Here is a 72,089-nt window from a genome sequence, read left to right on the forward strand (position 1 = left end):
AAAACCAAAATATACAATCAACAATACACAACATTTATTTATTTATTTATTTTAAAACAACAACAACATATAAGCCATCAGTCATCTAAACAAATTCATATACACTAATCTTGTTATGTCGTGTGTCCAATTATTTTCAGTTGGTGGTTTTTCTTTTTGGATTGCTGACCTACATTTTGGGGATTGAGACGTGGGCATTCATTGCATACACATACACCCACTTCTAGGTATTTTTCCTTTTATATTTTTTATTTTTTCCGCTACCCCAAAATTCACGCTTAATTTTTAACATGAATCCTAAACACCACCATGGCACGCGCGCTCGCACCAAACACACATTTTTCTAATTAAAATCAACCCGCCGTTCACTTAGCACACGATGCGTGCCCTTCAAAGGCACCTTAATATTTTTAATAAACATGAACCATCCATCACAAGAGCACGCGCTGGCAAAAAAGCGTTCCACATCACCTTAATTTTTAATAAATGAATTTGCATTTAGAGACCCCAGTCTGGGTATCGAAGTCCGGGATTCGGATTAAAGCACCGCTCCAACCTAATAATTTGTAATTAAAATTTTAAGAAGGAGCCGTCGTTTTCTTGTTAAGGTTTATCACTTAATAAAATGTCACCCATTGTTAATACTTTATTAAAATGAATCTTTCATTAAATTAATTCTCCCTCACTGCACTTATTTTTCCTTTTTAATGAACTCGCTTCATGGGATGGGCGCGTACAAATCTATTAGTTAACACTGATGGTCAAGTTATGGTCCAGTCTTGATATCCGTTTTTTTTTTTTAGTCTGATTTGTCCATTTGATACAATTAAGGGTACAGTGTGTAGTTTTGTAGTTTTTTTTTTTTTGCCAGATACGGTGTCGTAGAGTTTGTGCAAGAGCTGCTGAACACGGGGTTCAAAATGCTGCAAGAAAAGAGGCTAACAAGAAGAATTCAATTTTTGATGCCAAAGTTCACTATATTGCTTATCAAGTTCGTAGAGTTACAACAAAGAAACTGCCAACAAACAAATTTTGTTCAAGTCCTTCAGCATGTAACTTTTGGCTTTACTCCAAAGCTCTTAAGCAAGCTTAAGCTTTCAAGCCACTAACAAAGGTAGACAGCAGAAGGTTCACAAATGGTCTCCAACCCCATGTATAAATCAGAGCAACATCAAGGGCCACCTGTACCTCAGCATTGCTGAACTCCTATAAACCTGGGTGAAATTTTGTTCAAGTCCTTCAGCATGTAACTTTTGACCTAAGGGCATAGAAGAAGAGCTGAAATAAGTCCCAACAAGCTTTCAAGAATGTGTTTATAATAAGCCTTCCTTCGAATTAGTTAGGTTTGTCCATATCCAGTTCTTCCACTCCTTGATACCTCTGATGATCCAGTTGATACTTCTGAAATGTCACAGACATGACACTCCACAGGCAAGTTTGCAAAAATTTCCAAGAAGCCGGTTGTAAATCGATGTAGAGAAGGCCAGTTTATGACTTAGTTCATGTATTACCAGAAAAAGGTTGTGATTGAGGAAGGCTCCAAAGAAATAGGCAACAATTAAGAGTTGTCCACTGAGCATATCTGAGACAGAATGCTTTCCAAAACTGTACTGGCACTATTTTTATTATCTTAAGGAAGGCCCAGACATCCGGACCGAAGAGGGACTTGATTTCAGGGTATTTAGATAGGTTTTCTCTTCTGTGGGAGGCATGGGCTCTTGAGTGTCGGCCCAGTATAATTCAGAGTTACCCTCTGTTTTATGTCATCTCCTTTCGAGGTTTCATCTTTCAAACTTGTCATTCCTCTGTCATAGTAGCATGCATGTCCTTCCATCCACTCTAGGTTTTGTCATCAGCTGCTGTTGCCATAGTCATGAACACCAAGATTTTCATTGATTGACTGCCTTAAAGAATTTTTGGTTATTTAAAAGTGAATATTCTATGTTAACACGAATTCCACGAGACTGATGATGATTTAACGCTACAGCAGCCTTATATGTTGATCTAGCATCCGGACCAGAAGCGTCAGTAACAGCGGGAGATTCAGAGGCCTCTTGTTATGCTTCATCTCTGCAGGCGAGGGAGTTGTGGTGCTGAACACCCTATTGATTCACTCAATGCCCTTCACTCGATGCTTCCTCCTTCCTTGTTTGTATTTGTATAAATCCTTCAGCTGTGTGATGGAGAGGAAACCCAGAACTCCTCTTCAGCCCAGGAAGGCTGCCATCTAATGAAGAATAAGGCCCGCGAGAGAGAGCTCCAAGCGATGGCGAGAGAGAGCCCCAAGCGATGGCATCGCCCGTGAAGATCTTTCCCACTGATTCCATCAATTCCCTCCTTAATTGCCTGGTAAAGAGCAAAAAAAGCTCATTTTTGACAAGAATAGGCTAGGCCAACACCATTAGTGATACTCCAGCCAAGCAAAAAGCTTGCCAAAAAGTTATCCTGAAGACTGCCAATAAGCACAACTGGCTTCAGAGAGTCGTACATTCAGAAGTATAGACCACGGTATACAATGATTCCAACGCAAGAAATGTTGAATCCACGGTAAAGCCCCGGAAGACCGTCAGACTTCAGAGTCTTCTTGTAGACATCCAAGAGTCCATTGAATTGACATTCCCCTCCTTTCTTTGCAACCTTGGCATCATTGGCAAGGCGAGTCCTAGCATAATCAAGGGAATACATAAGAAGGAGGGAAGAAGCACCGGCCGCTCCACCGAAAGCCAGGTTACCAACAAACCAGGCCCAATAGCCATCCTTGTCCTTCTTAAAGTTAAAGAGCTTCTTAAAGTAGTCCTTAAATGCAAAGTTGAGAGCCTGGGTAGGGAAGTATCTAATAACATTAGCAGTGTTTCCACACCACAAGGATATAAAACCTTCCTCCTGGATGGTTCTTAAAAAAAACAGTTCCCAATCCCCTTATAAGGTTCCTGAAGCCTTCCTGCCTTGATCATCTCATCTTGATTTTGGATAAGAAGCTTGACACGTTCTATGGGGGCAGCTGCAGTCTTTGAGACGCACAGATTTCAGTAGGCATGACAGGTTTTTGCCCATACATCAACTTTGCAGGCATATATCCAGTAGTCACGCTATGTGTAGAGCGGTCTGCCCACAATGCAAAAGGTAGTAATCTCGCCCAATCTCCAATCCGACCTCTACAAGCTTTTGCCAATGCCTTAACTATTGGCAAATGTCCTCTTTCACTCTTGCCATTCCCCTCTGGATTATAGGCAGTAGTAAGAGCCAACTTAATCCCAAGCCGTGAGAAAAATTCTCTAGCTTCATCTGCATCTAGCTCTCCACAATCAGCAATAATCTTGCCTTTACATCCATACCTGCAAAATATTTCTTCCAACAAGAATTTACATACTGTAGTAGTGGTCTTCGTCCGCAAATATCTTCCTTCAACATAGTTTGTAAGATCCTCCCTGGCCAAGACAAGATATCTCATCTGCCAAAGTCCCACTGGCAAAGTAACCAAGTCAACCACCCATTTATAATGCATACATAGCGGATAGGTCGGATGCAACTCATCGCGATGCCGCACTAAAGAGTAAAGCTGACAGTCCTTGCAAGTCTCCACAAAGTGGGAAACATCCTTATACATCCCTTTCCACCAGTATCTTTCATTGATCTTCTCATAGGTAGCCCACACACCTCTATGTCCAGCCCAAGAACTCTCATGAAACTCTCGCATAATCTGTATCTGCATCGCTGCCTCACAAACTACTCTCAAGGGTAGGCTGCCTCTCTTCTTTGGGTGCTTCCAAAGAAAACCATCTTTCAAGAAATACCCATAAGCCTTTCTTCTGATTTTCTTGAATACATCATCTGTCCAATCAGCTCTTCGAGTCAATGAACTCAGATACTGACCAATTTACAGCCACTCGCCAACATAGAGTTCTTCAGTAAAGGCTTTAACAGTAAATACATGACAATCATGAACAAGGACAGAAGCTACAAACTCTGTCTCATCATCTTCTGCAAGCATTGACTCCTCATCCTCATATCTCGCTCTAGACAACATGTCAGCAACTGGATTATCTTTTCCTGCTATGTGTCAAAATTCTGGATTCAATGATTTGATGTAGGCAATCCACCGAAGCATCGCTATATCTGGAGTCAAATAGCTAGTAATCATGCCAAGAAAACAATCTGTTTCCACAACAACTGAAGCACCAATAAAATACCCTTTATCACACTTCAGTGCAGTGACTACTCCCCACAACTCTCTTTTAATCTGCGGATATCTCCTCTGCCGCTCATTAAGAACTTTAGCTCCAAAACGGATTGCATATCTATTCCCATCAGCATCATCCTGTCCCATTGCCCAACCTATGCCAATAGGGCTAGTATCAACTGTCAACATGATTGGCCGTCCATACTGATAATCCGCCTTGTGAAGAGTAGGAGCTGACTGCAACAGCTTCTTGAGTTTACGCATGGCTTTCAAATGCTTCTCATCCCAATGAAACTTCTGCCCCTTTCGAAGCAGCTGATAGAGAACATCTGCTATGTGAGCAAAATGAGGAATCCAAATCATGTAAAATACACAAGCTCCCACAAATCTCCGCACTTCTGAAGTAGTCGAGCAATACTCTGCAATCCTACTTATGGCATCCACCTTTGCAGGTGAAGGCTTCCTGCCATAATAACCCACCATATGCCCAATTATGATGACTTCATTAACATCAAAGACAGATTTCAGCCCTGAAAGAGTCAAATTCACCTCCTCTAATCGTGTCAATATTTGCTCACAAGCAACCAAGTGTTCAGCCACAAACTGTCTACATCCTCGCAAATCAAGACTCTCATTCTTTTCTTCTTCTGCACAACCCTTAATAGGCACATCATCTAGGAAAGGCATGGTATACTGCGGAATATAGTCTCGCAGAACTCTATGCATAGCATTCATCATATGAGCAACTGAGTTGGTGGCACCTTGAGGCAAGGTACACATCCTCACAAGACCAATAGGTGTCCACATAGTGGTAATATCCCTGCTTTCCAAGGCAAGCTGAAACTGGTCATAACCAGAATGCAAGTCACCTAGGGAATAGATGGCTCGTCCTGCAAAAGCCTTGGCAAACTCATCCACAACTGAACCTGTTCCCACATTCCTGATTGTTACTCTATTCACGGGCTGCATATCCTGAATAAATCTCAAGGTTCCATTCTTCTTTGGTACAGTAAACCACCTGTTAGAATAGGATGCAGAAGAGGGTTCCAAAATCCCCATCTTAATCTTCTCATTCAACAACTCTATCAGCTTTGGCAAGTGTGCTCTAGGTACGGGTATAGGACGTATATTCCATGGCACATGAGGAATAGTGAAGATGACCATAGGTGCAACCAATTCGGGACTAATGCAGCCAATTTCATGAGGAAAGAAAGCAAATGCCTTACCATGTCATCTAAGCATCTCTCTAAAACATTATTTTTCCACTGGAAGCAAGAAATCATCATTTCCAATCTTCAATTCTGCAAGAGTTTCAGCTATAAATTTATGTCCAATATTTGCAGGATCTCTCAACATAGGCTGCTTCATAGCTTTTTCTATCTGCTCATCACTATCAGGAGGAAGCGGTCTTGCAACCGGCTTAACCTTCTTATCAACTGTTTTATACTTCGTGTCAACCTTGGCATCAGTCAGGCACTCTTTTCTTTGCTGCAATTTCTTAGCAACTCCCAACTCTGTTGGCTGAAAGATTTCAGCCCTTTGCTCTATGGACTGCATGGGTGCAGCCTGAAACTCTGTGTACTGAAATTTTTCAGCATTAAACTCTGTTGGCTGAAAGGTTTCAGCCCTCTGCTCTGTGGACTGCCATGATGTAGCCTCATACTCTATATGCTGAATTTTTCCAGCATTTAACTCTGCTGGCTGAAAGGTTTCAGCCCTCTGCAACTCTGAAAGCTGTTCATGATCAGCCAAAGATTCGGTTTGCTGAGTTTTCTCAGCCTCTGACTCTGTTTTCAGCATAAAATCAAAAATTTCCTGATACATATCCAAGGTTTGCATAGGTATGATCTTTGAACCCTTACATACATCAGTTTTCAGCATATTTCCCATCTCAGACAATGTATCTGCATAAGACATTCCTTCATACAGCCCATCCACATGCTCTTCTGCTTGCAAAATACCTGCAGTCTTCAACTCTTTCTCCTTACGACTAATGTACTGCCTGGCAGCTCTAGACAAATCTGAAATTTTCTGATAACTCACTGAACTATCTGAAGAAAAACCAACAAAATTAGTGGAGAAAGACTGGCTGCCAGGAGGCGAGATCTCCTCTTTTCTCCGCTCCGTACCATTGGCGTCTCGCAAGATAGCGGTACCTAATGAAAATCCAACTCCTTCGCAGATAGTGGTGCCTCACGTAAGGAGTCCTCGTTTCTCGGATGATTTACTCCAACAGTCATAAACTGAACAGCTCGCATACCATCCTTACTGCGTATCCGTGCATAGGCTGAGCCGTCATCCATCACTTTCGTCTCTATTCTTGCTTCTGTAATGAAAGGCTGTCCAAGAATAATCGGATAAGAGCAAGAATCCTGAACAAAGCAATGATAATCCTCTTCAACATTACCAATAGAAATTCTGATGCTCGGACAAGCAGCATATATATCACCAAAAGTATTATTGGCTGCTCTCATGCGCCAGCCATGCTCTGCATCCATAGGCCACTTGCCACTCTCATAAACACCTCGAGTAATAAGATTAATCTCGGAACCATGATCAACTAAAGCAACCAAAGGAATCTGTTTCTCTCCAATCCTTACCACCGTCTCAATGGTTGCTCTAGCCCAATGACTGCATGAAAAATGGCTGCGAGGAATGAGGATAGGAGTATCATCATCTTCATACTGCATAGGCTGAACTATTTTCTCCAACTGTGGATTGACAGAAGCATTCTCAACCATCACTGCATCATCATGCTCTTCCCCAAGAGCTCCATGCCATAACCTCTGTAAAGTAGGTCCTTCCATTGCATGTAGTTTCCTCCGCAAAAGATCCTGCATCTGATCCTGTATTTCTCTTCTAGCAATCCCAAGAGCTTCACCAATAGTAAAAGTGACTTCACTATTTAAAATTCTTTCATGAAAAATCTTACTCATATCCGTTTGCATATCAAGGTCTGACAAGAGCTTGAATCCTGGCTCCGGTTGTCTCTTTTCTTTCATCTGTTTGTCTGCCATAGGTTGTTCAGGACCTGATTGAGCTGGAGAACTCGTCATAGGTGGAGCTGTAACAGGTGGTGAAACAAAGTCACCCCCTCTAGTCTTTTTGGAGGTGCTAAGACCCTCCTCATCTCTTCTTCTCTTTTCCTCAACCATGGCATCTAAACCCTGTGTTTTCTCCATATAAGCAAAAATAGAATACCTGTCAACACGAGAATCCCATCCCGTTTCTCCTCGGATGCTGGAGCCCACACAAGTCATAGTGGATGCCTGAACTTTCCCTCTTCTCGCTATCTCCAAGGCAGAGGACCATAAAGCTGGGTCTCCATCTAATTTCTGCTCAAGCTGGACTCCATAAGCTGAAGCATCTCCTCTAACACTCAGATAAGCTGATCGCGCAGCCATATCATCAACGAGCTTCTTCATGCCTCCCTTACCAAAGTTTGTGTCAAGAGGAGCACCAGTCTCTGTCAGCCATATCTTCCCATCTTGTCCCCAAAACACTACGTTCTTCTTACGCGCTTCCTGAAAAGCATCACAATCTTTGCAGTGTTGGTGCTCTGTACTATCGCACTAAATACATCGTCTCCCTTTTCTTTGGCCAGCTGGAAAAGCAGTCACTAGAGCAGGTGCTACAGCAGGTACTGACATAAGTTGCTCTTTTAACTTCCCAACTTCAGCTTTGACTGCCTCTATCGTCAAATCTGCCAAGCCTTTAATAACATCATCTACTGATAAGGGCACTGGAGCAGCAGGAACTGATGGATTTACAATAGGAGGAGTAGGTTTAGGCATAGAACTTGCAGCAGGGGTAGAAGTGGAGGTCTAAAGGATTTTTCTGAAGCAGATCATGTATTACGATGCAATCGTACTCTCCTGCGCTGCTTCTTAACAAGTGCATTCACAGCATCAATGACATGTCTCCACTCGGTCTTTAAACCTGAATCGGTAGCTTTATCTTCCAAAAGATCATCCAACTTTTCCTGTAAATCAGCATCAGCAGCTTGTAAAAATAATTCCACTTTCTGCATCTCCAAAGCTTGATGCTCAGTTCCATCCAACTGATCATAGCAGCTCTCAAACTCTCGCAGAAGGGCGGTAAATGAAAGTCCCTTATTAGGCATAGAAACCCATGCTAAGAAATTCCTACGATTCATAAGACCTGTATCCTCCAGAAAATATTCATCTTTTAATGCTTTCTTAAACTCTGTCCAACCAGCATGTGTTCCTTGAATTTCTGAAATTCAGACTTCAAGCGCGCGAACCACGATCTGCAAGAAGTAGCAGCTCCAAACGTCTTGAGAAACCCCAAAAAACTTCATCTTTTCTTCATACAAATGCAGGTACGTTGAAACTTGTTGGCCATTGAACTGCTTCATCTCCTGTTGGACAGCTTTCAAGGCATCCATGGCATCACTATCACGTTTCGCGTGTGCTTGCTAGTGCATATAGGATGTAAATGACTGAAACAGATGCTTCATGACATTCTCGTCCGTCATCTCTTCTTGCGAGTCTCCCATCTTGCTGAAAATTGACACAGCGCTTTCACGTCGGATTCACCAGAAATGTCGTAGAGTTTGTGCAAGAGCTACTGAACACGGGGTTCAAAATGCTGCAAGAAAAGAGGCTAACTAGAAGAATTCAATTTTTTATGCCAAAGTTCACTATATTTCTTATCAAGTTCGTAGAGTTACAACAAAGAAACTGCCAACAAACAAATTTTGTTCAAGTCCTTCAGCATGTAACTTTTGGCTTTACTCCAAGGCTCTTAAGCAAAGCTCAAGCTTTCAAGCCACTAACAAAGGTAGATAGCATAAGGTTCACAAATGGTCTCCAACCCCATATATAAATCAGAGCAACATCAAGGGCCACCTGTACCTCAGCATTGCTGAACTCCTATAAACCTGGGTGAAATTTTGTTCAAGTCCTTCAGCATGTAACTTTTGACCTAAGGGCATAGAAGAAGAGCTGAAACAAGTCCCAACAAGCTTTCAAGAATGTGTTTATAATAAGCCTTCCTTCCAATTAGTTAGGTTTGTCCATATCTAGTTCTTCCACTCCTTGATACCTCTGATGATCCAGTTGATACTTCTGAAATGTCACAGACATGACACTCCACAGGCAAGTTTGCAAAAATTTCCAAGAAGCCGGTTGTAAATCGATGTAGAGAAGGCCAGTTTATGACTTAGTTCATGTATTACCAGAAAAAGATTGTGATTGAGGAAGGCTCCAAAGAAATAGGCAACAATTAAGAGAGTTGTCCACTGAGCATATCTGAGACAGAATGCTATCCAAAACTGTACCAGCACTACTGTTATTATCTTAAGGAAGGCCCTGACATCCGGATCGAAGAGGGACTTGATTTCAGGGTATTTAGATAGGTTTTCTCTCCTGCGGGCGGCATGGGCTCTTGAGTGTCGGCCCAGTATAATTCAGAGTTACCCTCTGTTTTATGTCATCTCCTTTCGAGGTCTCATCTTTCAAACTTGTCATTCCTCTGTCATAGTAGCATGCATGTCCTTCCATCCGCTCTAGGTTTTGTCATCAGCTGCTGTTGTCATAGCCATGAACACCAAGATTTTCATTGATTGACTGCCTTAAAGAATTTTTGGTTATTTAAAAGTGAATATTCTGTGTTAACACAAATTCCAGGAGACTACTGATGATTTAACGCCACAGCAGCCTTATATGTTGATCTAGCATCCGGACCAGAAGCGACAGTAACAGCGGGAGATTCAGAGGCCTCTTGTTATGCTTCATCTCTACAGGCGAGGGAGTTGTGATGCTGAACACCCTATTGCTTCACTCAATGCCCTTCACTCGATGCTTCCTCCTTCCCTGTTTGTATTTGTATAAATCCTTCGGCTGTGTGATGGAGAGGAAACCCAGAACTCCTCTTCACCCCAGGAAGGCTGCCATCTAATAAAGAATAAGGCCCGCGAGAGAGAGCTCCAAGCGATGACGAGAGAGAGCCCCAAGCGATGGCATTGCCCGTGAAGATCCTTCCCGCTGATTTCATCGATTCCCTCCTTAATTGCCTGGTAAAGAGCAAAAAAAGCTCATTTTTGACAAGAATAGGCTAGGCCAACACCAGTAGTGATACTCCAGCCAAGCAAAAAGCTTGCCAAAAAGTTATCCTGAAGACTGCCAATAAGCACAATTGGCTTCAGAGAGTCGTACATTCCGAAGTATAGACCATGGTATACAATGATTCCAATGCAAGAAATGTTGAATCCACGGTAAAGCCCCGGAAGACCGTCAGACTTCAGAGTCTTCTTGGAGACATCCAAGAGTCCATTGAATTGACATTCCCCTCCTTTCTTTGCAGCCTTGGCATCATTAGCAAGGCGAGTCCTAGCATAATCAAGGGAATACATAAGAAGGAGGGAAGAAGCACCGCTGCTCCACCGGAAGCCAGGTTACCAGCAAACTAGGCCCAATAGCCATCCTTGTCCTTCTTAAAGTTAAAGAGCTTCTTAAAGTAGTCCTTAAATGCAAAGTTGAGAGCCTGGGTAGGGAAGTATCTGATAACATTAGCAGTGTTTCCACGCCACAAGGATATAAAACCTTCCTCCTGGATGGTTCTTAAAAAAAACAGTTCGCAATCCCCTTGTAAGGTTCCTAAAGCCTTTCTGCCTTGATCATCTCATCTTGATTTTGGATAAGAATCTTGACACGTTCTATGGGGGCAGCTGCAGTCTTTGAGACAGCTCCAGAGACTCCTCCCATCAGAAAGTCTACGGCAAAGGCATATGGACCCTTCTTCTCCATGGCATATAGTGCTAATGTATCTTCTTCAAAAATGCTTTGTCCCGCATATTACGTTGGCCTTGTTCACGTACAACCTTTATCTTCATAGCTTAAATGTCGGCTTCTACAAAGCTTCCTTTGATTCCACGGTTTCCTGCACTTTTCTTGGAATTCATCATTGAAATTGACAGCATAATAATATTTTTTGGCATTAGTTTTTCATATTTTTCTAACACACACACAACATACACACAAACAGAAACACACACAAACACAAACACACAAGTGGAGTATGTACATTGGATGCGGATACTGAAAAGGACGGAAAGATAATGCAGCAATCAAACACAATGAAACACACGCGAAAAGATAACACAGATGCACAACAAAAATGGAGGTGTTTACGGCTCGGATGCACAGCAGTACGACATCCACCCCCTCTAAACCTGCGCATCCTCCGGATGAGCCAACTATCCATGATTGTCTAAGTCCACCCCCTCTAAAACTTGAACGTGTGAGTATAACACTTATGAATCGAGCATTGGATCCCAACATCAATGAAAACCATCCTTTATACTTCATTGTATAGTTAGAGAATGAAATATGGTGGCTTGCAGCATTGGAAGTACCAAAGGAGGAACATGAAGTACTTAAAGTTTTTTTTAACCTCACTAATGTACCCAAGGTTATTCAACAGCAAAATAAGGGAGCAATTTTACACATCGAGGGGTTTGGGGACTATCAAGTTGAATGACATCTTGCAGGTGATTTAAAAACATTGAAGTGTATACTTGGTTTATCAAATGCAACGAATGCAAAATTACCATGCATATACTGCATGCAAACTAGGAAGAAAGGGAAAGATGGAAAGAAAGAATGACTTGCCAAGGCAAAACAACAAGGTGCTCCAACACGTGATTAAAAAATCATGAGAAATGAAATGCTAGTTCCAGTGGATCCAAACTGGCACCCTATTTTGGAAATACCACCAACAAGGGTTCACTTTTGTACATTACATTGTTTGGTTAGAATAATTGAGAAGTTAGTATAGGAATATATATGCTTTGCATACAAGATGCAGCATGTGTCAAAAGTTGATGCTACATGCAACTTGGGTAAGTTCCTCATGAATATATGTGTATATCACCTGGGTTCAAAATAAGGTATTTTTAAAATATCATTTTTATACATTTTTTACATACAGAATGGTGTAATATAAAGGGTTTATTTACAGATTGAATAGAAAAGGATTATGTTTTATTCAAGAAAAATTCAAAGATAAGGATATTTATAAATAGGCTTTGAACGCACGTGATGTAGATGATATGTACATAGTAACTTCCTTGAGACATGCAAGAAGATAGAACAAGTCCTCTCTGAAGTTGAATTACATGGGGGCCAAGTAGAAATAAAAAAGGACGAGAAAAAATCACGAAAGAGTGAAAATATCCCTTGTAAACCATGCTTTGGAGAACTGAAGGCTAGGAAGTTTATATCTCCACCTCGAGATGAGGAAGGCAATATACTTGTAAAACAACCAAAGAAGTATGAAGCATGGAAAAAGTTGCACCTTGTTGTTCCAAATTGGAGCAATGGGGGACGAACGAGGATTGCAAAGGCACAAGTGTGGATACACCTAGATAGATTAGTAGCTCTCTTACAAAAGTTGAGGTTTAGATATGGTGATACCAATACATTTAAAGAGACAGTTGCTAGATTTCATAAGTCTATGGTGGAGGCATGAACAACAGACACTATAACACACTACATGGTCAGTATTGTCACCATTACAAAAAAATATCATCATTTCAAATTAGTTTGTGTTTCTAATCTCTCTTCTTGTGTAGCATATACTCAAAGCACATGGTTCATACTTTGTAGATCAAGGAAGTTTTCCAATATGGTCAACTCAAGGTATGGAAGGATCTCATTAGCAAGCTCATTGTGCTTTTCAAAAGACAAGTAATCATGGAAGTGGCATCAATGATTTCAATTCTATGAGGCAATTATTACAATGGTGGTATAGGAGATTAGAGATACGATACAAGGAAAAAGAAAATAAGTCCAAACCTCTCGAGCAAAATTTATAAGTAGGGCAATATATGAAGTGAGAAAAGCAAGATACGAAAACAATACAACCAGAAAATGCCACGCAAAATGGTTGGCAACCCAAGAGAGAGATGGCAAGAAATGGAGACCTAGATAAAGTTAATACTTTTGATGCACTTAGAGTCCACGAGAGAGCATAGGTACCCAGGATATGACACATCAATACTTCTAACTTTAACATGAGATGCCTTGCAAATTTTGTTTAAAATTTTGAAGGTTTGTCACTATGTTTTTCAAAGTCGATTTCGAACTATGTTTTTTAATTTTAAAGTTCATTTATACCACAGTAAGTTAAAAGTTTCGTACTTAAGTCACAAGTCTTTCCTTTCTTTTTTCCCATTACTCTTCCCTCTACCCTCCACCTTTCTATCCTTCATCATCACAACCATGGCACGTTCCAAGCTTCCTATCAAAAAGGCACCTGCAAGAGCAAGAACTCAACACTCTTCCAAATCTAATGAGTGTATTGTGAGTGACAAATGTCCCTTGGTGGCCGATAACAGTGGATCTATTGCAGCTAATAATGGTGGTGCTAATGTGTCCAATAATGGTGGCCCTAGTGTGGTCAATAATGATGGTTCATCATTGTCCCAAAATGGTAGTCCACATGCTCCAGTTGCTCCATCTCCCACTACTGCTCCAGCTGGCAATACACATCCTCCAACACATAAGAAGCGAAGATGGAGACCAGGAACAACTTGCAATATTTCTATTGAAAAATATGACGAGCCGTGTGAGTCTCATGCAAATGACAATGCCGGCATTGAAGATACAAACGGTGAAATCTTTATGTTGTATACAACATGACCCTCCACTGGCAAAAACCGAGACTAAGGTTTAAAGAAACCACATATGTTCATGTGAACCTCCTCTTGGGAGGAGGTTAAGAGGATAAGGTTAGATTTAATTGCAAAAATATTACATTACCCCTTCTTTCCCTCAGCCAAAGGCCGTGCTGGAGGGGAGGGAGTGAAGCGCGGATGAGTAAGTGCAATCCTAGAGGTCGTGGGGGAGGGGGATATGGCCATGCAATAGGCCACGTAGGGGGGGAGGTCCCCCTCCCTTAGAACTATATAAACCCCCTGTGTGTGAAGGGAGAGAAGGAGCTGAGGGTCGGACTACACCAAGCTAAGAGAGAGAGAGAGAGAGAGAGCAACGTCGCTCTGAGTGCATCGTGAGAAGAGGGAGGAAGAAGCTGCCGTGTGATGCACCGTGAGGAAGAGCTGCCGTAAAAGACCGCGCTGCCATCGTTCCAACTCCTGCCGCCAACAAGCCGTTATTAAAAATCATCTCCTCTTCCTCCACGTGGATTACAGTCGGCCACAGAAGCTTCCAAGAAGCTTCTTGGAAGCTTCTAAGGGGGGGCTCTCTAAGCCCCCTTTTCTATTGCCCTTCTCAAGCGGTTTTTTTTTTCAACCCCGGAATTAAGCCTTTCCCCCCTTGCATCCCCCATAAAGCTCACAATAGCCGGGTTTTTTTAAGCCCTTTTCATAGCATTTGCACAAGGATTTTTAACCCTGTTTCCTTTTAAAGCCTCCCTTTGCATTCCACAAAGCCATTTTTAAACCCTTCACCGTGGAAATCCCCACTCAAGTTCATATTACCCCCGGGTTTCCTTTTAAAACCCTTCCCACACAAGTCTTTTAAATCCATTGTATCCCTTTTCGTGAAGGCCCTATTAAATTTAGTCCCCTTTCCCTTACATTCCCCAAAATTCATTTTGCCGATTGTAAAGTCCTAACCGTGAAGTCTCTAGTAAGTCCACTGTAATCTGGAATTTAAAAGCCTTCTTCATTGCATCCGTCACAAGGCCAATCTCCTTGCCGGGTTTAAGGGCTTTCCCATTGAACCCTCCTAAAGATAACTTCTCTTTCATCCAAGCTTCGAGGAGGAAGCCTATAAGGTTTTCCAAAGCCCAATTCCACAAGACGGTGCATCGGTCAAGGAAGCCGAATCTAAAAGGGAATTGCGCATGTGAGGGAGACGGGCCAAGATCATAAGTCTGCGGCCAAAGCAAGAAGGTCGAATTCTCGATGGCCCCTAAAAAGGCACAAGGTGCAACCGCAAGAGGATCATCTCCTAACATTCATGTGGACATTTCACCGAATCCACAAGTCCAGGTTTTCTTCCTATTTCTTGATTCACGTCGAAGTATTACAAACATGCATGGTTAATTCATGGAATTAGGTTGCGTTTATGCTTGTCAAATCCACCTAGTTTGATAAGATGCCCTTTTGCGCTTGAAATACATTGGCTAATTTAAAGGAAATAACTCACGATTGAAGAATTCGATCATTTGTATTTTTCAATGAAACGAACAAAAAAAAAGAGCATAAGATCTCTATGCATTCTTAGCAAGTGGTTTTTTTGCATTGCAAGGTAATGAATCTAGATCAACTAATGACCATCATTACGAAGTCAAAATTATTGTTGTACACTTCGATTATGCATGGAAAGATAAATTGCATGTTGCATTATTAGACATCTCTTTCTTCGCAATGATTCATTGAAGAAGATTGCTAACAACAATAGGAATTTGCAAGGCATGGAAATGATTCTAGGGCTGCATGAAGTAGGTTAACTCTAGTCAATTGACGTAAATTTCATTCAACTACATTGTAACTAGGAAAGGTCACGTATGAATATTTCATTTAGAAATGAAGTTAGAGAAAGGCTGCATGGTTCATTTTAAACATAAAACCCTAAAATCTTAATCTTGAATGCATTTTTTAGAAGGATCAATGGAAATTATGCCGTAACTTAACCTATGCTTTGATCTTAACCAGAAAAGTTAGGTTTGTAAATCTAATCATACGTAGGCAATGAATCATGTGATTACAAGAATGGTATCGTAATTATCTTCATGAGTAGACAAGTAAATTGGTTTACCCTAAACACCTAAAATTGCAAAGGAATCGCTTAGGAATGGTTAAATCGATGCAACATACCCCAAGTGCTAGCTAGGGTTTAGCACGTCGAGGACGTGACCTAGTCGCTCTTATTGCCAAGCTGAAACTCTCATACCCTAAAGACCTGCCCACATTCACGGAATGTAGGGACAATAGGACATACTTGCAAGAAACGATCTAGGGTTCTACCCTAAGGATCACTCGCTAAAAACATGAACCTCGGTTTGAGTGGAACCCTAGGACCGAGAATGTCGGCCTAGTGCAATTAGGAACGGATTGGATATGAAGACACCCTAACCATGTTTTTATCTAATCATGATTCCGTGATTAGAAGATGCCATTCGATGGGTGAAATAGTCCCATAAATTAGATGCAACACTTGTGCAACAAGTTGCAGAGTCGCATGATCTTGTGGTTTGCTAACCTGCTGAAAAGGAACTTCTTTGACACTGTTTTTCTATGTCAAGTGCTATGATTACGTGAAGGAATCGGTGCCTAACGAGCTAATTAAGGAAGCTATTTCATGAATGTCCAACTAAAAATGTGGTAGGTAATTAGACAACTAAAACAACCTGAGGAAAGTGCGGTGGATGTGGCCATGGGTCCATCCTACGGATGGATGGTTCCGGTTGGCCGGGAACTTTTCTCAATCATAATGGGCAGCAAGAAGATCATTCAAAGGAAATGAATAGCAAGGGCGCTAACCTAGAGTCTAGGTTATAATAATCCAGGTTTACGTTGTTTTAGGGGAATGAAATGGGGCTATGCCTTATGGTAGACAGGTCGAGCCTTGCATCCCTCTCGTTTCCCATTCTCCTTGAACCAAGTACAGCGCGAATCCGCTTCGGCCCTGGTGTTTTTGCGTAAAGTAGTTCTCTCGGGGTTCGACGCTAGTTGTCGTTTAGGAAATGACCATTAGAGTAAACCCTAATTCAAGTCGGTCCTAAGTGGGAAAGGCCAGAATACTTCCGCTACGTGGCAGACGCGGAAAGTCCTAGATCACAAACCCCGTGACATTCCATGGGAGTGCCGAGTGGAGCTTTCTAGACCTGCTTTCTGATGGATTGCTAAGACGTGTCTTGAAGGGAACAGGTGGACACATTACACAAGTGCGCTATGTGAGATAAGGAAATTACAAAAGAGTGCCAACTTGATTATTCCTAAGGCACCATTCTCTAGGTTGGTGTGAGGAATACTACAAGATCTACACTTAGGGCATCATCACGAGTTATTTTCAAGGAACCATGCAAGGAATGTGGGGCGATGGTCAAGCCAAGCCTTGCTTGCTCTCCAAGAAGCAGCTGAAAGTTACTTGATTGATCTAATGGGTGATTCTCAACTTTTAGCCATTCATGCCTAACGTATCACTATTAAGCCCATAGATATGGTTATTATTTGTAGGATTCGCAACAAATCTTAATGTCAACAATATGCTTTGAGAAGCTACCTTGTAATTGGATCTATGTTTTTAGCTCAAATTTGGCTGTAGATTATAAGGAGCTTAGTTTTGGCTTATATTTCTAGTAGACCTTCAAGTATTTGATAGTAATGGTCTACAAAATGGAGCTGAATTTTACCTAGCTCTAGTTGTACTTGGTGCAATGCACTATCTACCGTGTATTTCATGGTTTCGTAATGCCAAATCTGATATTTGATATTCTATTTTCCCATTATTTGCATTATGTGTATTTCCAAGTTTCTAATTTTGAAAGTAATTTTGTTGAGGATAAATTCAATGTGCAATTACACACACATCCATGATCACTTGTACATGGACCAATGCACTATATCTTTATTGTATTTAGTGGTTTGGTAACACTATATCCGATATGCGATATTCCATTTGACCCATGACTTATTTTTTGTGAAATTTTAAGTTTTCAATATTTCACGTAGTTTGGTTGACAACACATTTAATATGCAGTTGCGCACACTCGGTGTAGTGGTGAGTTTTTATGTTATCAGTGAAGTATAATCCAATTAATATATTTTTAAAAAATGATTGAACTGTCAATTTTATAAATTGAAATTTGGTAAAACTTTACCCACATATCGGGCATCATAAAAACTCATGGATATTAAAAAATTGGCCCCATCAGAAGTCTCTAGGACACCTGTCCAGAGGCTCTGATTTGGAGCCCTAGATCTTGGGATTCACGGCCCCAAACGCCATCCTTTGGATAGGTGCCCTAGAGACCTCTTATGAAGCCAAAAATTTTTTGGGGTAGTTAATGTACCCTAGAGGAGTTCACATGTAAAATTTCACAGCAATCGAATCACTGGTCATATTTTTCCAAAGCATGGATACATTAATTCAGGTTTAAGTTTCGTTATAAGTTTAAAGTTTCACCTCATTTTACACATTTCACTTTTGAGTTTTGAGGTTTCTCTCCTAGAAGACATGGCATGCACCAAGCAAGCGACCCGGAGACACCTCCCTAGAAATCCTATATAGCGGCCACCTTCCCCAACTCCACCACCACCACCACCATGCCAGTATCGCAAGCATCGATGGAAGCTAGCTAGAGTGGCTCTTTGTGAGATCTGCCATTACCAGAAGAGTACGCACCTCCTGATACCATAGGCTCCATTCCAAAAGCTAGTGCATGAGATTATGAATGGCATACTCATTAAGAACAGCATGAGGCACTTCCCAGATGGAACACGCTTGCAACAACCCAATTGTTGGACTACTTAAGCCCTCCTTGCACTATAAGAAACTATCGAAGCTTACATCATCGACTTGTTCAGAGACTCGGTCTCTATGCAGCAATACATGCAAGGGTTATCGGAAACAACGAGATCTACAACAAGGATAGTCCTCGCGGAGATCAACAATGATAGGGACGTACTACCAAAACATATATGGAATGTAGCTTCCAAATAGATTTTGTGAAACCTTGGTTGTAATAGATCCCATGTAAAATGTTATGAATATAAATACAAATTTTTTGGCACATCTTATTTTTGTTTTTTCGCTTGTTATTTGTTTTATTTCTGTCTTTGAGTTATCGTTACATGGGTTCGAACAAATACATGTTATGCACGAACTCCAAAAAGGACTATGTATTCAATTTAGGGTACGAATCATGTTGCATATAAATCCGATAAATAAACGTAACATTCAAGTAAAAAACAATAATAAACGACGCATATGAAAAACTACATTGCACTCAAATCCAACAAATATCGATTTTCATTACTTTAAGAGAAGATTACAAATTACATTACATTGGTGATGAGACATCATTTGGCACTAAGTACATCTTCTCTCTCCTAGGCTTCTTTGAGCTAGACTCCCCATGGTCAAAGCTATTCTTGATCATGGGTAACAACACATTTTATCCTAGTAGTTCCTGCCTAATAGCATTGGGGTCTTCAACACCAGTAGCCATGACACAGGCCACCATGGAAAAAAGTGGCCTAGACCTAGTACTAGAGATAAGTAGAGGAGCTTTGAACATCAAAGAAACACTACTTTCTCCAAGCTAGAGTTCGTTGGGATGGTCTTGAAGGGCCCAGCCTTTGTTAGTGCCCTCAACTTCAAGAAGTTCTCAACAAAAGCAGGAGATCATGTATTATGGAATACAATAATGTCGCTCACAAGTTGGCTAATATACTCCTTCAATGTCGAGTCCTACACCCTTCCTTGGCTACCAGATCGGCCATCTTGTCTAGATGAAAATCCATCTATATAGACAATGTCTTGCATCACACAAGTTCAGTGTTAGACTCACTGTGCTAGACTCACTATATATGGAGTGTGCTAAAGATATATACATCAGATTAGCATAAAACTTTACCAGTAGGGCCTCCCCATGGTCAGAGCTATTCTTGATCATGGGTAACAACACATTTTATCCTAGTAGTTCCTGCCTAATGGCATTGGGGACTTCAACACCAGCAGCCATGACACAGGCCACCATGGAAAAAAGTGGCCTAGACCTAGTACTAGAGATAAGTAGAGGAGCTTCGAACGTCAAAGAAACACTACTTTCTCCAAGCTAGTGTTCGTTGGGATGGTCTTGAAGGGCCCAACCTTTGTTAGTGCCCTCAACTTCAAGAAGTTCTCAACAAAAGCAGGAGATCATGTCTTATGGAATACAATAATGTCGCTCATAACTTGGCCAATATACTCCTTCAATGTCGAGTCCTGCACCCTTCCTTGGCTACCAGATCGGCCATCTTGTCTAGATGAAAATCTATCTATATAGACAATGTCTTGCATCACACAAGTTCAGTGTTAGACTCACTGTGCCAGACTCACTATGTATGGAGTGTGCTAAAGATATATACATCAGATTAGCATAAAAATTTACCAGTAGGGCCTCTAGGGCATCGTGAGTGTGCAGATATATGCACACTCCTGATGCCCTAGAGGCCCTACTGGTAAATTTTTACACGAATCCGATAACATTACCTTCTCTGCATCATCTATCTGCTGCTATAATGGAGCATCCAGGATCGTACAATTAGGCCACCACCGTCTCTATCTTGGGAGGTACTGCGTAGTTGGATCGAGGTTCACAAATACTTTCTTGCAACTGCTTGAACTCGTCATCTGAGATCTCATACTATGTCACCACATTCTGATCAATCTACTCTTGGATGCTCACAATGGCAGAGATGTCATCGACACCCGTGCCATCATATCGAGCCACCTCATCAACATGTACTGGCATATCTTGTATATCAAAATCTATAAAATCATCAAGTGCATCATGCACCATGATACAATATAGCTCTCCTTCCCTTAGCTCCAAAATTTCTAGTACATCCTGCATAAGTAAATATTCCACCCCCTTGATGATGATAGCATGGAGAGAAGCAAGGGGTGGCTCATTGCTTATCGATATCTCAACAGGGCAAGGAGATGGGTGCACAATGGCTAAGCTTTGTGCTACCTCTACTCTTGAATCGAGTGTGATCTCCTCAAGCTCCCTCTCGAAATACTCTAGTTGTGGGCGCGAGGGTGTGTCAATGTCTTCCTCACTATTCTCTTGCATCTCAGTGCACAAAACATATATGGCAAATGTTGCATCGCGCTCGATAAGATCCATCATGGCATGGTCCTAGGATGAGGTGGGCACTACTCTGGTGTGGAGATGCTATCCCACATGTGTGAGGGCTCGATTTATTACCTCTGCATGGCTTGATTTAGCACGTAAACTATATAAGAAATCTATAGAGACCCATCTGAGAGCAGAGTGTGGAATAGAGTAGGTGAGAGGGTTTTCCGCATCACAAAACAATGCCAGTATAGTAGAGCTAGGGTCTACGGTGGAAAGCGAGCTCTCTAGACTCAAGGTCGTGCAAAACCTAGGGTATATCTGGTCTCCTATGTGTGTGTAGGGTTTTAAATAAAGGTTCTTTTTTAACCCTAAAGTTTAAAATTAAAACTCTTACCTTAGTTTCTTTATTTTAATACTTTAAAGTAATCGTTAAAATTACTCATACAGACAAATGCTTTGTTCTACATTATTATATCCTCGAATATACTTGGATCACTAAGTATATTCAAGTCCAACTACAAAAAATATAGATAATTTTTAAGAAAACAAATCTAAAAAACCTTCAAAATCCCTTAGATAATACAATTTAATATTTAATTTTAAGAAATAAGTAGAAAAGATGAGCTATAATATATCATTATGCAAAGATAATATTGCATAGATTATAGAACTCCAACCTGCAATTTAATTATGATTTTAACCAGCACGATTGACTGATAACATTATATATTATCGCACGCTTGGATCATAGTAAACTAAGACTATCTAAATTGAAAGTACTCAGAAGTTTTAAAAAAGTTTATATTTACTTTTTATATTAAAAATTTTAGAAGGATTCCACTATCTCAAGGATATGTGGAGAAGCACATTGTTTACATGTCATGGATTGCTCACTACGAATCCTAAATTTTCTATTATCTAACTTGAAATAGAAGTTGCAAAGGGGTCCATTGGACATTAATTGAATTTCTTGTCTCAGAAAAGAAATGGGCCAATGGCTCTCTGTGATAACCATAAAAGGATTATGACCATTCCACAAGATAACCACATCTATGAGAGTTGTATGTGTCTCATCTTGGGTATCTTGATCCAAGCTGATCCACTCCCCTCGCAAAAGTTGCCATCTTCTATATCAAAACTAAATGCACAGAGTTTGTCTATCAATAAAATACATGTAATAAAAATTTAAAAAATGGTAAGTAAATGTGAATAACATAACAATTCATCTAAGCAAAACATATGTTAATTAAATCAAGGCATTCAAAGTAGTAAAAAAGATTTACATGAATGTGAGATCGGATTGGTTGACCTTGCACTTAATCATCTCATTAAAATGTGTTCTTTTGACTTGCCAAGACTCACCGAATACCTAACTCATCCATTCCTTGGATGGAGACTTGCATTGATTTCAGAACATCCCACGAACCAAACAAATGTGACACAATGAGAATGGAATAAACCAACTAAGATGCATATCTTTAGAGCATGTGGTGGGTTTCATAACACTATTGATGTCAAATCTTATCTTGGACTTGCATGCTCCTGACAAGTCCAAGCTACCAATCAACCATTCACCACTAAACAATGATGACAATGGGATATGCTGCAATCTCTGGCTTTCTACTACATACAATGAATTATAAAAAAAGATATTTTGAGTTGCAAGTTGACTTACTGAGTTATTATCATAGATCAAAGAATCTATGTCCTCATGTCAAACATGTATCTTTCAGCTCAAACATTCCACATTCTGCCATTCATGCAAAGTTGATGGATATAGAGCTAACAGTAAAAAAAGATTGAATTAGAACACTACAAATATTTTTAAAAATAACTCTGATGCAAAAGAATAAACAATGATAAAATTTAAAAACTTACTATTTTGTTTATAATTTGCAATGCAGTTCTTGTCGTGTATAGAGATTTGTTTGTGCATATAAACATGTTGGATCAACACTTTTGTTACTGTACTTATTTCATTAAACACTTTTTTGAACTCTAAAATTCTACCTTTCCAATGTTTGCTAGGGTTTTCAACATCCTTACGCCTGACCTTGAAACTACCTCGAGTACTTGGGTACATTAAAATCCAATCCAACTTATAGTACTTATCACAAATCCAATTACCACCACTATCTTTCCTATTGAAGACCTCCACTACAAGTATGTTACTGATGTTTTTTCTCCGTAAAGACATCTCTGATAACCAAATAGAAAAGTTAGCTATCATAATGTGTATAATTTACAAAAATTCTCTCCAAATGAAATGAAATTTAAATGGAGCAATTTAAAAAAAATATTGCATATGTATTTCTTTTCAAAAAAAAGCCCAGAGATGTTGAACAATAAGTTGACTTATAACAAAACCATTGTTCCTTCACTGACAAATTCCTAGAGTACAAAAATAAAAGAAATATCAAGTCAAAGCATATATATAACTTACATAGGCTTTGTTCAAATGAGTTGAAACTTAACCATGGAGCAATAGAAAATAGTGGCAATATACATGTGGCTCTCTTTGCAAAGAAACCCAAAGACGTTGAAGAAGTTGAGTTTTTAAAAAATCATTGTTCTCCACCCTCGAAGACTCTTGGAGTAAAGAAACAAAGGAAAACTCAGTATGCTTATAGCTTGCATACATTTTGTCCAAACGAGATAAAATTTAACTATAGAGCAATAAAAAAAAAGACAACATACCTCTAACTTTGTTTACAAAGAAACCGTTAGATGTTGAAGAAGAAGTTGAGTGTTCAAAAGATCATTGTTCTTGATGGTAAGAGACTCCTAGAGTACCAAAACAAAAGAAATTACATGTCAAAGAATGCATATAACTTGCATAGGTTTTGTCCAAATGAGATAAAACTTTACCACAGAACATCCATGGAAAATAACAATATACCTATAAAGTTTTGTGAATAAAATCTTAGGGCTTTGGTACAACAAGCTCTACTCTCATAAAATGTGTGAAACTCACTCAGTGTTTGTGTAGAGGAAATGAAATTGCACAGGGTTACAGATATGGCAAGCAACAATGAGGCTCAAAGATTTTGTCAGGAAAGAAGAAGCGGGGAAAAAGATATGATAAATTTGAGTTCCACCTAAGAAAGAGGGGGAAACTGAAAAGGGGAGAAATGAAAAGTCAAACATAAAAAAATAAGAAAATGAAAATCGAGACACAAACTTCCAGGGAGTGTGAGCATTGTATTCTCCACATTTCCCCTTATTTTATTGCTAAGGGAAGATTTTGGCTAAGATATGGCTAGAAGATTCATGTTACATGAATCTGGAATCCCAGCTCTCTCATTGGTTAGGCCTATATTTGTTTATTTACTCCTTAAGGGGCAAAAAAGAGAGTCTATAATGTTACTAAAAATGTATTCTCGGAGATTGTCCAAGTTGCCTGTAAAGTTTCTACATTTCGAATATACCCCAACATAGTTTTATCAATGACTACAGATAGCCCATACATTATATTTTTATCTTTTGTATTCCATTCTTTTCACACCTTTATTTCTTCTACATTCATGAGATTACTTAGCTCTGGCTCTTTTTTCACCTGAAATAAAATCATAGAGATCCTTTTCAATAAGAAAGTTTGTTACATGAAACTTTCATGATGGATAGTTATTCTTGACCAACTTCTCAATGATGGGGTTTCCATTGTTCTCTATCATTAACATAAAATTGATACAAAATAGCAAGCAAGTCTTTTGCACCCTTTTACAACAAAAGCACAATAACATATCAAGCAATCTCTTACATCGACTACTCAATAGTATATATGATTTATAACCTTTTTATAGATGCAACTTGTGTTCTCTTTCCTGACAAACTCCTCAAAACTTAAAGATTCAAAATCTCTAATATATACATCCACTTTCGATCAATACAATCGAAATCATAGTATATCCCAAAACTATGGTCCGTGACCTTGCGAATCTAAAATGGGGCCCAAAATCCCAACAGAGGGAGGCTAGTCATAAATATTTATATATCTCATGTGATTTTAACATAAGAGATTTTTAAATTACCATTTTTACATATTTTTTACATACAAAAGAGTTCCATATAAGGGGTTACTTATAAATTGAATAAAAAATAATTATCTTTTATTAAGAAGAAAGTCATAGATAAGGATATTTATAAATAGGCCTTGAACACACATGATGTAGAGGGTCTACATATAGTAAATTACCTGGGCCCAAAACTATTGTTTGCAAAATATACATTGCTCTATTTACACAGTAACGCTCATAGCAATTTGAGATTTTTACTCTACCGTACTTTTAATGCCTCTACTGATACTATCTAAAAGAAAGAGTGGAAGAACGGGAGAGCTTCTTACTCATTTCTTGCTTTCTAAAATCCTTACTTCTTTTGCTTCACTTCAACCTTTAAAACTAGCCTCTCTTAGTGGCATCGCTCTGACACCATGTTACAAATCGCGTGGTGAGGGGACTTGCTTGAGACGCTACACCAAATGCACACTATATACATAAGAGAAAGCTCACTCAACAACACAAGAAGAGAGATGGAGGCTAAAATGTTTTAGTGTTGGTTTTTTTCTTCTTCTTTTATACCCAATACAATGTACACAAAGTATAGATAAGGTACAATATAAAAAAAGGTGACCTACTAAGTCAAATACTATATAAGTGGCTATACTAATCAACTTGCATCATAACTATGCCAATTGTAGTTAGGTGCGATAAACCAAATATAATAATAATTCAATAGGCATGCAAGGATCATAATGATCACCAACGCATTAAGTGTAGATGTGCAAACCCTACTAACCAGGAAGTCCATTATCAATGTTCGCATATGTTGAGGTTGCCATCTCAACAAACATTTTGTTTATGGATTATTGATCTCCACAATCTCTCTTTCTCCACAATTTTATTTCTTGCAAGGGTGGCGAGAAGAGAGAGAAAGAGAGAGAGAGAGATTTTAAAATAACACAAAATATTGAGTTTTTCAAATTTTTTTTCTAAATGTTTTCATACTAAGGAGGAGATACTAGCACCCCCTCCCCCTTAATTAAAAAATTTTAGCTTAAAAATCCGAGGCACAATCTCTCTCATGATTCATCTCTCTCTCTCTCTCTCTCTCTCTCTCTCTCTCTCTCTCTCTCTCTCTCTCTCTCCACACACATACACATATACATCTATGTATGATATGTAGCCTCACGATTTCGTATTCTCTCTCTCTCTCTACACACACACACATACACATATACATGTATGTATAATATACACCCTCAAGATTTCGTTCTCTCTCTCTCTCTCTCTCTCTCTCTCATTTCTGTCATTTCTTACATTGAGTGAGGGAATAGAAATGCAAGAGATTGAGATATATAGATATAAAACTGGAAAGTAATAGAGAGTGTTGATTTTCAATCATATAAGAGATTCAAGGTCAAATGTACAATTTGTTTATTTTTTGTTCAAAAAGTTTTTAGCTAAGGACAGGACATCAGCGCCTCCTCGTTGGCTAAAAAACTTTTCAACTTAAATTTATATATACATGTATGTATTCATGTATGTATGTATATATAGATGTTTCACTTTCAAGTCTCATGATCCTCCCTCTCTCTCTATCTCACTTCTATTATTTCCTATCGTAGAAAATAGTAGAAATGAGATCCAAAGAGAGAGAGAGAGAGAGAGAGAGAGAGAGAGAGAGAGAGAGATCTTTTCCCATGCTTACAAAGATAAAAACTTGGTTAAACTCTTTCTAAAAGTTCACAAAGATGCCAATGGGGTCACAACATAGTGGTTTGAGTGTGGGTTGAGCATTGCGAGCATGTGACTTGAAATTTTGGGTTCTACTTCCTTGATGATAAAAATTGTTACACAACTAATAACTCACATAGATAGAAACTTGGTCATGTTGTTTCATGTTTAGTTCTAACAAATCAGCCAAGAATGGTAAAGAACTATTTAAAAACCCCATCCATCAATTTTCGAAAACATTTTCAGAAGAGATTGTATATGCACCTATAGATTCTAGAAGTACATGTTTAAAATGCTACAAACCTTCGGCAATTTCGTAATCCCAAACTTTTGTTATTTTCTTTATTACCTTCATGAATCATACAAATTGAAGTTTTCAAATAGAAAAAGGGTGTACAAACCTTCCGCAATGAATATGTTCATCGAGGCAGTCAAGCATGCCATAAATGATTCTCAACTACATGAATTCAAGCCTGAACCCAAAACTTGCAGCTTGCAAAGGAAGAAAGCCCCAAAACTTAAAGCGCTAAGAAGTGCGCTTTTTAAAAATTTGAATCCCCGCGGAAACTAAAAAGAAAATGAAGCTTCCAAAGTGCGCGATGCGTCACTGCGTGCGCACTTGTTAAGCTTGTCGCCCACGTAAGCGTGTCGATAACGTGTCGCGGACGGAACTCTAACTTCAGCGTCGACGTATATATAGATGAAGGTATTTTGATTGGGCCACTTTCCGTAGTCGCATTCGTGTTCTTTCCTCCTTCTTGTCTCGATTAGATAATCATGTGTACTTTTGTCATCGATCGTAGTGGTGACAGAGACCAGGATGATAAGAATACTAGCAGTGCTAACAATAGTACAGCTACTAATACTATTGATATTGTGGCCATACATGATTGCCCATCGACATCCGAGCTGCTTCCGCCCGGCTTCCGCTTCCACCCCACCGATCAGGAGCTGGTGTGGTTCTACCTGTGGAGGAGGCTCCAGGGCAAACTCAACGTCAGCAGATCTTCCCTGAAACTTAAGGACGTGATTGCAGAGCTGCATCTCTACAAACACGATCCATGGGAGCTGCTCCCTGCAGCAGCACTCCACGGCCCCCAGCTGCAGTACTACGATACTCCGGATCATCAATTAGAGCGCGCAGATCATGACCGTCACGCACCTGCAGGTCGTCCAATACATGAAAGCCCCATGTTAGCTGATACTGTACTAAGTCGTGTTGATCATGAAGATAATCAGTATATGTATGACGATTGTAGGGAGGGGTATTACTTCCATCGCATCGACAGAAAGTATCCTCGCGGGAAGGGTACGCGTGCCAACAGGGCCACGCCCTCGGGCTACTGGAAGGCCACCGGCAGAGACAGGCCGGTGAGCCAGTCCGATTTCACTCATGAATATAGGGCGATATCAGGGATCGATCAGAAGAGGGTGCAGAATATGCAGCGGTACTCAGGGTGGAAGAAGACGTTGGTGTTTTACAGAGGCCGCGCTCCCAATGGCGATAGGACAGACTGGGTCATGCACGAGTTTTACATCATCCACAATGACGATCATGTTGCAGCAGCAGCAGCGGCTCACAATCACGATCGAGATCTAGCTGTCACCAGACAAGGATCGCAAACTGTGAACGAGACTATGATCTCCAGCTCTGATTTGGTGCTGTGTAGAGTGGTCGAGAAGAGACGCTCGCGGCAGCGCAATCAAGCCCTCCACCATCATCCTCGTCTCCATCTCGACATGACCACCCATCAATTCCTCCCTCTTAGCAGCTCGTTAAAGTAGCCGTTACGTGCGCCCCATTCCCTCACACGCGCACACTCGTACGTATACTTAGGGTTTAAATATTCCTTCTTTCAACGCTTCATGTTTCCTCTTAGACCAATTAAGGCTCAACAAACATGTTCTTTGTGTTAATAAAGTATCCTATCATCCGAGAACTTCTTAGACATTGGTTAATCCTAGCATGGTAATAAGGTTGATCATATTCCTTATGTAATCACCAAAGCGTCATGTCATACGTGAACTTCTTAGGCACCTGCCAAGATGAACACTTCTTAAATGGTTATAAGCCCTCTATATGTATATATATATATATATATATATATATATATATATATATGTGTATATATGTATATATATAGGAAAAACACTTTTAAAGTAGTATGGATTTATTTGGAAAAATGAGTTTTTTTTTCAACTTTTGTTTCTTGAAAGAAGAAACAGAGGCGGATTGGGAGCATTGTAGAGATCACATGTAGGATTGATTTTAGATTTTTGAAATTTGTCAATTATAATTTAGCTACATGTGTATACACACACACATTTGCAAGGGAATGATATATATATATATATATATATATATACACACACACATACACATATACACACACACACACACACAGATTCATTCTCAATTTTCATTATAAGAGAAAAAAATTATATATAATTTTGTGTGTGTGTGTGTGTGTAGGAGAGTGGAAGAGTGTGTGTTGAGTAAAACTTGTTAGGAAAAATAATGATTTTCTCATTACCTCATTGCTCACATTCATTTTTACCATGTCCTATATTGAGTGTGAGAGAATATAGATGGAATAGAGAGAGAGAGAGAGAGAGAGAGAGAGAGAGAGAGAAAGAGAGATTTCTCTCAATTTCAATATGAATGTGATAAATCTCTCTCTCTCTCTCTCTCTCTCTCTCTCATTTTACCATTTCCATACGTGGAAATGGTAAAATGAGAGAGAGGAGGACCATGAGACTTGAAAGTTGTGTGTGTGTGTGTGTGTGTACTTATCTATAAACTTTTTAGCTCAAAAGATTTTTAGTCAACATTGAGGGGGCACGGTGTCGCATGAGGTTCGCGCGGGGGTTCATGAAAGTCACTTGCTGCAGGGACGCTTAGCAAGATGGAAGCAAAAGATGATGAATATTATAAGTAAAAGAATAGCTAGAATTCACATTCGATCGAATACAAGTGAGGACATGATAAGGTGAAAATGGAAACAATAATTTCCATCTTCACAAGATCCAATTCACCAAATTCTTCATTTGATGCATTCAAGAATAAATTTCATGAATCATTCTCAAAGTTATTGAAGGGTCCTTGCTTACAAGAGAGGGTAATTGTCATAGTTATGCATGAAGGGAAAGTGATTAGAAGGTGTTTTTAACAATGTAGATATGCCAATATGACTTCGAATATTTGTGATAGATCCAACTTTGAAACTCATATGTGGTACTGGACATGGTATTATCCTCAAACAGAAGCTTTCAATCTTCAGATTTAATCTGATTTAATCCGATACATATCATCCATCCAAAGGTGACATTGTAGTAAGCTCACAAAGCACCAGAATCCAATTCGTAATAGAGACTTGAAACGTCTAACTTGTCTGAAGCTTCGTTGCAATTATAATAGAATGCGGCAGTGGGGTGGCACTTTTGGCATCGTAAGATCTATTACTCCCCTATCCAGCATAGTATTTGTCGCATACGGAGTCGATGCACGAGATTTAATGTAGCTTCCATGGCCTTGTGATGAAGAACATTAAGCCGAAGGCGGCTCTATATGATGCCAGGCGACTGTGCAAGCAAGCCTTATAAACATGTAGAGATACGGTAAGTGCTCCCGAATAGTGTTGGTATGGCGGCAGAGAAGGGTCCGTCTTATACCAAGTGATGGTCGAGATTCATCAAGGAAAAACATGCTGAAGGTGCCGTCAAGGAAGGTGATGCATCAATCATCGGGACATCCTTCAATATGGAATACAAGTCCTCTGCAGAGCTCACCGATCTTCCCATCCTGCATCCGTTGTCTTCTAGTCCTTCTGTGTCGTCACCTTCTGCTGTCCTTCCCCTTCGTCGTCACCTTCTGGTCTTCATTCCTCTTCATCATCACCTTCTAGTCCTTCTTCTGATCTGCAGAGCTCTTCGATGCCTTTTATAATCGTCTACCACCTCGTAAAGATTCAAAAAGCATTGTTCATAATATCGTTCTGCCTTTTCTGTTTGAGGCACCACAATCTGTTTGATCAGGCACCACAACAAAAATTCTTTATTTTCAACTCTGATTGTCATTAGTGATTACGTCATTTGTTGCTGATCGATCATCCTCATGCTTCTTCACCACCTTCTCGGAATATGTCGTAGGTTATCCACGTGACTACAGTTGTCTCCCACCACTACATAAGCACGGTCGTCCTTTGCCTCTATTATATGCACTCGGCCAAGTAAGCCCTTTCCAAATTTTACCCGTATTTCCATTGGTTGTACTAAAACTACCTGCAAAAAGAGCATGTTTTTGCTCTCCTTTTATTATAGAGTCAGCCTCATATTTAGACAAGGACTTCAGGCGTTTGGGCATGCACTTGGATGTTGGATCACTGAAAATTGTGAGAAGCACAACCTTCCCGATGAATTTGGCAATGCTCCCACATTTACATCAACCCTCTGACCAAGCATATATATATATATAATGAAGATCCATAAGTAAATTGTAGTCGCAGCAAATGCAATTGCATTATCATGCTTCGGCAATGATAAAACCAGATATTCATCTTTGATCAATTCAATGATAGCAGATGTTGTTTATTGAACCTTCAGACCCTCAAATACTTCTCTTGTGACTAGCCTTCTTTGGCACTATATTTGAGGCTTTCTTAGAATACACAAGTTTTGGTCAAAGCCTTAGGTCCACTATCCCATCGCTCTTTACCACATTCAGTAATCGAGCAGTCACATGTTGGCCCACCACGACTTCCATGCCCAACTGATGGGTTGTGACGAATCCCATGACATCCTTATGATTAGAGAAACTGATAATTACACCGTAATCTTTTATATCATCAATCTCCCCTTAGTCAAAAGCTCCTTCCATACACATGCAGTTGTGGATATTGTGCATTAAGTCAAATTTGTAGTTAGAGAAGTGATTGATCCACCCAAAGAATGGTCAACAAATTGCAATGCATAGCCTTCGCATTCCCCACCGGGTCCAATAATTGAGCACTTATGCTTGTTTGACCATTGAATGTTGTCACTTCTGTTCTTGTTATTTCAACATGGTCATCCATTCGTTCTGAGCCAAATAAATGTCTCGCTAATCATATAACAGTTACAGAACTTGATCCAGTAGTCTCTAATGCTAATGCTTTAATGGCAGCAACACAAAGACGCTTAATGGAAGAGCTGACAACCTTGATGAGAATTCATCATTAAAAGCAATGCTTGTGATAAAACTCAAGCATGCATTAGCAATTGTAGTGTCCACACACAGCCCTTAGCACCTCCATTAAGCCACATGTATGTGTGTTTCCATACCCTATGAAGGTTATTTCAAGTTTGTAAGCAAGCCCTTGAGCACCAAAGTTATTGGTCAATGAGTTAAGCCTCTCCAAAGTTCTGTCGCACGAGGAAAGTCCAAAACCAAGCTAGTCTTTTCCTTGGATCCTTGAGCCTTCAAAACAATAACTTGTTTTTCCATGCAATGTGCCCTTCCAAGAATATGTTTCGAAAAAGAACTTCGTGCCCAATCACTCCTGTAGTTTGCAAATTAGAATCCATGCTATGCAATCAATCGAGGGATGCTTACAAAAAAGTTATGAATGCATTGAAGAAATTGTGTCTAGCCTAACTACCAGTGCTCGTGCGTCATGCAAATGCAAACAAAGAGACATACACAATGGAAAATAAATTCCTAATGACGCTGACTAATGTGATCAAATTCTTGGCGAAAAACTCTACCCTCAGATTTGCAGTGGTGGATGCACAGCATCACCACAATGGAAACCCCTCTTAGCTCAAAAAATTTTGAACTAAAAATCAATAAAATGTAAAATTATTCTTAAGTCTCTTGTAAATTGAAAAATAAACACACACACACTCCCCCCTCTCTCTCTCTCTCTCTCTCTCTCTCTCTCTCTCTCTCTCTCTCTCTCTCTCTCTCTCTCTCTCTCTCTCTCTCTCTCTCTCTCTCTCTCTCTCTCTCTCTCTCTCTCTCTCTCTCTCTCTCTATGTAAGAAATGGTAGAAATGGAAGAGAGAGAGAAAGAGAGAGGACACACACACATACACACAAATAGAGAGAGAGAGAATGAAATTATGGGAATGTATAGTTTATAAGATTGGATTGAGGTTGCTTTTGTCAATATATATATCCATTTATGTACATATGTATTGTATATATACATGTCATAATATGCGGTTCTTAGATGTTTATATGTATGTGTGTATGCGTCTATGTATATATGTATTTTCTTTAAAATGTGTAATAAAACCAAACTTCTTAGGTGTGATATTATCTTTAATGTCTATTTTGACTTTTTTCAAATGAGCCAAGATATGTGGATTGACACTAGGTGTCATAGTAATACTATCCTAGATGCTCATAGTTATAACATCTGAAGAAGAGTACTAATATGCTCCCACATTTTTGAATATGTAATACACTTTATGCATTTCGAGAAGGATTTCTATAGTTTTCGGCGAAGATCAAATTCTTTGAAATTTTAAGATATACCTATACATAAAAGAAATTTGAGAACTTTTAAAATAAATATATTTAGTTTTGATATCAAGGTAATAGAAAAATATTAGTCTGCACATTTACCATTATGATATCTTTTGGTTCACTTCCATTAGTAACATTGATCAAGCTATACGTACTTATCCTTTTTTCCAAAGATAAATCAATGACAACAAGTATTCTTATTGGGTTTTTTTTTTTCTAATTGTAAAGTGTAGAAAAGGAAGTAGAAATTAGCTTTTTTTCTTGGGAAAAAAATAAGGAAAATGCCTCGAAAAATGCTAACTATACAAGCTTGGTATAAAAGGTATAATAGACGTAAATTTTCACCATTCATTAATAACATAAGTCTCTTTTTCATCTTCATTGTCTTGTTCTAAGCTCTCATGGCTTCCATGTCTACTTTCTCTTTCCTTTTTCTTTTTTTCTCTCTCTTTCTCTAGTCTTTCTATGTTACCTCTATAATCACAATGTCTTTCTCTAGTCTTTCTCTCTTACCTCTTGGTATTGATTCTAATACTTTTGTTAAGAGAGATTCTTGGATTTTATATTGCGGTGTTTTCTTTTAGCCAATTCACCTACCATACATTGGTGTCTCTATTGACCAGGATTTCTTACTAATCATATCGATTGGAAAGTATAAGGTTTGGAAACCAACCTATATACAAACTTGAGCATGGCTACGATTAGATATGAACCTTTTTTTGGTTCTAAAAATAAGAATGCAAACAAGTTTGTTAAAAAATTGGAATGGATGGACTACAAAGATCATAGTGGCACTGATGCTGATAAGCTTTGAATGATTGATATGTTGCTTGAAGGTTTTGCAACAGTATGCTAGGATTCATTGAATGAGGAAATGAAGGAAAATTGGAATGAAGATAGAACTGGGCTTATTACCAAGTTTGTGACGAGGCAAACTCCAAAGAGTCTATGGAAGGTTTTTGGAAAGAATGTCTCAAGAAGAGAATGATGAAATATCTAAATTTGCTTTCATATCCAAAGAGAGATGGATAGAGATTACACATTGTATGGAGTTACAGACTCTAGTCATGTTCTTGGACTAAAAAATGATCAATGTATTTCTTTGCTCATACCTAAAATCAAAGAAAATATCCTAATAAAAGGCCATCATTCATGGAGGATATTGTTAAAATAGATAAGGAAAAGTAGATGAAGTTGCAAATAAGGTTGAATAAGGTTAAAATAGTCAAGAAATATTCATGTACATGTGATTCAAATGTCCAACATGGTTCATACTACTGCAGGAAATGTAGGGCACGAAGCTACAAATATTACTATGATATTTGAGAGACCTAAAAATGGTATATAGCAAGGTTATAAGAAACATGATAATAATGTAATTTAGAAATTGCATGAACAGCTGACAAATCTTAAACTAAACATGAATGTGCTACAAGGTAGACAACATCCATTGCGACTGAGATTTAGAGGACCTCCAAGAAACAGGTGGGAAAACTTTGAATGTTTTAACTACAGGGAAAGAGGACATATTGCCCCTGATTGTCCATATCCAAGAAGAATAGGAGGGGAGATGTATCCCATGTCGCAACGAAATGCTAGACAAGATGCCAGACAATAGTAGGAACAGTGACAACCTAAATCTACTAGGAAAATTTTGAAAAGAAGGCATGATAAAGGCCCATTTGGTATGAACTTAATTGAAACCAACATATCTAATGATGGGAAAAATATAGATGTTCTAGCTAACAAGAGAGCCTGAAAGAGGGATATTGAAACTGAAGCTCAAAGAACAACAAGATAGCCTAATTTTATGGATGCATGGATGTATGGAAAAAAAGTTGATCAAAGTTTATGTAGATGGTGATGTACAAGTCTGCGTAATCACTAAAGAGAAAATGCTACAAATGCATCTTAAAATGATAGGGAAGTCAGCATTCAAGGTTAAAATGGCTAACAGCTCAATGGTAAAAATTTGGAAGTTATTGAAAACTTGGGGATTAATATTGGAAGGTAGAGGGTATGCTTGGACTTTCATGTTATGCATGTGAAGCTAGGTACATATCCTCTCATTTTGGGGTGACCATGATTAATTGGTATGAGATCAAGATAGGATTGGTACAAAGGCCAATTGTAAGTCTATTTGGGAAAACCTATTCATAAGAGGGTGATTTTTCATACAAAAATAGGGTATGTCATTCAAGGTGGACATGAAAGTGATGCTAAAAGAGATGGGATTAGCGATTTAGAAAGTTATAGCATTAAGGAAGAAGATAAAGAACAAGAAATGCATAACTCACTAGGAAATGTGTAACCAGCAATAGGAAATGAATTTTGGGTCACCTCAACTAATGAACATGCTAGGAAAGGACTTGACTAATGGTGAAAGAGCTAAATGTTCTGCCATCTTTTAAAAATATCCAAAGCTATTTGCTATTAAATATTATCAACTAAGGGATATCAATAGCACTATGCATCACATCAAATTAAAAAAAGGATGTAAACGAGTAGCTCAAATGCTAAGAAAACTTGGTACAATTGAAGAAAATGTACTTAGAGCTGAAGTTTAAAGATTATTAGATGCAAGGTTTATTTACCCTGTTGATGATGTTGAGTTGCTATCTCCATGAGGATAAATAGTCCTAGATATGAAGGTAGGAAAATCTTTCATTTGATTAAAGATTTTCTAGCTAATAAGTGTAAAATATATGCAATTGTTAGAAAGGCCAAGTTGTGCACACTTATAGATGAGCAACTGTATATAGGAGGGGTTGATAATGTATTGAGAAGAGTATTGGATAGCAAGAATTTTCTTTCTTGTTTATCTTCTCACCATGAAGATGGATGTGGAGGTCACTTTTGATTTGAGCCAACCAGAAGGAAAAATCCTATTATTAGGACTTATTTGGCCTAGTTTGAGTGTTGATGTTGCTCACTCATATAAAAATTGCCATACTTGGTCAATCATTTGCTAAAAGGATTTTGATTCTAGAATCTACTAAAGCTATTTTGCCAATGGTCCATTCAAGAAATGGGGTTTGGATTTCATTGGGACTTTACCTAGTACTAAAATAGGAAACTTCTATGTCCATAATACAATTGATTCCATGACCAAATGGTGTGAAGTAAGAGCTACTCAAAAATGTAAGAAATAGAATTTTGTACAATTCTTTATGGAGGATATATGCTACCGGTTTGGGATACCATTGAAAATAGTGATACATCAAGGTCTCAGTTTCAAGAATAAGCTAGTTTAGGAATTTATAAGAAAGTTAGATCTAAATCACAAGTTTGCTAGTGTAATGGGCTAGTAGAATCATTCAATGGGACTTTGTAGAAAATTCTCATTAAGCTAGTGGAAACCATCCCAAGGATTGGGACAAGTATCAGCATCAAGCTTTATGGGCTTGTAGGACAATTCAAAAGAGTACAAGTTTCACTCATTTTTATTTAGTATACAGTCAAAGGCTATAATATCTATAAATATCATGCTTCCCACAATGGATTTTGTAAGAAGATGTTAGTTGCATTAGTTAGGGTTGCAAGTTTACATAGAACTGAAATTGCATATGCTATAGCTAGACAGGCAACAAATAATGAATTGAACAAATTTTGAAGACAAGAAAATGGTTCAATATTCCATTGAAGAGGAAGAATGTTGCCAAGTGGCAGTGTTAGTCATGAGATATGACAATACCCTAGATTCTACTTTTCAAGCTAAATTTTGAGTCAGGTGGAAATGACCCTTTATGATCAAGCAAAAGCTCAAAAATGGTACGTATCTATTACAAGATCTAGATGTGATAGTTCATAGTAGCAAGATCAATGGGTTCCATCTCAAGATATATATTTATTGAATAATGAAAATACAGATGTTATAAGTAGTGTATATACAAATCATAAACTAGACTATCATGGTTAGCAATTTTGGGTAGTTTTTGTATTCTAAAATCTAGTGTTACTTGAAGGGTTTGAATGATGGTCAACATGCTCAATGTCTATTTTCACACCTAACAAAAGTAATAAATTGCAAGTCTTTGGGAATTGTAAAACTTTCTCATGTGGTCGTGTTTAATAGTTGCATAACCCAAGTTTTTGTAGCTTCTAAAGTTCTACTATACTTGAGAGCTTTGTAATGTTCTATTGGAGAAGAGTATGCTAAAACATATGCATTTTCACACTAAATACATATTTGGAATCAAAAGAGGCAATTCGCTATCAATAATGTTGTAGTCTTCACAATAAATTACAGTTTCTAAAATTAAAAAATCTATAAATCTAAGCATTTGAACTATTAAAAGGTTGGGATGAGCTCTCAATGGATAGAAAGTGTCATATGGGACCTTATTTCGCTTTCTATAATGTTGATTTGAATCATTTTGTTAAGAGAGATTCTTCGCATCATGAAATTAAATATTCTACTATTGTAATTCTTCTATTTTTAGACACCCACCAAGCTTTTTGTGTCTTCAAGCCATGGCATCTTGAGCATTAGATACATCAGCCTCCCTCCACAACAGCTTTCTCTCTCTCAACATTCATCTTTCCACCACTATCTCTAGCTAGAATTGAGATCAAGAATGCACTCTCTCTCTCTCTTTCAATCTCTCTCTCCAAGTATGTGTGCAAGAATTGAGATCAGGAACTAAGACCTTAATAGTTGAGAAGCCAATATGATTCAAGAATCCCATTATCAATATTATGATCCCCACTGGACTATCAACCTCAATGAATCTAAGGAGAGAGATCTGTTTGAATCAGTAGAGCCCTAGACCACTACTCATTAATAGCACGATGGCTATATCATGTGTGTGTGTGTGTGTGTGTGTGTGTGTGTGTGTGTGTGTGTGTGTGTGTGTGTGTGTGTGTGTGTGTGTGTGTGTGTGTGTGTGTGTGTGTGTGTGTGTGTGTGTGTGTGTGTGTGTGTGTGTGTGTGTGTGTGTGTGTGTGTGTGTGTGTGTGTGTGTGTGTGTGTGTGTGTGTGTGTGTGTGTGTTATAGAAGTGAGCTTCTCTCTCTCTCTCTCTCTCTCTCTCTCTCTCTCTCTCTCTCTCTCTCTCTCTCTCTCTCTCTCTCTCTCTCTCTCTCTCTCTCTCTCTCTCTCTCTCTCTCTCTCTCTCTCTCTCTCTCTCTCTCTCTATATATATATATATATATATATATATATATATATATATATATATATATATATATATATATAGTTACCTTTCAAACAAAATGATAACTATTTTTTAATTATATTGATTACTCTTTTTAAATTAAATAGTTTAGAGAATGCAATATGATATGAACAGTATATAGGTAATGTGTGAACCATCCTCCATTAGCAAAGTATACATAGGAGTTTTGTTGTGACTTGAATATCACTTTATACAAAATTTTATAGTGATTTGAAATTCTCCTTTTACAAAATAAAAGTACTGCATATATGGTGAAGAGGTGATTGTGTTAGCTAAACACTAAATTAGTAAGAAGAAAAAGGTATTAACAGGATGCAAATGTTGGGGGGCACCTTAGTTGTTATCCCCTTTACACCACGTGGATGGTACTTGACTCAAAGCAAGAAAAGACATAATTTTGCATGGTTGTGATGTGATGTGTATGTGCATGTGTATATGCATAAAAATATGCATACATAAATGTGTGCACACATTTGTGTGTTGCCAAATGAGAGAGTAGTGAGTATATAGTATAATGCCCTATATATCATTAATTTTTGTGAGTATATATAGTTATATTTATATTTATATATCCATTTATGTATGTATCTATGTAGTTTCTTTAAATTGTTCAAACAAAACCAACCTTCTTAGATGTGATATTATCAATGTCTCTTTCAAAAATTTTCAAACATGCCAAGATATGTGGAGTGACACTAGGTGTCACAGTAATATCATCCTAGATGCTTGTAGTGAAAAATCTGAAGAAGAGTACTTATATGCTACCGCAAATATGTAATACATTTCATGAATTTCAAGAAGGGTTTCTATAGTTTTTTTAGATCAAATTCTTTTAGCTATTAAAATATACCTATACATAAAAATATTTTAGAACTTTTAAAAAATATACATCTAGTTTTAATATCAAGGTATAAGAAAAAATATTAGTCTACACATTTACCATTATGATATCTTCTGGTTCACTTCCATCTCAGCAACATTGATCAAGCTATATTAAGTACTTGTCCCTTTTTGTAAAGATAAAATGATGACAATAAATATTATTGTTGGGTATTTCTTATTCTCATTGTAAAGAGTAGAAAGACAAGTAGAAATTAGCATTTTTTCTTGGGGGAAAATGAGGAAATTACTAGCTATATTAACTTGGTATAAAAGGTGTAAGAGACTTGATTTTTCACCATTCAATAATATATAAGTCTCTTCCATCTTCATTCTGTTGCAGCTCCCATGACTTCCATGGCTACTTTCTCTCTCCTTTTTCTTTTTTTTATCTTTCTTTCTCTAGTCTTTCTCTCTCTTCATTGTAGTCTACTCTCACCTCTACACTCTATTTCTATCTCTTCTTTTTATTTTCTTTCTCCTTGTAATTCAATCTCAAAATATGGTTAGGAGGCTATAATACCTATGAATGTCATGTTTTTCCATGATAGAGTTTATAAGAAGGTGTCAATTGAATATGTTAGGGTTGGAATTTCATAGACGACTAACATTGGATACACTATAGCTAAATGGATAGTAAGCAATGAATTGTTTTGAAAAAGAAAAATTGAAAAGAAGGGAATGATTCAATAGACAATTAAAGAGGAAGGATCTTGCAAAGGGAATGTTAGTTAATGAGATATAGTACCCTAGATTCTACTTTTCAAACTAAATTTCGAGTCAAATGGAAAGGACCCTTTATGATGAATCTGTAGAAGTTTGAAAATTGTACTTATCTATTATAGAATCTAGATGAGATAGTTCATAAAAGTAGAATCAATGGCTTCTGTCTCAAAAAAAAAATGCAAAATCATATAAATATGGATGTTGTAAGTAGTATATATACAAATCATAGAGTACACCGTTATAGTTAGCACTTTGGAACAATTTTGATATTCTAAAATCTAGTATTGAATAGAGGGTTTCGAATTATGGATAGCATGCCTAAGAAATGAAAACAAACAAGAAGGAAGAGAGGTGAAGAGACCAAGAGCACACACACAAAAGCAACGGAGACTTGAGCACACACACACAGATAGGGCTGAAATATTCTTCTTCTTCTTCGTTATTTTCCCACATGAAAGAACTAGGTCTACAACATGATAAAAGACTAATATGAAAGTACCATAGCATATGTACACGTGATCACTAAGTGTGAACATGCTAAGAAAGGAAGAGGTGGCACAATGAATATGCCATAACCAAGTATGGACTATGTTGGTGTAGTACATCTATTAAATCATTGGCATATCCTCATGTCAGTCACCTAACATGCTAAGTTAATAATAGCTTTCCACATCACCAAGGCACATAGTGGATGCCAACTCATGTAGAGCTAAACATTTCAACACTCCCCCTTGAGCTTAGTATGAGCTCGTAAACTCCAAGCATAGTCCTAAAGTATTGAAGATTTTGAGCTCCCAAGGCCTTGGTGAAAATGTCATCAACTTGATCCTTCTTGCTGAAATAAACCAAGTCAATGTCACCTGCTAGAACCCGCTCCCGAATGAAATGATAATGGATCTCTATGTGTTTGGTCCCCACATGATACAGTGGGTTTATAGGGAATTGAATGTGATTAAGTTTATCACAATAGTTGATAACCTTATTATCCACATGCATCCCCAAATCACCAAGTAGCTTGTGTAACCAAGCCATTGCAACACCTCTATACTTTGTCTCTATACTAGACAAGGCAATTGTCAGATGTTTCTTGCTCCTCCAAGTAATAGCAACAAAGGAAAAGATAAAACCACCAATAGATCTCCTATTTAAAATACTACTAGCCTAATCTGCATCTATGTAACCATGCAATTCCAATGGTACACTTGCACCATATAATAAGGCATAATCACTTGACATAGCACAATGTGCACTGCACTGCATCCAAATGTGGCTTCCTTGGAAGTTGCATAAATTGACTCTCCAAACCAACTATATAGTTTAGGTCTTGGCCTAGAAACATAATGATACATCTGTCACAATAGGTGAGTCCCCAACTTTCTCTTTACCTTTTCTTGACATTTGCAATGTACTTGGTGGAGTAACCTATAACCACAATCTACTACTCCAAAGTCTATCAACAAAAACATAACTAGGAGACTCTTATGATCCACTCAATGCCTGTGACTGCTAACATGTTTTCTACATAGCCACACTCTCATGCTCATCAAACCCAATTGTATTTTATACATTACTATACGAGCTACTCATTTCACAAAAAGTGGCATCCTTGCTAAATGTCATCTCATGTATAATAGGGTTATAACATCTATATCCCTTCTGTTCAAGAGAATATCTAACAAATATACATTTTTTTACTTTGGGATCTAATTTACTATGCAAATCATCAAGAATATGCACATAAGCAATATATCCAAATACTTTCTCTTTAGGTGTCATACCATATATAGCAATAGTGGGTGTCTTGTTCATAATGTATGTAGCAATAGTAATTGCTTCATGCCAATAGTAATGATGCAAGTTTCTTTTTGACATTAGTGCATGAGCCACCTCTACAATATGCATGCTTTTTCACTTAGCAACTCCGTTTTGCTATGGAGCATATCTATATGTATCTTAGCTCTATATACTATTTTTATGTAAAAATTTAGAAAACTCATTTAAAAGATATTCTCCCCCTCCATCCAACCTTAGGTATTCAATATGCAACCTGGTCTCCTTCTCAACAAAAGTCCTAAAGATTTCAAAGTAAGTGAATACCTCACTTTTTTCACACATAAAGTAAATACATAATTTGCGAGTATGATCATCAATGAAGGAAATATAATACATGCTTTTCATGTGGAAACACATGTCTTGATTGCTTTTCAAATTGACATGCTTCACATACTTTATGCATCCCATCAACCCTAAACTTAGGCAACCCATCCATAATCTATTTTGAATGCATGTATTTCATCATCCACTAGATATTCACATAACTAATTCTCTTATGCCAAATTTCAATATCATCCACAATACCTAAACATTGTTTAAACATAGCAACATCCATTTTAGACAGACTTATATCAAGAGTAAACAATCTACAAGCATGTTTTTCTTTTACAATCAACCTGCAATCATTTTTTAGATATTCTACATAACAACCATCAAATGTAAACTGAATATGTGATCCGTATTCTACCATTTAACCAACAAAAACTAAGTTTTTTATAATATTTGGTATATGCATCATGTCAACCAAGTACTTAGTTTTGCCATCCTACATACTCAAAGGAACATTTCCAACATGAGTAATGGGATCAACTATATCACCCCCTATCTCCACATAGCCCAAAGACTCTGGATTGCACATCTCTCTAAAGCACTCTCCATGAGAAGTCATGCTATTAGAAATACCTAAATCTACATACCATACATCATTCTTTGATGTACCATCAGTAGTCATAGTATTCATAAAGTGTTATATAACAAAAAACTGTTCACTTCTGTCATCATTTTTTCTACTGTACTAGGTGCATAATTACCTTGATGCCTTTATTTTCAACCTTCTTTTTGAAGAAATTTTTAGAAATGTGGCCTTTCTGACCATAATGCCAACACTCCCTACTATCACCAAAATTATATTGCCTATTAGAATCTGCAACTTGGCATCTTTTACTCCCCCTTCCTTGGGACTATCCTCCTCTATTTTGTTGTGCATCATAACTTTGACCATGACCACCACCTTAGCCTCTATCAACCTCTACCTCTACTAGTAGAGTGAAACACATGTTCAAACTTGTTTTTTCTTTGAGAAGAAGAGGAATCCAAGCCAAGGTTCTTATTGTCAAGTATCAGCATAGAAATCAAGTCTGCAAAATCAAGGATATCATCCTTTGTATTCATATATGACCTGAAGCTCTTGTATTCATCTCCAAGTCCATCTAAATATATATGTACAATATCATCATCATCAAGTACCACACTGATAGATTCAAGAGCTTCCATAATACTCTTTATCTTGAATGCATAATCATTAATGAAAAAGTTCTCTATTTTCACTTGTTTCAACTTTGATTTTAAGCTGCAACTTTCTGGCCTTTGTATTTACTTCAAATAGCCTTGTGAAATTCTTTCATGCATTAGGGAGGGTTTCAGATTCCTACAAATAGACCATCATACTATCTATGACACTGGCAAATCAAGTAACATATTGACTTTACTCTATGTCTACTCCTAATCTTTCTTAGTCTTTACATGTTCTATAGTAGCATTTCATGCAATAACTTCAAGTCCTACTACAATGTCTCCTTCAATATAAGTCCAAACGCCTTTGTCCTTCAAGAAATTTTTCATTCTAACTTCCATGCAAGCTAATTGTTCTTATCGAGCTTCTTGCTAATAATCTAGTTTAAGCTGTTAGACATTTTAACAAAATAGAAAGCCTTGCAAAAATTGAGATCTACAAGCAAGCTAATACCAATTGTACCATGACTAAACACACATCCTCTTTCACTAATTGCGCAATAATAACTACACTCTGCAATCTATATGCAAATGCCTTTTGTGTCTACAACCTAGCAAATGTTTGAAACCTTATAGATTCAAGATCTGTAACCTGTGCACTTGTATAGCCAAAACTATAGTATACCCAAAAACTATTGTCAGGACTACTACATGTCTAGAACAAAGGAAAGCCTTAGATGCCAAAAATTGGAGACTATAGCCCTACCAACCTCAAGAGTCTCTTGCAACTATAACCTAAGGTAAATCAAGCAAGGTGAAAGAGCTTCTTACACGTTGCTTGCTTGCTTGCATTCATGCTCCAATGCCTTTATCTCAACCTTAAATTAAGTTGTGCACAGCTGTAGAACACCTTTGATACCATGAAAATAGATAAGAGGAAAGAGAGGTGAAGAAACCAAGAGCACACACACAAAAGCAATGGAGACTTGAGCACACATAGAGATAGGGCCCAAATCTTCTTCTTCTTCTTTCTTCTTTCACACAAAAGAACTAAGTCTACAACATGATAAAAGATTAATATGAAGGTACACAATGCATGTATACATCGTCACTAAGGGTGAATCCACTAAGAAAGTAAGAGATGGCACAATAAATATGTCGTAACCAAGGATGGAATATATGGGTGTAGTCCAATTATAGAATCACTAGTGTATCCTTATGTCAATCACCTAACACACATGTGAATAATAACTTGGCACATTACCAAGGGACGTAGTGGACATGAGCTCATATAGAGCTCAATATCTCAATAAGAAAGACATGTATTAAGTCTAGTAGCCAATCGAGAAAATATGTGGGAGATATGCTCTAGAAGTTCGATGTTTGCAGTAGACTAGTGCATATAGAAACATGGGACTATAGACCGTGCAAAGGTTCTTTGGGACTGAAATCTTTGGAACTTGACTCTAATATCTTTTGACAACATTTAGTTTTGAATGAGAGCTACAATTTTCCTTCAAAAATCTTAGTGATCTAGGTTATGGATCAAAAGTTATGAGCACTTTTATGCCTAGGTGTCTTGATTGAAAAGATTTTGGAAGTAACAAAGCATGTGTTTATCGAATGTGGTTTGGATTTTTAAATAAAGGTTTGTTCACACTTTGTATTCCAAACTAGGGGGATATGCTAATCATGGTGTTTGAGAATTACTAACCATGGACATGCCACCATATGCAAATAAACTAGGCAACTAATATAAATACCATTTGTTCAACTTTTTAGTGCTCACATGCAAAGCAGGAGTCCTTTTAATGGATGGGAGTCTTAAGTGGTAACTCACATGTTTGCTACGTGTTTTGCCTACTTAGTTTTTGAAGTGCATTTGTATTGTAGAAAGTGCAATCTTGGTTGCAGAATTTGCAATCCCACTGTAGTATTTGTGACTCAAAATATAGTTTTTAAGTATTTAATAGCATGTTTAACACTCAGCAAGGGGGATGGACCTTAATAATGAGAACAAACTTGGGAGATATCAGTAGGGAAAGTAATTATACATCATGAAGGAAAATCCTACAATAGACGATAGAGATGTGCATGGATTCAGTGCTCCATGGCGATGTGCTGAAGATGGAGTCATTGAATTCAATCTACTACTACAATTCCTTTGTTCTCTAACTTTGATAGGGAGGGTTTGCTTTCAACTTCTCTTCCCTTATCTCTTGATGTACAAAATAGGTGAGTGTAGTCCTTTGTTTGAGGTATTATTGTTAGCGAGAGAGACAACAAGAGGATTGTTTAGCTCTGTGTTATTGATGTGTATGTCACATGTCAGAGTTTTCTCATCAATGAGGAAACAAAAAGGTTAGCTTCAGTGTTTGAGGGATTGGTGTGTTGCAAAGGCTATGGATTGTTATCAAAGGTTAAATATGCTACTCGAATGAGTGGAGAATGCAATTAATTTACAACAATGGAAGTAATATATTGTAGTTCTCTTTGGGAATGGAAAGACTTTCCCACATGGTCATAATTAATACTTGTACAATCTAAAATTTTGCAACTCTTGAAGTTCTACGGGTCTTGAGAGCTTTATAGTGTTATATCAGATAATAATATAATTTTCACGTTGAATACATGTTTGAAATGAAAAGAGGCAGTTCGCTACCCATAATCCTAGAGTCTCTGCCATGGATTATGGTTCCTAAAATAAGAAAATTTATAAATCTAATAATTTAAAATATTAAAAGGCTGGATTGATCTTTTAGTGGAAAGAAATTGATATTTTTGCTTTTTATGGCATTCATTTGAATACTTTTGTTAACAAAGATTATTGGCTTTTATCCTATGGTGTTTTCTTGGACTCAATAGAGGCTAGCCACCCAATTCACCTACCAATTTAGAGAATGGAAACCCTCCACTCTCTCTTTCAACAATCAATTTAGAATCCCTCTTTTTAAAAGCATATGCCCTTTACTTCTATTCTTCTCTTTCATGAAGAGAATACTAACTCTTCCACGAGTGTCTCCATGACATAACCATCCCATTGAAGCATCATAGATGTCTAACCTACCAAGCTTTAGGCATCAATATCCTTCCATAGTAAGCTTCCCTCTTTCTCTCTTTTTCAACACTCATCTTTTCACTAGAATTGAGATTGAGGATGCAATATATATATATATATATATATATATATATATATATATATATATATATATATATATATATATATATATATATATATATATATATATATATATATATATATATATATATATATCTCTCTCTCTCTCTCTCTCTCTCTCTCTCTCTCTCTCTCTCTCTCTCTCCCTCCCTCCCTCCCTCCCTCCCTCCCTCCCTCCCTCCCTCTCTCTCTCTCTCTCTCTCTCTCTCTCTCTCTCTCTCTCTCTCTCTCTCTCTCTCTCTCTCTCTCATCATCTTGACATCATTAAATGGTCTTTCATGCCAATTACCTTTCAAAGGTAGAAGAAGAAAGAAGAATGCTAGCCTACAAACAAAGTGCCCTAATGACTTGTCAACTTGAAAGCTCCCAAGTCCCACTCACACAATATTCAATCTTTCATAGATGCATCACAATTGGAAGAAATAGCAAAGGGAAAGAAGATCACTTGTGAAGCAACTCGAAAAAGTAATGTCACTCTACACAATCTACCAATTATTCAGCATAGCCTCCATTATACTTGCAATAAAGAAACTCCACAATCCCCCCCGACTAAACTCAAGTATTTGGCTGTAATAATGAACATTATCTCTCCTCCTAGCATTCTACATTAAGAATATAACCATTTTTCAAGTAAAATTGGTCAACCTCCCCCTCCATTTTCTCTCCATGTAGATGTAATATACCGTACCATATTTGGCAAAGAAATACTCGATTGAATTATTTCAATATAGTATTCAATATTTTTTAAATGAGTATTTTTTATTCGGTCTTTCTAAAAGAATTTTAAAGGTTTTTATAAGTTTGCACATCATTATGTAGTTGTCTTGTAGGGTTGGCTATCAAGTTTGGTTTGTGGCTTTTGGAATTCATAAATAATATAGTATAGATGTGCATCTAGGCAATAAATCATGACAAAAATTATTCGCGGCTTGTAAGCATACAAATACATAATTAGAATCTACGATGGACTATCATCTCTTGAAGAGTAGATTCTAAAAATCTAATCTTTGACCACCACTGTAGAGTTCATTATCAAATTTTTTGCCTTGCCCCATTCTTTGAGGGAATATTTGGTCAAACTTCCTTACACGGCAATTTTTTTACCTCAAATTTTCCCTAATATTCTCTTTTTTATGTGCTATGAACTTTTCTTACAAGAGGCCCACTGGCTTTCAACCACACATGATAAATACCTTAACAACAATATCTAAGACATGTGAGTCCTAGATTCCAAGAACTCAAGATGACTCATTTCTTAGGTCCCACATGATGTGGGCTTTATGTTCAAGTGTAAGCTTGCTAGAAGTAGTACTTACAACATGTACAAAACCCACCTTGTTCATCACCTTTGCAAGCTTTCCAACCTCTCCATCAAGCCATATTGGCAAGTTAGCAAAGGAAATCTAGGCTAGGTATTCATGTTGGAGAATCTTGTTTGGAGAGAACGATGAGTGCCAAGGGAAAGTATATAGTAGGTTACATGTGTGCCACCCCACTGTTGTTGAGGGAAGAATCGAGTCCCAATCGATTCTCAAACCCACCTAGACCAAATACAAGTCTTTTCCAATGAAGTTAAACTAAACGAGAAGGGCCTCACTTTGGAATGTGCCATCAAACCAATGGATGAAATCCTCCTCAAAGGGAGGACTACTTAGGAAAGCAAACAGGTTGATATAATCATCATAAGGGCCAACAAATATAAGAGTAGAGGATAAGTTAAAAAGCTTAATAAAATTAAAACATTGGTGACCAAAGATAGATATCAATAGAAAATATGATACCTCAAGGTCAAATTTACATAGTAAAGCACTAATCCTAAATGTAATAATTAGAAGAAAAATTTACACAATAGAGCATTAAGTTTGTAAAATGGTTAGAATAAAGCTTCAATGCCATCATATTCTTAGAACCTACTTAAATGTTAAGTGATATATATAAAGAGCTAGACACATTGTGTATGTCAAATAGGAGAAAAACCATTTAGGCCCCTTTATAATTCAATCCATCAAGTTATGTTTGGTAACATTTAGTTTGCCTAACAAATAGGGATCTTCTCCATGAGCTACATGTGTGTTAAAATAAAGAAATCAATCAATGGTCCATAAATTGTTTTTTGTTTATTTACTCAAGAGTCATGTCCCCCATCTAAAGAAATATGACTAATCTTAGTTTCAAATTAAAAATTCATTGCTAGCAACGGGCTATGCAACTAATCAACACATAAGAGTCCGCATCTTAAAGTATGACAGAAAGTAGATTCATCTTAGAATACATTGCTAGCAAGGAGCCATCAATTTTAGCCAACACATAAGAGCATCCACAGCTTGAAAAGAAAGAAAATCTTTGTGTGTGTGTGTGTGTGTGTGTGTGTATGTGTGTGTGTGTGTGTGTGTGTGTGTGTGTGTGTGTGTGTGTGTGTGTGTGTGTGTGTGTGTGTGTGTGTGTGTGTGTGTGTGTGTGTGTGTGTGTGTGTGTGTGTGTGCGCGCGCGCGCACATGTGCAAACACACACACACACACACACACATGCATACATACATGTATGTGTGCATGTGTGTGGGTGTACACACAAACACACACACATGCATACATACATTTATACATACATACATACATACATATATACATACATATTTTGTCTTAGCCAAGTTACAATCAAGAATTCCATTAAAGAACATCATAATAGGAGCAAGAGGAAGGTATGTTACCTACATCCATACATCAATATCTAGTGAGAACTAGAGCTATTGCTATGTATTACAGTTGTCTGCTACCTATCACTATTGTCATCCATGTTGACTCATTTTACAGATTACCTTACTGGAATCATTGGATTGAAATAGCTCATAATATTGATGTTATTAGCAGTAGGTAGGATGTAAACACCATATTGGGAAATATGGAAAATTTCCATAAGTTTGGGACACATGGTCAAATCTTTGGATTTGTCATAACTTGAACAATCTAACTCCAAATTGAGTGCTCTATAGCTCGATAGATTCCATTTTTCAAGTGCTTTCCAATGATAGGTCACATCAAATGGTTTTGAGAAACTTATGGGCATGTTATCTCAGTGGCATCTTTTTAGTATTCAAAAAATGGGAATTGGGAGATTCCCAAACTCACTAATATTGTGTTTGTAGAGGTTAGTGAACTTGAGGATGAAAAAGGGGGTTTGAGTATGTCTTTCTTTGTTGGGGTGTGATTGAGTGTCATTTTCTTTATAAAGATGGCTATGTGTGGGCTTAATGCATATGTATCCCATATCCCAATAGGGACTATGTGAACATTTTATTGTAGGCTTCTTGAATATGAATAATCCTAGACCATGGTATGTTGGATGAGACATAGATAGAGGATGTGTGGATAATGCAATACTAAATGCAAATAGCCAAGAATGCCACTCATACATTCATGGGGTAAGGCACTCAAAACTGAATGGGCAATATATGCACCTTCCATTAAACATTCAAGTAGATTAGCATGCCTATGGATACTATCAAATATGCTTTGTTAGTCAAGCATTCAGAAAAGAATGATCATAGGGAGGCAATAGAGTACCATGTGATATGGCGTGAGCGATGTATAAGAGCCATGCATGGTCATGATTAAATCATGAGAACACGGGCTGATAGGTAAATTTGTTTAAATTTTCTTGATGACTCTTTTAAAGTAAATAGTCCAAAGAATACAATATGATATGAATATATGTAGGATTTTTATTGTGAGTTGAAGATCACTTTATACAAAATGTTGCAATGAATTAAAATTTTCCTTTTACAAAATAAAAGTACCACATACATGCTCAACAGCTATGTTAGATAAAGACTTAATTAGTAAGAACTAAAAGATATTAATAGGTTGCAAATGTTAGGGATCCACCTCAGTTGTTATTCCCTTTACACCATGTGGATGGTACTTGATTTGAAGCAAGAAAAGACGTAACTTTTCATGCTTTTGATGTGATGTATATGTGTATGTGCATATGTATGTATGCAAACATGCATACATAGATGCATACACGTGTGTGTGTGTGTGTGTGTGTGTGTGTGTGTGTGTGTGTGTGTGTGTGTGTGTGTGTGTGTGTGTGTGTGTGTGTGTGTGTGTGTGTGTGTGTGTGTGTGTGTGTGTGTGTGTGTGTGTGTGTGTGTGTGTGTGTGTGTGTGTGTGTGTGTGTGTGTGTGTGTGTGTGTGTGTGCGTGTGCGCGCACGCGCACGCATGCAAGTAGTGAGTATATATTACAATGCTCTATATATCATTAATTTGTGTGAGTATATATAGTTATTCTGTATATATATATATATATTGTATATGTGCATGTCATAATATGTGGTTTTGAGATGTTTATATGTATGTGTGTATGCATCTATGTATATATGTAGTTTCTTAAAAATTATTAAATAAAACCAACCTTCTTAGATATAATATTGTCTTTGCTCTCTATTTTGAATTTTCTCAAAGGACCAAAGATATATGGACTAACACTAGATGTCACATTAATACCATTCTAGATGCTTATAGTTATAACACCCAAAGAAGAGTACTTATATGCTTCCATATTTTTGAATATGTAATACACTTTTTCATTTTGAGAAGGCTTTCTATAGTTTTCGAAGATAAAATTCTTTCAACTTTTAAAATATACCTAGGCATTAAAAAAAAAAACAATTAGCTTTGATGTCAAAGTGCTAGAAAAATATTAATCTATACATTTACCATTATGGTATTCTTTTGGTTCACTTATGTCAACAACATTGATCAAGGTATAAGTACTTGTCCTTTTTTGTAAAGATAAAATGATGACAACAAGTATTCTTGTTGGGTATTTATTGTGCTTATTGTAAAGAGTAGAAAGACAAGTATAAATTATCATTTTTACTTAGGAAAAAATAAGGGAAATACTAGCTATACTAGTTTGGTATAAAAGGTGTAAGAGACTTGATTTTTCACTATTCAATAATAACATAAGTATCTTTCATTTTCATTATCTTTTTCTCAACTCCTTTGGCTTCTATGGGTATGTTATCTTTTCTCTTTCTTTTTTTTGTGTCTCTTTCTCTGGTCCTTTTCTCTCTTCTTTGCAATATTATCTCGCCTCTACACTATTTCTCTCTCTTCTTTCTATTTTCTTTCTCCTTATAATTCACTCTCAAAAAATGGTATTAGATATTCAGTGTTTAATTAATTTTTGTATCCATTTTTCACATTTTACCTTTAAGAAAATTCATTTTTACCTCTAATATAGTGGTAGAAGCTTTGATAGGCTTTGGCAATGACTAGCAAGACCTCCATAGGCTAGCTTTATTGAAGGTTTACATAAAAACTATGGAAATATCTGGAAATGGAAGGACTAAAATGGGAGGTTATCACTGACTTCCAAGTGAATTTTAGAGATATTTTGTCTAAAAAGTGTTGAGATAGCAAGCTCAACACATGCGGACATTGATGATGGACCACCTGGCTAGATGGGTCCGCACGTCTACACTTAGCACGTTGGTGGTCATTATGATACTCACATGGCCACTGACTTATCACTTATTATATTTAGTTTGTTACACCTACCTACAGCTGGCAAAGACATAGCGCCAGTCGATTAGTATAGTCGGTTATGCATTGTTTGACTTAATAGGCCACTTTCCTTTATGTTTTATCTTATCTATACTTTGTGTACATTGTATAGTGTGTGGAAGAAGAAAAAAAAACCAGCAAGAAAACGTTTTGGTCTCCATCTCTCTTTTTGTGTTCTTGAGTGAGCTTCTTCTTGTGTATACAGTGTGTGTTTGGTGCAACAGCTCAAGCAAATTCCCCCATCATGCAATTCTTGACATGGTATCAGAGCCGCACCACACTAAGAGAGGCTAATTTTGAAGGCTAAAGTGAAGGAGAAGAAGAAAGGTTCAAGCAAGCAAGCAACTGGTAAGAAGCTCTCCCATTCTTCCACTCTCTCTCTTGGATAGTGTCTGTGGAGGCAACGAAAGCAAGTCGAACAAAAATCTCATATTGCTGCGAGATTTGATGTGCGAGCAGATTACTGTATATTTTGTAGATGAGCCCTTTAGGACATTCCCGAAGTTATTTTGGGCATCTAAGGCCATTTTAGGCCCCGTTTTAGAGCCGCAAGGTTGCGGACAACAATTTCAAGGTACACTCTGATTTCGGCTGTATTAACCGAAAGTGGGTGCACAGGTTACAGATTGTGAATCTGTAATTTTTGAGGTGTTTGCAGGAAGCAAACATAAGTTTTATCTGCAAACAGGTTGCAAATTACATGTACTATTGAGCAATCAGTGAAAAAGGTTGGTTGGTGTATTACTATGCACGTGTGTTGTGAAAGATTGCATAAGACTAGCTTGCTGTGTTGTATCCTTGTTTGTGATAACGGTAGAGAACAGTGGAAATCCCTGTATTGAGAAACTCGGAGAACAACTACCCTTCACGGAAGTTCCGTCTGACAAACTTCCTCATTGGAAAGGGCCTTTATGAGTTTGTTTCAGGTGAAGAAAAGGAGCCAAGCTAGGTATCCCTTCGATTGCATATGAGTTAAAAGCATGGAAAAAGTGGAATGCGAAAGACAAAAAGGTGATGTACTGGCTATCTGCAGTCATTAATAATACTATGTTGGGACATATCAGGAATGCAGAAACCTCACATGCAGCTTGGACAATTTCTGAGAGCATGTTTTCAGTATATACAAAGGCATAAAAGATTCAACTCAAGCAAGAGTTGAATGCCTTGAAGAAAGGGAAAATGTCTGTCAATGAGTATGTGTTGAAGGTGAGGAGCATTGCAGATGGTTTAGCAGTAATTAATGCAATGCCGTATGATGATGATTTGGTTTCATCCAATATGAGTGGCCTTAACAACGAGAAGGCATGGAAATCATTTGTTACTTCAATATATGTATATAAGCCATTTCCAAATTTTGTCAGCTGATCTCTCTCATGATTACTAAAGAGATCAATATACAGGGTGATTCGTCTGAAAGAAATGGTAACCAGGTCCAAGCATTTTACTCGAGTTCAGGAAGAGGACGTGGTAGATCCTCTTCGAGAGGCCGTGGTATGGGACGTGCTGGCAATAACCAGCAAAACAGGTTCAATCAACAGTTTGGTGAAATGCAAGTTTTTGGAGGCAGAGGAAACTTTAGAGGCAGGGGGAGCTCTAGAGGAAGAGGTGGATGGCAAAATAGAGGCTCTGGAAATTCTGCTATTTTTTGCCATTATTGTGGCAAAACATGACATATTGCAGCCAATTGTTATGCTAAGAAGGATGATATTCGCAGTGGTAAACTGCAGCAAGGAAACTATGCATCGTCTTCACGGCAAAATGAAGATAAAAATCAGCGTATGTTTGTTATGCAGCATATGATGAATACTGTTACAGGAAAGGGGACACATGATGATGTATGGTATGTCGATTCAGGTGCATCTAATCATATGACCAGTCATGTTGAATGGTTTGGAGAGATGCAGAACTTACAAAACCAAGGTTATGTGCAGACGGGTGATGATTCATGCCTCCCAATTTCACACATTGAAAAGGTTCCCTTGTCCTTGTATGATGGCCAGACAAAGATTCTGGTGGCAGATGTATTACATGTGCCATCAATAACAAAGAATCTAGTGTCTGTCGTCCAAATGGTAGAGCAAGGGTTGCAGGTCCGATTCAATGCAAAAGGTTTTTTTGTAGAAGACTTTAATGATAAGTGCAGGATGGTTGCAAAAGGAAGTAGAGTTGGCCGAATGTTCACTTTAGATGTTGGAATTCCTGCAATGGATGCTGCTATGTATGTGTTTACCGCAGCACAGAGGAACGAAAAATGGAGCAGAAGTGCGAAAAAAATGGAAGCCTAAAAATTTGAATGATTTGAATGATGATGTCGCCTCGAGAAAAGAAAAGAGTAAAAGCGTGCCATTAAATATGAAGGCGCTCTTGAATCCTTGTAAAAAGAGCGCCGGAATCACTCCTATGCAAATTGTATGCATTAGTGGGAACGGGATAAGTTGGAATGGTGGGAAATAGGAAAAGAGGGCCTAGGCTAATGGCCGGCCATGCAAAAAGTGTGGATGACTGCCCAAAAGGTAGGGCATGTATATAAAGTTCAAAAGTGAATGAGAAGCTCATTCTTGGGTGTGGCTAAAGCTTCTTCTTCCTCTTCTCTTACTTCTTACCTTCATGCTTGTGCTTGAGTGAGGGATTGAGGGAGTGTGAGGGAGTGAGGGAGTGAGTGTGTGAGAGTGAGGGATCATGGAGAAGAAGCTCCCCATCTTCTCTCTTCATCTTTCCTTCCCTTCTTCCCTTCTCTTGTCTCGCGCGGCTATGGAGGATGGAGCTTGACGGAGGAGGCTTGAGGTTTCTTGAAATTGCCACAAGGATCGTGGAGCTACCGGAGTGTGAGAGAGAGGAGGGAACTCGATCAAGCATCAAGGTAAGCTCACTACACCCACAAGGTAGGCATTGCACGTCGGCTATGTGAGAGGTAGCCATGGCCGCTCGTCTTAAAACGATTGATCAATAAGAGGTCCGTAGGTCTCAGGGTAGAGCTCCATGGCTCCCCTACATTTTGGTTCCGTTGCCAAGACAGACGAAATCGAGCCTTGAGCGCCACGCGCGTCAAATCGAGCATAGCAGTAGGGTTTGCAGCCTGAATCGGTGCTCGAGATAGTTAGGAGAATTAGGAGGTTTTAATCCCTGGAGCAAGTAAGTATTTTGATTTGCTGCTGAATGTTAGAGTAGGACCATTTGTCTTTATTTCTGTTTCTGATTTCTGTTGCAATAGATTAAGTGTAGGATAGGAAAAAGAAGGGAACAGAAGGGTTTTGCTACTACTGGAGACAGGGAAGTTGGGGCGCAGATTTAGACATCTGGCTGGAAGAGTGTACGAGATTAATCTCTAAGTCTACAGCAAACTGAGATGAGGTAATAAGGGGCCCAGGGGACCAAGGGATGCCACATTTGACATCCTGCCTTCTAAGAAGACTGTGAGCTTGAGAGCCAGGGAGAGAGTGAGAGAGAGAGAGAGTTGCAGGAGATCGCGAAGTGCTGACCGATTCAAGCACCCCATCACTTCAAGGTATGCCAGACGTTTCCCTTTGTTGCTCGCATCTATTTGGAAGGCACGACACGATTTGATAGAGTAGACATTGACCTAGAGGCGCCGTGTGCAACTTGCGGGCCATCGTCTGTGCACCGTCGGACCAGTGCGTCCGAGTCCCAGAATAGGACTGTCCAATTTTGAGAGTCAGACATTCCGACTCCCATAATCAGACCAGTCGAAAAAAATGAACCGTTGGTCCGATCCGATTCTTATAATCGGACCAGTAGTCAAAAATCAGACCATTGGTCCGATCTGATTATTATAATCGGACCAGCCCATCAAAGTCAGGCCACGTGTCCTAGCCCCAGACTTGAACCACTCGACCCATTGCAGTAGTCGGACCACCCTCGTCTGACTAGGGAAGCCGGACCTGAGTAAGATTGGACCCGCCCATCCGATCGCCATAATCGGACTAGCCTGCCCGATTCCTAGAATCAGACCATCCCGTCTGATTCCCAGAATCGGACCAGTTCACCAGAGTTTGAATAGAAGGTTTTTTACCTCGCCCACAGTCCTAGGTACCTTGGTCACGCCTCTGATCCCCTAGGGAACCTAGTTTAATCTTGGAAGCTAGAGACCAAATAGAGTGATCGAAGATTCACCCCGAATAGCTAAACACTAGGCAGACCGAATTTGAAATTGGACGTGACGTTCAGCGACCAGCCAACCAACTAACCAACCCTGAAGCAGAATAGAGAATGCAGCAGGGTCTTTCTGTAAGACTTTAGATTGGCCAGAACCTACGCCTAGAGCCACATCAGGCTACAAATGTAAGCGGTAGGGTGGAATCTGCATTGGGCATTTCATGCATCCTCACCTCACCTTTTGATTTCATCACCTAGGGAGCACTACAAGGAAAGGAAAAGCCTATTTTCACACTGAGAACAGAAAGCACGGAGCATAAGTTGTGGATAATATTGACGATGGTTTCCAATAACAAGGAGCTCATCAGGAAACATAATAACATCAAGGAACCCACTACTAGGACAAGATCCCAAAGCATAGCTGGCTACTAGAGAACCCCATCAGTAGGGCCCTAAGAGGACACGAAGATCCCGAAGGCAACATAGAGAATCAGACGCTGCCGGGGTTACTCAAGTTGATCGACAACCTTGTGGAGCTGGAAGCGGGAGCAATGTCAGGATCACAAGGCGGACAAGGAGAGGACCGATTGGACTTGGGAGAATTCCCAGTCATGGTGCAGGAGTTAGTCAACAAGTATGACTTGTTGGCTAGGACGGTAGTTCAGGGTAGGCCAGTAGAGGAAGCGGTAGCAACCCTAGAAGAGGAAAGAAAGGCGATTAGAAGGGCACTAGAGAGCATGATTGCCTATAACCACGAGCAAAAGGCTAGGAAACTCCAACAAGACGTGGATATGTACGAGGCTCGGCGCGTGCTAGCCCTGCCGAGAGCAGCCAAAGCAGGACCAAATGTGGAGAGAGAGCGGGCAGTGGAGGCTGACTTATCATTAAGTGAGCTTGTAGCCAGGCGGCTCATGGACAACACGTCCACTGAGCAGGGCATAGCAGCCTTAGCCATATCATTACTCTCAGGATTAGGGGTCATGCAAGGGGCGAAGGGGCAATCTAGGATCCCTGTAGTGGCAAAACAACTAGACAAGTATGAACCTAATAACAACCCATATAGCTTTGTGGAGCAGGTTGAACAAGTTTATGAAGCAAACGGCCTCATAGACCCTGCACAACACTCCCAAGCATTTGGGATGTGCTTAGGTGATAAGGGGAGGGTTTGGTACACTAGTCTAGATGCAACCAAGCGCATGAAATTTTTCCATCTTAAAGATCATTTTATCAAGAGGTTTTCGAAGGCAGGATACTCTGACAACCTCATCGTCCAGGTGATGAATGTCAGTCAAAGGGAAAAGGAGGACGTGAGAGATTACGTCACACATGTACGTAGCCTCTTCAAGAGGATCCCGGCCAATGAGAGACCTAATGAGAAGGTTGTGTGTATAGTATTTATAAATGGAATCCGAAGCGAGGAACTCTACAAGGCCTTGGCTAGTAACTCCACCCTACACAGAGATGTGCTAGCTAGGGTTTTTGATGAAGCAATAAGGGTGGACGATCAACTTAGGGAGCGAAGCATGAGGAACACCAGTCAGGATGGTACAGGCCAGAGGGCTTCAGAGCGGGCAACGACGTCGGGAGAGAGAGAGAACTCTAGCACATGGGATAAGGAAAAGGGAGTTGACCAAGATCGGGACCTGGCTGAGGTGAGAATGGAGCTTGCACATTTGCAAGAACAAATAAGGAAGCCTACGTGAACTCACATGCAGTGTATACACTGTGGTGGAAACCACCTCCCAGCCGAGTGTCAAGATCCTATATTTAGGCCGTGTTCGAATTGTGGTAGGTTCGGTCATGACGCGTTGCACTATAGATTGCCTAGGAGGTTTCCATATGCACAGCAATACAACCCTCCATACCTAGGCAAGAGGCCATCTAACTTTCTTGGCAAGGGAGCCCAGCTGGCACTTCCAGCACCAAATGACACGAGACCAGCCATCCCTAGGCTAGAGATGAACCCAACAAGCATACCCAGGCCACCAGGACCCTACGTAACCCAACCACCAAGTGATGCTCCTGTTCACTATGTGGAGGAAGGAAGAAAGCTACGTAAACCCATGCATCTCCTATGACGAGGAAGACAATCCAGTCCTGATGGACTATCGATCGGTATCAGTGATGGCGCTGGGTAGAGAAAGAGGTAGAGGCTTTGGAGGACCAAGCCAGGACCCAATCTCATGTTGGACTTGCGGTCATCCACGCCATATCTCATCACACTGCCCGAAAAGGGAACATGCAAACCAGGACAAGGCTGACCTTCGATGCACCAAGTGTGGGATCACACACCTGTTTCCTGACTGCCCTAGACCCCCTCATGTGCCACTCCCTTCATCTCCAAATCAAAAGGAGTGGCAAACTGATTAGGCACATGATCTACAAGATAGAGTCCACATCATGGCACAAGATCCCAATGTGTGATACATGTGGATCAGGGTAGAGATCTCCCATAGTTGGATGCTATATATTGCCCTCTCTTACTTTTCCCCACAAGGGTGGAGCTATGCCATAGGAAAGCCCTAGCAACAAGAGGGAGAGGGGGATGGTGGAGGAGAGTCTTTCTCCCATTTATCAATGCCCCCTTACCCAAAATGTGATGAATCACATCACTCCACTTGGATTTGTCATGCCTCCTTCTATTCTGGGCTAAAGACCCCATGCTTTATGCTACTTTGAGTCTCTATTCAATCTTAACCATGTGCAGTGATTGGCATTGGCTTGGAATCCAACCCTTGCTCTATCCTTTTCTTATTTTTCATTTCTTTGTGTTTAACCCTAGCCTTTTTGGTAGAAATTTATTTTATGATCCTTTCTCGAGTCCACTCATCTCTGAACCTTAGATGTGGGGGATTGGGGAACCTCTCATGCACTAGAGAAATGGTCACCTATATTGCAACTAGATCTTGATGTTTGAACTATAAGAAGAAATGTCTATAGTTTGTGCACATTATAGAATTAAGTAGCTTGTGACCTCAATCTTGGAGGGGAGATCAAGACTTGCTTCAAGCCACATATTAAGAAGGGATTTTACATTTAAAAGCAAGAAGCATGAACCAAGGGGACATAGTGAGAAACTTCAAGGTGATGGCGCTTATTGACTACAAAGACGGCTGATTGTGAACCACTCACTCATTGGAGTTAAGCAATGGCCAAAGGATCAAGAAGGATAAGGAAGAAATTGTCTACACAATCCTCTCCATGCAAATCACAATTGCCCTAATCATCAAAAGGGTGTGTTGCAAGATCATTTCTCTTCCTTGATTGGATAATTCCAATTGTAATATCAAAGCTAAGAATATTCAACCTTGTATTCTTTGTTCTCAAACCAAAATAGAAGAAGTCCTAGAAGAATCCAATGCACCTAAAGGATTCAAGTGAATTCTCTCAAACCATCATGACATGTTGATTCCTCATCATTTTACTACTTTTCCCAAAGTTTGAGCTTCCTTATGTCAAGATCTCTAACATTAATGAAAGAGCCAAAGCCTACCAAACCATCTCTCTCTGTTTGATTCCAAGAATTCCAATTCAAGAGCCAAACTATGATTTGGGCCCTATGTATGGATGAGAAGATGACAAGAAGTGTACACATGCTCAAGTGGATGAGACTCTCTCTTTCATTTGAAGTTTCATTCCTAGCAAAAGAAGTAACATTTTTTTTCCTCTCTCTAGAAATTCAAACATAAATGGTGAAAACATTTCTTCTACCATCTTGCTTTGCTCCTAATCCTCTATAGATTTGTGACCCGACGCAACTGCCCTTCGACATTGCTAGTGTACCTGATATGAAAGCCACACCTTGATTGTTAGCAAGATGGAATAATCACCATTTTTTGTAGATACATCCAAGTTTGAAGATGTGAAGTAGCTTCTCTTTACCTTCAATGTACTCATGCAGTAGCACCACTAGTACCACCATTAGCAGTAGAAGCTACAACAAATGTAACTACAAGCCAACTCATTATAGGAAGTTGTTGCTATGAAGGCTATGGAGGCTATGGAAAGCTAGAGGAAGCTCTCTGATGAGTGCAATGTGCGAGCTACTTAAAGGTCTATGAGTCAAAGATGGATTCTTCGGCATGCCTACACACATAATGAGCTAGTTTTTTGTGCAACTGGTTATCTCTTCTTTGAATCCGCGCATCAACGAGCTTTATGCCATAAGCCCTATTTGCCCTACCTTCAAGAAAGACTTGAAAGAAGAATACTTCTTGGAGGACATTTGGATGGATATGAGGCATAGCTTTCATGAGTGAATCCACAAGCCATTGGTGGCAACTAAGTTTCTATTGGAGTTCGAGTCTGGTTTTAATAAGATAGATGCTGCAAATCTAGTGGTCTTACTAAAGGGAGTGAGGCAAGAGTGGAAGCATGTGAGCCAAAGCAAGAGCTATGGTGGAAGAAGCAAACTCAAAGAATAAATAATGAAGTGACAGTGATGGGCACCCGCCACTTGTAGTGTACAGTTGTGCGAGTATTGTTAATGTAGTAATACACTAGCAACTAGGCGCCTTTATCTCCAACAACCTCCCACTAAAGGCGAATGTGCCTCTAGTTAGGAGAGAATGAAAAAAAGTGACAAAGTACAAATATACATAAGTACAATAGGATGAGAAAAGACCTCTTCAATGGATTATTGAAGCTTGAAGAAACCAAATATAACCAATCATCAATTGTGAAGCTTTTATGGTGCCTCCCAAATGCTATTGAAGCTCAATGTCACACAATGGCAACCCATGGTTGCTTAGAAGCTTATGTATCTTCAATTTGTGAAGGGTCTTTAGTACTCTTGAATGGTCGGAGGTGAGAGAAGACTACAGAGAAAAGAGAGAGAAACTAGAGAAAGAGAGAGAAAAAAGGAAGAGGAAAGAAAAAGAAACCACGAAAGCCATGGTAGGCTTGTTTAATGAGTTGCATATACACAACTAGGTCATGCAAATAGTATCATAGGGTCAAACTCTTAAGTCTCTGGTTTTGTCAAGTTACGCTACTTATTTTCACTTCCTTTGATTGATAGCTTCGAAGAGGCCAACATTATGTTGGCAAGGATAGGTACTAAGCACCTTGTTTATGGGCCCATGTAACCTAAGACTTGAGAAATGATCAACCCTCACCTACTAAAACACCCCATCCTAATGGATTCCCATAAAAGGAGTGCCATGTCTCATCTTGGCTTAGATGTTGGCTCATAGGAGGAGGAGTCCCTCCCTGAAGGCTACCACTACACCCCTAGATGAGTGATAGCTCACTTTGGTGAAGCTAACCATGTGGTGATATTGCAAGATCTAAGCTCTCTAGCACATTATATCTATGCCTTACGAGACTTCTTGTACTATTCAATGGTAAAAACCCAAGCATTAGGGCCAAAAACACTTCAAAAAAGGCACTTGTAAGAAAATGATTAAGTTGCTAATTAGTTGAGATTTTGGAAGAATGAAAATGCCAAATTTGGTTGCTCAGATGTGATTAATGAGAGAATATTGAATTCATTAAGAAGCTCAACCATTAATTGACCCTCATCTTTAAGTTATGTTAGGGACACCTTTTCGTCTGTTTTTTGTCTTGGAACTTGGGATAATTTGTATTTTTGAGAAATGTCCACCTATATCGCGGTTTGTTTACTCCCGCTTCTTCTTTTCACATGCTCTTTGTCCACGCTCTTTTGCCATTCTCTTCTTTGTGCTCACTTTCTTATCACTGTGATCATTGATCTGCTAAAATGTTTAGTAATACCTCTGCAAGTAATACAAATGTGAGCACATGCAAGTACAAACTTACCATCCAACTAAATCCAATGTATTCATCTTGGAGAAGTATACATCATAGAGTACTAACAGATGAGATGGAGGCCTACAGATTGCGAACTCAAGGAAAGAAACATATAGATTTGTGGGTGGATGGAAATATTTATTAGAAGGATCCTTCAACTGGTAAACCTCCTAATTTTTTAAATATTCACGACTACATGAGATATGTCGGGGAAGGCTATAATGGGATGCTTGGCTATTATAAAAGGTTATACTCTACATCTTAAATATACATGGATCAAATGAATGAAATGAGAAAAACATTATTTATTGCACAAACAAGCATTTCCGAGCTAACAAATAAGATTGGCGTTTTGGAAAATGCTAATAAGTCACTACAAGAAAAGCTAGCACACTTGAAGAAAAATCCAGTAGGATTCAGAGAGGGTAAGAGACCAGTAAAAAATATAACTAGCTTGTGTGAGAGAGTAAAGAAAAGAAGATTGAATCTTGCAAAGAAATGTGTCTCTAACATGGCAGGTATTAATATAATTCGAGAGAGTGAGGAGAGAATCAATTTTTTTAAAGAGACCATGAATAAGAATGATATTTGAGGATTCTTAGGTCACCTCAAAATATGGATTTGAGAGGCCCAACTCTCAAAGAATTGGTCAAGGACTTAAAGGACACACTAAAACCAAACGAAATTGTAGAGACATGTGATATTGTGGGCATTAGTTGAAAAGGTTATCGGGCTATCTCAAGATTATGGTCATTAGGGGAGTTTTGAGGTCTCGAAAATGCCCTGTAAGAGATCCTAGAGAGAGAAAACAATTTACGAAATAAAATCATTTTATAGAATTTTTAAAAGGTTTATATTTTGGTAAGTTAAAATATCAAAATTCGTTAATAAATCATTGTCGTGATATTCTCGTGGTCACATCAAACCTAGAAATCTAGGTCGCCATAAAGTTGGTAGGGTTGTCATAATGAAGATCTTACCTCTCCTCATTAAAGTGAAAAGTAATATTCAATTTGAATTTTGGTGGATACTCGATTGCCTCCCTCCATCGTTTCTCCATCGTTTCTCTCTTCTTTTTTTCTTCTCCTTATTAGTCTCTTCTTTGTTTTCGTTCTTGCTTCTAATCATATCCTTAGCTGTAGATCAATCACCCAATGATCTCTGTAACTCAGCTATGGATCAATCATCTAATGATCTCTGTAGCTCTCATAAAAGACCTCTCTATCATCTTCATATTGAGTTGGACAGTGAGTATGAACCGATAAGAAAGAGAACAAAATCTATCACGGTTACAGAGTCTATGAAACATATACTGAGGTTTGAAGGAAAGAAGAATATTGATCTTTGGTTAGATGGAAAGCTATATCCCAAAGATCCTAGCAGAAATAGCACTCCTCCTTTCTATAATAGCTCGTCATTAATGAGGTTTATTGGTGATGGCTACAATGGATTTTTAAGTTATACACTTAATCTTGTTGCAGAAAAGGATATCCTTGGACTAGAGAATCATCTTTTGATGAAACACAATATAGAGTTGTTGCAGAAGCTAGAGGATTGTCAACAAAAAATTCATTCATTGGAAAAGCGTATCAACAAAAGCAAACTTTATTAGGCCTTCGAAATCGACAAAGAGCTCTTAAAAATATTGAGAATCTCAAACGAGGAGGAGGAGGCTGTGGTAAAAGGATCCAAGCAGCAAGGTATATTTTTTTTCACTTGAAAAATCTTAAATATGGCTTTATTTAAACTACTTGCATTGATTTGTGATGTTAATTTTGCTTAGATCTCTTCTACAACCAAATGCAAGTGAAAGAGATTCTTTAAAAGCAGCTCAGTTTTATTATCATCTTCTTCCTTCAGTGGTTTCAAAGGATATTTTGGAGAAGAAGAAATTTAAAAAGGCAAAGAAACAATGCTTGGAGTCATTTGTGAAGGATCATTCTTTGGATTCTGAGTTAGTACAGAAGACACTGGATAGTATTGGTATCAGTCGAGATGCTTATATGCAACTTTTCCAACTTTTACAATCAAATATGAAGCAAGGACAGGTACAAAATTGCATACTTCCGAAACCATTTGTGGTTAGGACTATCAGACAGAGAGTTAATAACAAAGTGATGGAGATTCTAGGTGAGCCTTTTCATATCAAGGCTAGCTTCAAGGGCAAGAAAAAGGAGGTTACATTCAATGAGTTTAACAATATTTTCCTTGACTTGCCCACCCTACAATGCTTAATGATCAAATTTTATGACTTGTCAGTAGCTGAGGCACAGGGAGTGGCTAGATTTGTGATTAAACTTGATGAAAGTGAGATTCTGAAATGTAAAAAATTGGAGAGAATCTCTATCACCTTGATGAATAGAGCACTTTCGTCAAGTCATTGCAATCACTCAACATCATTTAGTGTTCAATCTGAATATAACATCTGGTGGCTAGGAGCATTTGAGGTAGATACTGAGAATTTTGATATACTATATTGGGTTTTTCATCAAACATCAATACCTAATGTTATTCAAAGGCAACAAGCAGGAGAAGAGCTATTTGTTGAAGGATTAGGGAACTACAGGATTGAGTGGCACATAGCTGGTGACCTAAAGACACTCAAATGTATGTATAATGTATCAAAAGGAGCTAACTCGAGATCTCCTTGCTTATACTGCATGTCACCAGCTGTAGAGTTAAACTCAAGCAATTGGAATAGAGCTCCCTCTAGGCACAATAAGGATCCACAATTTAAACCAGTCTTGGACATTCCTTTAGCGAATGCCCATATTTGTACACTTCATGCACTTTGCAGGATAATCGAAAAGCTTGTTCATCTCTATATAGGATTTGCATGGAAGTTGAAGCCATTATCAACTAGAACATATGCTATAACAAAGGTTGAAAAAGTTCTCTCTGCAATTGGTTTGCATGGTGGCAATGTTGTTATTGAACCAGATCTTCAGAAGTCTAAGGATGGTAATTGTGTCCCAAAAAAACCATCTATTGGTGGAGTGAAGGCTAGAAGGTTTCTAGGCTTTCATGGGAGACTTGGCAAGATAAACTCGAGAAATGGTGGCTCAACTATTAAATTTAATCAGTGGAAATCCCTACATAATGCAGTTAAGGATCACACTGATAATGGACAAGCTCGAAATAGAAAAGCTAAAGTTTGGGAAACACTAGACAAAGTGTTTTTTTATTGTGATAAGACTGAATGGAATGACGATGATCTCAAAGACTTTAAAAACCAATTGAACCTTTTCAAAAAGGCGATGACAGAAGCTTGGGGTGATCAACACTTTACTCACTATATGGTAAGAAGTTTGTATATGTTTGTTTCTTCATTGTCGAACTCATATAATGTTTTTTAATAACTTTCCTTATTTGTTGACTATGCAGCATATTCTATACAACCATGCTCCATACTTTATTAAACAATATGGATCTCTATCTATCTGGTCAACCCAAGGTATGGAAAAATCACATTATCAAGCAAGAACAAAATATTTCAGACATACAAGACATGGAGGTGGAAGACACAAAGCCAACAGTTTATTAGAGGTCTTTCAATGGTTCTATCGACAAATTTGGCATAAATTCAAGCTTAAAGATACAACCACATCAAGCAATACATCATCTTTAGCAAGGACTATACAAATTGTTACCCAAAGAAGAAAAGATAGATATTTAAATTCTTGCGCAAAGCAAAGATTTACAGAATGGTTACAAACCAAACAAAGAGTTGGGAAAAGATGGGTTTCAACAAACCCTTAATCTTTGGCATCTTCTAGTCTGATTGTGTTGCAGAAGAGTCCTTAGTTTCAGGCACCTCGACAGGGCCTTCAGTGGAGTCCTTGGTTTCAGGTAGCTCGACAGGGCCTCTAGAGGTATCTTTTGTTTCATCCCACTCAATAAGACCTCTGTATTTCAAAAACTCTTGTTTCCGATAGCCTGGAAGAAGCTTCAAATTCTTACTATCTCCTACATAAGAGAGCAAATAGGAGCCAAGAACTCCAAAATATCTAGCTCTAGATCCACTGTATCCAGGCATAAAGCCAAAAACTCTTATGGCTTCTTCCTTCTCCACCAAAATGATCTTGTCCAAACCTCTGCTGAAAACTTGAGATCCAATAACCTTTGAGATAGCTCTCAAAGCCATCATTGGTAGACTTGGAGAGCTTGAGAATCTACTATGATATATTACAATTGTTTGATTGTTTAAGTTTCCAATATAATGGCCAAGGCTTTGATTTTTTCCAAGCTTCATTGGCCTAGAGCCCTTGGCCCTTCCAAGAAAGTTGTCCAGATCTTCAATCTCAATCTATAGAACAAACCACAACAGTACAAGATATAAGATATTTATCTATAATGCATAATAAAGTCTAACATAAACTCAATGGGTAACTTCGAATTATATTTCATACCTTAGGGTGTTCATCTTCTTCAAGAAGACTATCATCATAAAGATTTATTGAACTCTTGGACTTCTCATCTGATGGAGACTTCAATCTCTCTTCATACCCTACATCATCAATATGAAGTTTCTTCTGGACCTGCAAGAACTCTTCTTCTGTAGGTAGCCCCCCCTTTTCGTATTCTATGATCTGATTAATACATGTATGTAAGGCTATAGAGCTATCTTGGAAATTCTCTCCCTCAACATCAAGACTTGCTAGTGGTTCTTGTTCATAACCTATAAAATTCATGTCATTTTTGCCCCAACCTGCAAGGATTGCTAAGCAATAATCTTCTCTAAGATCAAAAAGATGTTGAATATCATTTAGCAACACATATATCTTCTTGTTGATAAGATAAGTGGGAAATGTTGGAACACAGGCAAGAGGACCTTCTTCATTAACCTGTGCACTTGGCTCAATCTCCTTTTCTTCCACCATTGTGATATTGTCACTCTTGAATAAACCTACATCAAAACCTTGGACAAGTTGATTCTCAACATCTTCTTGGAACATCTCCTCCTTCTCTTCGACCTCCTTATCCATACTTGCAATATCCTCTAGCTTTCTCTGTTGGTCTATATCTGGAGAAGAATTTTCCATGTACTGAAGATACACAATAAATCCAACGTCCTTGTGGATTAGAAGGCATTGGTGTTGGTACCTGTGGAAAGGGCAACATGTTTCTTTCTTTCTGAATTCCTCATCAATGAGGTTGAACCTGCCGAGCAAAGTTGACCTGGATGTATTGGTGGCTCCCATGACATCACTATAATGAACAAATCCATTGACTTCCAAACCTTGCACATGTCTATCATAAAAACATCTGTACTCCTTAAGTTTATCATCAAGATCCTCCAGTAACTCCTTCAAATCAAAAGGAGCATTGAAAATTTCCCTGATATAGCAAAACTTGGAAGAATTTCCAGTGATGTGTAAAAGATCAAAGAGCCTATCATCAGATGTCTTAATTATCTCCTCCTCATCCATTCCTTCCAGAGATAACTTCCTCTTTGTCATTTTGACCAGAAAAATATTTATCCCTGAAAAAAAAGCAGAAAAGAACCAATATCCAATAAAACAAGATGATATCATGGAAAGAGGCCCCAACATTGATTTTCCAAGACAAAAAAATCAAAGCAGGAGAATTTTTTTAGTTGACCAGTGAAACGCGAAAATTAAAGTGTGAAAGGAAAATGCCTGTGAAGGAATCGCGTTTCATCGGACACTAGCTTGAAGACAAAAATTATTCTAAAATGTGGCCGGTGAAACGCGATACTAAGCAAAATATTATCAACACATACATTTTCTCGCGTTTTACTTGTTAAAAATTGCAAATGAATAAAGGAAACGTGAACAATAAATAAATTCTATGGAAACACACAAATTGATGATATAATCATTTTTGGAAAAGCTTTGCTGCTTTTGAAAGATAGAAAGCACATAACATCTTTAATTGTTTAAGTGTTATAAAACATTCTTTCTATATTAATCAAATTTATTTTGTTAAAATGCTTGTAATAAAAAAAATTGTTACCTATCAAAGATTGTTGAACTGCTCTCCACACAGGATGCAAGGACCTTGAAGGGAAGTCGAGACGAAATTTTGGCAGAGAAGAAGACAATGTCGGAGAAATGGGTTTGAAATGCTTTTATATCGACCGTTAAGCATGTGGTGATAGTTCCAACGAAAAAGTTTGTGTAATAATGGAAAAATACGTGTACATGTGTCTGACTTAACACAGCATAATAAACTCCTCAGAAGACGTGCGCATTCTCTTTTTCCAAAAATACGTTACACGTGTGTTAAATAACCCTTTTCCAAGTAAATAAAAAATTTCGATAAGCGAGAGTACGTCACACGTGTGTTATTAACACTTTGCGAAGAACGTTGAGTCCATGCAAATTCACCGCCTTCAGCTTTCATCGCATTTCATCGCTACTCCATCTTTGTTTTTGGTGTTCCTTCCAGTCTGCAAGCATTTCCTTCCAATCTCCAAGCATTTCACTATTTCTCCAACAAAGCAAACCTTCAAGCATATTGTCATCGTTAGGCTGAGATTGTGAAGAACAAGCTGAAAAGAAGGTATGGTTTCTGCATCTTGCTTTTCAATAACAAGCTCCATTCAATGCATTGTTTTAATATTTTTCCTTAATCCTTTATGTTATTATTAGCTCATGACCACTACAAAAGAATTTTTTCCACAGTGAAAGCATTCCTTAATATTGTTGATATTTAAGGAAATCTTACTGTGATCTGCATGAGCTATCTGAAATCCATGCTGCTGTTAATAATTACTTATCTGAGCATTCCATGCTCTCGGTGCCTGTTTCTTTCCTCCCTATGGATATTTTAAGTAATCTTAAAAGATTTCCTTGGATCAAAGCTCTTTTTTCTTGGTTTTGTCAATTTTTATGCTATTCATGAGCTGTCCGGTGAAACGCGAAAATAAGGTGCTTCAAGCAGGTTTCCTGGCTTAAATTCGCGTTTCACTGGACACAATGGACAACAAGTCTGGTGAAACGCGAAAAGAAGCAGCTGCAAGGAGGCGCCTTGCTTGACACTCGCGTTTCACATTGTCAATTTTTATGCTATTCATGAGCTGTCCGGTGAAACGCGAAAATAAGGTACTTCAAGCAGGTTCCCTGGCTTAAATTCGCGTTTCACTGGCTACAATGGACAACAAGTCCAGTGAAACGCGAAAAGAAGCAGCTGCAAGGAGGCGCCTTGCTTGACACTCGCGTTTCACTAGACAGCTTGAGAAAAATTCAGCTGATACGAGAAAACGCCATGCAGCATAGATAACTCTTGTCTGGGACTCGCGTTTTGCTTTACATGCTGGAGAAGAAGTAACATATGTTTTTTTGGCAGATGGCTAGGACTAAGTCAACAGCAAGAAAAGGGAAGATTGATCCGAGGGATTTAGCATCAAAGATTCATCAGTCTTCAAAGCCTCAGAGGCTCTCTAGAAAGTCAAAGCCAAGGAGAAGGTTTTCTCAAAATGTCAGGTGTCTAAGGGAGATTAGGAAGGCAGTAAATGCTCTTGACAATGCAATTCCAAAGTTATCTTTTCAGAGGCTTGTCAGGGAAATTTGTGACAGATATAGTTTGGATAGTTTCAGATGGACAAGAACAGCTCTTAATTGTATACAAGAAGCCACAGAGGATTTTCTAATTGAGTTTTTCCAAGATGCCTACATTTGTGCTGCTCATGCTCATAGGCTCACACTCATGGACAAGGACATGGTAATTCTTAGGAGGCTAAGGTATCGATTTTCAAAGGTCCTTGAGCCAATTCCCCTCACTGATATGAAGACATTTAATATCCTTAATGTGCCCCCAGCTAGAAGAAAGAAAGATGATTCTGGTGTCAGGGTTGAGGATGTCACCCATGAGAAGGATACAAGGGTCACCCATGAGAAGGATACAAGGCAACATGAAAAAGAGGAGAAGGCTAAAGAGGAACAAGCAGATAAATGGAGAGAGTATAGGAAGCAAAGGGTTGAAGAAAGGGAAATAGAGCAACTAGAGTCCTTTGAAAATGAGCTAGCCACCCTTCTTGAAGCAACTAATCCAAAAGGATTCAGTGTGTTTTGTTTCTTACCTGGTGACTTAGGCAAAAGAACTGAGGTTCTCTCCTTTGATGCTGGATGTGTTCAGATTCTTAAGGATAAAAGAAGAGAAGTAAATGACACTCTTATTCTTGCTGGCCTAAGGTATGTCCATCCATAATTACTTATACTTTTTGATATTTTTTTAGCAATAAGATTTTTCTTGTTTATACTCACTATTTCTATGCCTTTTCTAGGTGTATAATGCATGAGTTTCCTTTGGATATACAACAAAAAATTGAGGTTTTTGATCCATCTGTCTCATTCTTTATGAGGAATGAGCTTGATGCAAGTTTTATTGAGCACTGGCTCAATTTGATTGACTTCCATACTTTGGAGCTGCTTATAATTCCATATAATGAAAAGTAAGTGATTCAATATAATGAAAAGTAAGTGATTCAATATTCTATTAGAGTTTTTGAGATTTTATCCTACTAATTTGTTGAGATATGATTGCTTTTAGTTCTCATTGGAGCTTGATTGCAATAGACCTTGTGGATAAGCAATGCTTTTTAATCAACTCTATGAAAGGAAGCCATGGAAATGCTAAATTGTAAGTTATATTATCCAAGGGCTCCTTGATATTTCAATTCTTTTTTTTGTAAGTACTCTAAATTTCAACATATTTTATATACAGAGGTGCCAAAAGATTAATTGAAGAGCTAGAGAAAAGACCTCCTATGCCATCTGATTTGCTTGCAACAATGCAATATAGACAAGTTGCGGTAAGTTATTCATTAAAATAATTGAAACATGAGTTTATTCTATGAACTACCATTCGTCCTCTTTATAGTTTTACTTTGTGTTGGTGGTTGCAGTGTCCCCATCAGGATGATAGCCATTCTTGTGGCTGGAGGGTGATTGCAAATGCTAGAAGAATGGTTAACTTTGTTTATCTTAATGATGATAAACATGTAAAGGTAATATGAAAGATGCTAAACTTTAGGATAGATATTAATTGCAAATAGTCCATTGATGATAAAAATATAGTCTATTGTAAGAACAATAATGAACTAAAACTCTTTTTTCTATAAATGTGTGACAGTTTTCGAAGGATTGCTATACATCTGAGCATATTTGGTACATCAGAGCAAAGCTCTTGAAGTATATGATGGTCAATTGTATACAACCAACAACAGAGATTGGTGGGGATTTGCACCATGAAGGAGATGCGGTGCCTATAACCACGGAAGGCAAATCCATAGCTTCAACACCTTCTATACCCAAGACATCAAAGCAAGGCAAAAGGACTCCTAGAAAGGATAGTTCTCCAAAAAAGAAATAGCTTTGCCATATCACCTTGTAGGCCTTCATATATAGAAATTTGCCCTTCAGCCCTTGTATATCTCATAGAGATGGCAGATAGACATCTGCTACAAATTTTGTACATGTATTTTATATTGATAGTAAAGATATCTTTTCTTGAATGTCATTGCAGTGTATTTTATTTTCTCTCCTTTTCGATATCTGCAAAAAATAAATTACAAATGTTTGTTAGTTAGAAAGTGAGATCTTGATATACATCTAAGTAGATATAATATGATGTGAAAACTTACTCGTTTCTTGTCAAGTTGGAATACAAAGGAGCATGGTAGTTCAATGTCTTCATTTTGTAAATCCATCCTCACTTGATGTAGCGTACATGATTTTCTGATCTTTAAGATTGCAATAATATCCTCGTTGAACCAAATATCAAGATCCACAATAGGATCCTTGCTGAAGTCATTAAGATTCTGGTCTAAAGCAACTAGACTACTACCAACAAAATGCCATCGACTATAGTAAAAGCTAAGGATAAAATTTTGAGTAGCAATCATATATTTACAAGCTATAGAGTCTTGATCTATCTTACATATAATTTTTCCTTCTGTCCTTGTATCCCATCCTTCATCAACAAATTGTATGATATGATCATATGTTAGTCTCTTCACTGAAAGCATGGTTTTTGTTATTCTTATCTCCATATTAGAGAAGAAATCAATAAATATATTAATAGGCATAAATAAAGTAACTTTGCTTAGCCTACTTGAGATATTAGATTTTAGTGCTTTCTGGATCTCAGAAAATATCTTACATCTATAGCCCTCACTAGTAGCTGGACTTGGCAAAGGCCACTCAAAGCTTGAAAAATCTGGCAAAG

The 72,089-nt window shown here is 38.3% G+C and overlaps 2 protein-coding genes and 3 pseudogenes across 2 annotated transcripts; 2 read left to right on the top strand and 3 right to left on the bottom strand.

The window, feature by feature from the left end:
• Positions 1 to 2,367: 2,367 nt before the first annotated feature.
• On the bottom strand, positions 2,368 to 3,026 carry LOC148040002 (ADP/ATP translocase, mitochondrial pseudogene; annotated as a pseudogene).
• Positions 3,027 to 8,958: 5,932 nt separating this feature from the next.
• Positions 8,959 to 9,939, bottom strand: LOC148040003 (sphingolipid delta(4)-desaturase DES1-like pseudogene; annotated as a pseudogene).
• Positions 9,940 to 10,238: 299 nt separating this feature from the next.
• LOC148040004 (ADP/ATP translocase, mitochondrial pseudogene) lies at positions 10,239 to 10,950 on the bottom strand (annotated as a pseudogene).
• Positions 10,951 to 27,436: 16,486 nt separating this feature from the next.
• LOC148040005 (NAC domain-containing protein 18-like) lies at positions 27,437 to 28,731 on the top strand. Its single transcript, XM_087665962.1, has one exon. It carries the CDS (start codon positions 27,472 to 27,474, stop codon positions 28,477 to 28,479), a length of 1,008 nt encoding a protein of 335 aa, XP_087522088.1. The 5' UTR covers positions 27,437 to 27,471; the 3' UTR covers positions 28,480 to 28,731.
• A 41,861-nt stretch (positions 28,732 to 70,592) lies between these two features.
• On the top strand, positions 70,593 to 71,234 carry LOC148040006 (uncharacterized). The gene is made up of 3 exons (XM_087662840.1): positions 70,593 to 70,674; positions 70,768 to 70,869; positions 70,995 to 71,234. The coding sequence occupies exons 1-3, from the start codon at positions 70,630 to 70,632 to the stop codon at positions 71,232 to 71,234; spliced, it is 387 nt and encodes a 128-aa protein (XP_087518966.1). The 5' UTR covers positions 70,593 to 70,629.
• The last annotated feature ends 855 nt before the right edge of the window (positions 71,235 to 72,089 follow it).

This window comes from Lygodium microphyllum, chromosome 2 (genome assembly GCF_053477565.2).
Source record: "Lygodium microphyllum isolate KBCC chromosome 2, Lygodium_microphyllum_v1.1.10, whole genome shotgun sequence".
Lineage (NCBI taxonomy): Eukaryota > Viridiplantae > Streptophyta > Polypodiopsida > Schizaeales > Lygodiaceae > Lygodium > Lygodium microphyllum.

Coding starts and splice junctions, on each gene's coding strand:
- LOC148040005 (XM_087665962.1), top strand. CDS start 27,472: ATGTGTACTTTTGTCATCGATCGTAGTGGTGACAGAGACCAGGATGAT.
- LOC148040006 (XM_087662840.1), top strand. CDS start 70,630: ATGCCATCTGATTTGCTTGCAACAATGCAATATAGACAAGTTGCG. Junction 70,675..70,767: donor TGCAATATAGACAAGTTGCG/GTAAGTTATTCA, acceptor TGGTGGTTGCAG/TGTCCCCATCAGGATGATAG. Junction 70,870..70,994: donor ATGATGATAAACATGTAAAG/GTAATATGAAAG, acceptor AATGTGTGACAG/TTTTCGAAGGATTGCTATAC.